This window comes from Fringilla coelebs, assembly GCF_963513975.1.
Source record: "Fringilla coelebs genome assembly, chromosome: 2".
NCBI classification, from domain to species: Eukaryota; Metazoa; Chordata; class Aves; order Passeriformes; family Fringillidae; genus Fringilla; species Fringilla coelebs.
In genome coordinates, this window is record NC_140029.1 from 82,974,760 (window position 1) to 83,035,597 (window position 60,838).

At 44.7% G+C, this 60,838-nt stretch overlaps 1 protein-coding gene across 2 annotated transcripts; it reads right to left on the minus strand.

Annotated features, from left to right (window-relative positions):
• Positions 1–10,518: 10,518 nt before the first annotated feature.
• On the minus strand, positions 10,519–51,757 carry RAB30 (RAB30, member RAS oncogene family). 2 transcript variants are annotated; one of them, XM_084227148.1, is made up of 5 exons: positions 51,378–51,757; positions 20,125–20,225; positions 18,684–18,767; positions 13,837–14,020; positions 10,519–11,963 (listed from the first exon to the last, which is right to left on the minus strand). In XM_084227148.1, exons 2-5 carry the CDS (start codon positions 20,215–20,217, stop codon positions 11,713–11,715), a joined length of 612 nt encoding a protein of 203 aa, XP_084083274.1. In that variant the 5' UTR covers positions 20,218–20,225; positions 51,378–51,757; the 3' UTR covers positions 10,519–11,712. The 2 variants fall into 2 exon arrangements, with proteins under 2 accessions (XP_084083274.1, XP_084083275.1); XM_084227149.1 differs by lacking the exon at positions 51,378–51,757 and adding an exon at positions 51,000–51,085.
• Between the last annotated feature and the right edge of the window lie 9,081 nt (positions 51,758–60,838).

Sequence of the window (60,838 nt, forward strand, 5' to 3'; positions counted from 1 at the left end):
GTTTTTCAGGAATAAGGGCATTTGCTCTCACTGCCTTGTTCCTTATCCATGATTTTTAGCATAGATCACCATCACAGAAATGCAGGCAAACATTTTCAGTTTCTCAGTCTCTAGCCTAACTTCTGCACCTTCTAATCAAATGCTTTTCCCTTTGAGAGATGGGAGGGAGAAGGGTGTTTGGAATCAAACAAGCTTCTCCTGTGGCTGAGCAGGGTACAGCCTCTCCTGCCAAGGGTGCAGATGTGCTGAGGCTACAGGCATTCCAGTAGGCTGACCCAAGAAAAAGTTACACATGGTTATGTAGCAGGTCTGCACAGGTAAATTCCTTCTACAAAGAAGCTTTTTCAAGTCACCATTGGTTGGTTTGGTTATTTTTTTCCTTATTAATAGCTGAAATCTAGGCACAGGTTCAAAGACTTGCCTGGCATTGAAAGGACACGGAGCACAGCTCTGGAGATCACTGAAAGACCTTAAGTCTTCTTGCTGTCCCCAGCAAGATACTCAAGCACACCACAAAAGTTCATCTGGTATTTAAGGATCCTGCAACAGCAGATGGCAGTGGAAAGAGGCACAAGATTTCTTCTGACAGGTCCAAGCCTAGAGCTCTGCAGTCCCTGAACCCTAGACATAAACTGAAGAAAAAGGAACATCTTGTTATAGCAAAGAGAGAGACAGAGAAAGAGCAGAATTAGACATCACAGTTTTTAACAATGTTTAATTGATAAGCTGATGATGTTTTTTAACAGAGAGGGGAAATTTAGGTTAAATACTCAGAAGAAATTCTTCACCGTGAGGGTGTTGAGGCACTGGCACAGGTAGTGGATGCCCCATCCCTGGAAGTGTTCAAGGCCAGGTTGGATGTGGTTCTGAGCAACCTGGTCAGTGGAAGGTGTCCCTGCCCATGGCAAGAGGATTGGAACAAGACCTTTGAAGTCCCTTCCAACTAAACCGTTCTGTGACCAAGGTAAGCTGTGAGTAGAGTTGCTTGCTGAGTGCGGTGCCAGTGACAGCAGAACGTGCTGCAGAACATGGCAGGGCTCCGCTGTAAAGGACACAGAGCTCCCCACACAAGGCTTCCTGGCACAGCCAGGGGGATGGGAGGTAAGAGCAGAAGCTGTCAGGGCTTTGCAAGCTGCTGCTGAGTTGTCCAGCTGAGCTTTAGCCCAGCTAATCAGTGCACCAAAACCACACCAGGGCTGCGTTAGTCAGGGTAGGGCAGGGCTCCAGGATGAGGCCAAGTGAAAAGGCCTGGACTCGTGCCTGCATTTACCAAGTGCTGTGCCTATTGAAAAGATTTTATGTATTGCAAATCCAACTTGATGAACCCTTGGGGCAAGTGGAAAAGGAGTAAGAAATGTTGCCTGTCTGGAAATTATAAATCCGCGTGTATAGCTTATGGAGAAGAATTGAAGTGAAAGACAGCATTATTCATACCCAAATCACTGAGCTTAGGGAAGGCAATACAGGAAAGGTTTTGAGTCATAACACTTGCAACCAGTTTTTTCTACTACAGCACATAATAGGGTACTGCAGTTATCACTGGCTCTTTAAGCACTCCCTTGTGATGAACTGGACAGATACCCACTCTATCACCAGGAGTTAGAGCTGATCCAAGTGAGACACCAGAGACTTGATGCAGCTGGCTATGAAATGCTGCTAGAGCTTCTACATCATATACCTGACAGCATCTTGACATGAAATGTTTGGTCCAGCATGAGTGATTTTTTTTTTTTCCAGCAGACAATTCATTCACGTACTAGGGTAAGTGATAGCCTTGGTGCAGGCTGATGTGATTATAATTATAAGCTTGTACAAAAAGACTAAAGCTCAGCATGTTTAATTCTGAGGGTAATAAAACTCCTGAAAATGCACACTGGGTTTGTGATTGATTCCCTATGCATAGGAATCCATAAATCAAGACTAGATTTTAAATTAGGCAGGACTGTCTGTGCCATACCATTGAAATTAAAGCAGGGCAGTTGGATCTCCTGTGCTTAGTGCAAGAGGTCTGCACACAGAGTGAGAGCAAAAAGCATTGTTGTGTGACAGGCCCCTGTCAGCAAGATGGCATCTTTGGGGCAGAGCTCCCCACTTGCTCAGGAGGGAGACTTTGACCATGAGAAGATGGAAGAGAGGCACAAAAAGCTCTCTTGCTTTCGCTCCTGTAGTCAGTCAGCCTTGCATGTCTTCCCCTGGGCAGTTTGTTCCCTTTTTGCAGGGAGCCTTTGTGTGTTCCCATTCCGTTCACCCTCAGCAAAGCCTGGCACAGGCTGTACCCTTGCTGCTACACCTGCTGAACAAGAAGATTGCACATCCGACTGGTTGCATGCTCCTTGAAAGGAAGAGCTGCCACTCTTCACATGCCCCTTACCTTTCCCCAGGAAGAGTTTTTTCCAGCCTTCACTCCCAAAAGCAACACACTCCAGCCCGCCTCTCAGTGAATATTCACTTCCCAAGAGGTCTGAGCATCTGAAGGATGTTTCCTTTCCCTCCCTTTGCCTCGTACCTACTTAGAAGCATAGAGGGACTTTTCCGTATCCAAATACCTCTCTGTTCTCTCACAGACTCAAATTGCCAGCTTCCTGGGGAAGGAAGAGCAGATGGTCCAGCCCTCATGTCAGACATTTACCAAGGAAGGAGCTTCAAGGTCAGCGGAAGAAGCAATAAAAGACACATGGTGTCTTCAAGCTTCACAGCTCGTTTCTCAGTGTGTTAGCAGGAGTCATCTTTGATGTGGGGCAGAGCACAAGGGAGGAAACCTGATCCCCAGAAGTCAGCATCAACTGAAATGTATTTACCAAAAGACAAAAGGCTTAAAATGGGAGATTTGTCCAAAAGGATTTTAGGCCTTGAGGAAGGCAGGTCACTGGGGAACTCCAGTGGAGTTCAATGAGAATGAAAACAGCAAGTTGAAGGCTGAACAGAAGGAATGGCATTAAAAAACAAACAAAAAAAAAAGACTAGGTCAAAGAATAAAAGACAACCAAAGCACCCAACCATTATCCAACATTTATCCTATACCAATCCAGCATCTTGCATGAAGAGTTTAACCTGCCACAGGTTTGCAAGGTCAGCGGGTGGATGGTGCCTCTGTCAAAGGCCACCCTCTAGTGCCTGATGCCGGCATTTCTTTGGCATTTCAAATCTCTGTAATTTCTCCTCCTTTGAGTATTTTTTCCTCTTCTACTGCAAAGGGACCTTGCTCCCATGGGCAGCAGCTTTACATCTGCTCTTCTTGTGAGGTCTCAGTGCTGCAAGAGCCTCGGTATGCTCAGCCCAAGCAGAAAATCCTCAGTAGCTATTCATTTGCTTGTCTAATGTCAAATCATGTCAATTGAATGCTTTGTATTTAAGGCAACTTTGCTCTGCAGTCCAAATCAAAAACCAAACAAATCCAACACTTTAGACACCAAGTGGAAAGGATTAAACATTTATTTACATACAGATAGACATGTAAGCAATTTCTAAGTATAAAAAGGACATTACAAATAATTGTGAAGCATCATACATTCATCATCCTGGTCATCCAAAACACATTCCTTTCTCGAGCCCACTGTACCACACTTGACCACAAGAACTTAAAGAAGAGACAAGCCAAATGCTTCTGACAGTGAATGATTCACAGTTTGGCGATTTGCTAACACCTATACCCTCCCCAAAGACAGCACTACCCCACCACCGAGATCAATTGTCCGACTGGCTGTAGTGCATTTTCTCCACTGAAATGGTTGTGCTTGATCAACAAAAACCACATCCTCTCCTCATCCTTCTGGCCAAATGTTTAGGAATGAGGGTTCTTGCTAAAATTCTGTACATTGTGCTAAATTCACAATTGTTGGGGAAAAGACAGCAGACCTTTGTGGGAAAAACTCCAACACAGAAAATTCCTTTAATGCTGTGACTTCCCTGGCATGGAAATCACAAACAAAATGCTGCTGTTAGTGCTTAAGCAGATTTTGAAACTACAATTCAAACTATAGTTGATGGTGTAAAATATATGTTGTTCATGCTGTAAAAGAAATTATGTGTTTCAATGTTGATTTGATAGTAATCAAAGCTGAGGGTAATTCAGGTTTTCTCCTGAGGAAATGAAGATGCCTTTGTAGCATCTCTGAAAATTATCATAGCTTTCAGGAAAGAGGAAATGTTTTAGATTCAAAAGTCTAAAGGTAATGCAGAGCATGACAAACTTGTCAGTTAGATAACATTACAAAGGGAAACAAGCCAGTAAACATAAAATTAAAATGCCTACTCAAAGTATTAATGAATTCAAATGAGAACGGGGTGAGTCTTTCTGTATAGATCAAAAGCAGTTTGAAAAAAATCTCATGATCTGCAAATTCACAGAACAGCCAAATATGAGCAGCAGAACAGAGTGAAGTGGAAATAAAAGAGCAGAAAGAGCCTTGTCCCATATTGACAGCTGAGTGACTACAGCTGCTCCAATCTCAGGGTTTTGGGGTTTTTTTTTTCCTTTTGTAAACAGCTGTGGAGAATAAAATGGATGTGACATATCTGCAGTGCATCTTATTATGCTAAAAACTATGGCATATTTTAAACTACTTCCCTAATATCCAGAGATATACTTGTCACTCCCAATCAGCATAGTAACAAGCACTGGGCTTGCTCCATACTCTCATTAGAGGGCCTTTTCTCCACTAAAATGTTGGCTTCAGAAGTTAGTTTTCCCCCTTCACTGCTAGCCGTGTGGGGGTGAGTGTTAACCCTTTCTTCCCAACAGTCTGTAAGAGCTGAGGCAATGGCAGTGCCCAAAATCATAGCAGCTCTCCCCACCCTAGACCAAGTATTTTATTGCCCCTCTATTAAAATGTAAAACTGGCATTCCCTCTCCTCTGCTTGCCCTCCTGTAAAGACTCAGCTGCTGGGACACTGCAGGACACTGCATCTACTAAAGCTCAGTGGCAATGATGCAACCCCAGCCCTCAGCGACATTCCCAGCACTCCCCTCCCCAGTGCGAGCTCCTCCTCCACACCACCCCAAGTCTCACTGGATGGAGAGCAGCACCCACCTACTCACTAGAGAATAACTCATTTGCACCAAACTCCCATAAATTCTGAATGTCTGAATCTATTTTATTGGTCCTGTAAGAAGGGAAGCATTCCTTACAGGGTGTCCTGGCTGGAAGGGGCTTATTGAATTATTAACTTTATGTCCATAGTAAGAAGCTCGAGATGGCCCAGAAAATGACTCTGTGCTGCTCTTCTTTCTAAGTAAAGCAGGAGTCAGATCTAGTGTTTCATGCAATCAGATCATCCCTGCACAGTGCTTGAGGCATGAGCAGTAATTAGAGAAGAGCAGATTCATTGATGAGAGGTGCTAGAGGAATCAAGCTTTGAGAAGTGCCGAGGTTTGCATTCGTGCGACACCAGACACTCCAGAGCCCTTGACTGCTGCCCATGAAAGCATAAGAATACTTTTAACATCCCCTCTGCCCCAGGGAACTGTGCACATCTAAAACCATGACTGACACAGGTTTTGGCCATGTCATTTTTTGCCTGAGGACCAGGCATTCACAAAATGCTCACCAGGGACACCACCACTGTGTACTCATGAGTGTGCATGTCCTTGAGAATGTTATCCTAAGATAATCATACGTGGAAAAGCAAAGGTGCAAATGTAAAGCTGGCATCTGTTTTTGAGTAATATTGCAGCACTAACCAGAGGTAAAATTATCTTCTGGAAAAGGATAACTTGTTTAAAAAAATGTAGTCACATCCACCAAGTCCTAATTGCAAGTTATTAACGTGAAAACAGAGACAATCTCTGAGTCTTGTAAACCCAGCCCCTGTTCATCCAGACAGAGAAGCTGAGCTGTCGATCCTGGCTGTGCTCTTAAAACCAATCTAATTTTTCACTGACAACATTTACAGCCTGAATTGCACTCATTGCCACCTCATTTTCTGCTCTGAGTTCTCTTTCCCCGGCTATCCCAACAACTGTATTTGAAGGAGCAAGCTTTAGAGATGAGGCTTTTTTCCCAGATATGCGGCGCCCACTGGGAAAGAAACACACACCTGTAACTCACATGGCATAGTTTCTGTTTCTGGTTTAAGTTACAGCTCGTTCACATGAGGGGAAAGGTTGTGATGGCATCTGTGAGTGACAACAGCTGGTGATCTATCCCAGCTGGAGATGGTTCAGTACAGCAAAGGCAACTTTGGGTCAGGTGAGTGAGGTGGCCATTAGAAGGGTAAGTCAGAGCAAAGCAGCTGCTGCTTTGGGAGCCCTGCATCACGGTCAGCATGATTACCCTGCTGTCTGCTTTCCCAGCCAAGACAAATCCTAAACTGAGGCAGATGTGAGGTCAGTAACATTTATGGTGCATTTAGCTACAGCTCAAGTGGATGATTGCATTTCACAGACATCACCAGTTCCAGTTGAGGCTGCTCTGCTTAGGATGCACTGCATGCTTATAAGAAATCAAGCTATTGTTTCCCCACCATTCACCATCATAAGACAAGACTGTCCTTCCAAATGATGATCCTTGAACAGCAGCTACAATTATTGCAGCAACCCACAGCAATAAGAGGACAGAACTGATGCAAGGAAAAAGGGTGATGTCAACCCAAAATTTGTTGAGATAACAAAGTTTGTAAAAAGAGGAAGAAAAGATGTTGATTTAATGGGGTTTTCACTACTACAATGGATTAGAGTATTTCCTTTGGCTCCAGAGGGTTTTCTGGTGAGCCCTTATGTAGAGAAACATTTAGAAAAGGATGGCAAATTTCCATACTCGCTCACTGGGAATTCACACAATATCCTCTAGAAACACCTTTTTCTAACTGAATTAACTCAAAAAAGGACTTTATTAGTAGAGTTGGTAGGAGCCAATCACATAAGGATATTTAGTGCTTTGACATTAAAAGTAAAATAATGCAGAATTTCAGACTAAATTTCAAAGGAAACCTTTATGAAAGCCCAGAGCAATCAAAATCAAATCTATAGATGCAATTTTAAAAGAGGATGGGATGGAGAAAATCCTGAGCACGTGGAGCCATCTCTTTACTTGCATTTTCTACTACAGTCATCTTTCCATTTCCATTGCAAATGGCTGTAGCATTCATTTCTGCCCCACAGCTGAGAGAGGGTTTCTGTGACAGTGTCTCCAGCCATATCTGACCCCGATGGCACCACAGGTTCCCAAAGGGCAGTGTATCCTACATGTTTGCTCAGCCTGTTTCAGTAGTTGGAGAATTTCACCTATTTTCCAACTGAATTCGTCTCTGACTGCAGGAATCATGCCAGCTTAACATTTCAGACTGATTTACAGACAGTCCTTCATACTGAAAAGAGAAGACAAGTAGAAAAGCAGCTGAACAAACAGCAGTCCTTAGGGATAACAAACAAGGCAAAACCCAGTGGATTTGCCTCTAACTAACTGCATCCCTTGTCAGCAAAAGCTCTGCAAAGCCTGTTGTCCCTCGTGTGTGCACCCGCCGTGCTCCTGCATCACTCACTTCGACTTTCCCTCTTTTCAAATCACTGTCTCCTGTGTCAGCCCCAGTCTGGGGGGCTGCTGGCATTACTGATGCTGAAGGAATTCGATAGCCATTAACTGCTCAACCTAGACTAGCAGGAGCCAACTGTTACCAACACAGCCATCTCCAAAAAAACACAAACAGCACCAGCAGGCTGACAGATTTTAAGGGCTGTTTCATGTGTCCTACAGCAAAGAACAAGGTATCTTGCCTGAAAATTTGTCATGTGTGGCTTTCATTAAATAATGATCATAGAGCCATTTAGCATTCAGCACAAACACGTCTCTGACTGCACGATCTTACCTGGAGGTCAAATCAAGACTTCAGGGTTCGAGGTAGGAAGATGCACCCAGCATCCCCTTTCTTTACAGAGCTCATAATTTCACTTTTTCCATCTTATTTCTTTGACCTGCAGGGCTTTTTTTAAATGTGGGGTTTTTGTCCTCTAGCATTTTCATGGGGGAACGCAAATATGGACAGAAGGGAGTCGTGGCTTGTCTCAGAAAACTCTGTGTCAACACCCAATGCAAAACTTCACAGCAAGTACTTCACACCCAGTGATCTGAAGCACTGAATGTTTGGTGGTTTACTCAAATCAGCCTGACTGAATCAGTGGCTCCCACTGGAAATCAGAGTTTAGACCATCCAGTTTTCAGAGATGCTTCTATTAATCTCTGCTAACAGGCTTGCTAGATTAAGCAAATAGCTGTTGATCACCCAGTATTGGCTTCTGCTTGGACATAATCATTGTGCTAAAAATGTCACAAAGGGTCTCATTACAGGACTACTACAAAAATTAACATTCAGCCAGAAATAAGATTACTCCATGGCTGTGAATATATCACCCTCAAAACACATTCAAACCCAGCAACCACACTAAAAGCTTGGCTCTTCTATAGTAGAGAACATTCCCAGTCAAATTTGGCCCCATTATATTAATTCTGCATGGGTTTTGGATACTTATCCAGCAAGCATCACAAGACTTTTACTGACAGTTCTCTAAAAAATCTAGCAAGGTGTTTAGTTGGAGAACTGAAAATCACATAATTGGGACTTTTTATTTTTCAAGACTCTGAGGTTGATAAAGTTCCTTTTCCAGTTGGGAAGCCTTCAGCAGTGGATCAGGCTGTAGAAGAGAAGATAAACCCTCAGCGCTACAAGGAAAGTTTGGCTGTATGCACTGCAGAGATATATTCAGAGGTGTACAAAAGTAACTCCAGGAAAGGAGTTACTACAATAAAACACCACTTCTTCAACAAGAGGTGTGTCTGCAAACAGCAGAGAGAGAGAGGCGAGTCTCAAACTACAGCTTTGGTTTATAACCACATAAAAAGCATTGCACCTACCACCATTGTTTCCTTTCAACTTTTTAAGTCTACACAGAATAAACACTGAAAGGAATCAGTTCAAATTTGACTGGAGAAGTCAGGTCATTTACTTGAACATCAGCCCAACCCCAGCACTCCACCCCACCACAAAAGCACATCACTGTCTGGAGGTGGAGTCCTTACACAAAGATTCACTAACAATAAAAAGAACCAGTGCTTTGAGGTTGCTAGTAGGCAGCTAGTCCCCAAAATAGTCACCTACAGATTAGGAAAGCACCGGGAGAAGATTTAGGCTTCTAGAAATCACAAAGTAAATATCCAAAAAAAAAAAGTTAGCAGTTTCTGCTATTTGACCAGCTCAGTTTGTTCAGACATGTTCCAGCTCCAGAAGTGATGCAAGGAGCACTTTAAAATGCATTTATAGTGCTACTCAGCAGGATTGAAGAGTACCTGCCCAGCTTTGATCTTTCTGGAAACCAGGCTGAGTGGGTGTTTTATTGGGCACTCTCCTTCCTCCTTGATTAAGCTGATCAAAGAGCCCTGCCCTATTTGTTATCAATTATATGCTGACAGGTCCAGCTTCAGGGACTAAGACCTAATACAAATTAAATGCACATGGTATTGATTTTTAACTTGAGTTTTACCTGCCATGGAACACCATGAGCCCAGCTCTAAAGAACTACCTGAGAGCTGTGCAGAATCAGCTGTCTTGGAGTTGGGTGCTCTTCACAAGCTCAAATGAAGCTGCATTTGGTGATTTGGGGAATGTTCAAGAAAAAAGATACTGCTCTTCAGCACAGATCACATGGTCCAGTACAGCAGAAGCCACCAAGTCCCACACATTTCCAAATCCTCCGGATTACAACATGAGCAGAGGCTGAGATGGACCAGAGCAGAGCAGCAGATGACGTGTCCCCCAGCATCTCACACTTACAGAAGCTCTTTGCTAAATGTTACCTAAATGACAAACAAGCTTCATGCCACAATTTCTACATCTTCCTTTTACCACTAGTCATAAAAATGACCTAAAAATAGCAAGAAAATATTAAAAATGGCCATATGACAAACCAATCCCACCTCTTTCTGACACAGAGTCAACTTCCTGTTACATATCAAAGGCACAACATGATACAGCCCAAAAAAAATCTTTCCAGGAAACAAAAAAAAGCATTTCAAAATGCCCTTTTTTTTAATTGCTATTTTTTTTTTCAATAAGTACTTACTGGCAGCTTTTTATGTCAATACAAAAGCTCTGTTATAATCTTCAGTAAAAGCCAAATAATATTAAATTGATTAACTCTAAATTGCAGCATATCACAGCCATGTAATCACCAGGAGAGATTTATCCAGATTAGCTAAATTGAACTCAAACTCCTAAATATAATTGTTTATGTGCACATTCACTATCTCCTGATTTTGCTTCCATGCCAAGGGGTAAAATTGCAACGCATTGTATGGCACTAGAGATGGAGTAACATCACAAACTCCAGGGTGCTTCCACTTCAGAGCTTCTGCAGGAAGAAGTTGCCTAAAACAGTTACACGTACCAGAGTTTGGGATTAAGGGTGCAAAGCATCAGGTAAATAAAATGACTCTACAGCCCTGAACCTAAAAGCTACCCTAGCAGAGAGACTGGACACCAAGAAGAGACCCTCAAGAGCACCTTTGAGAGCAGTTCCACAAGGGGAGAGCTGGATGGGGCAGCATGGAAGGACACCACTTGCAACCCATTGCTACTTCCAGTGACCATCAAACAAACCCCCTACAAATCTGCACTCCTGCCTTCCAACAAGATCTGTATCTACAGGCTTTGTTCTCCAGCTGCACCATTGCAGACTGCCTGCTCAGACTGTGCTTCCTCGGAACCCTCGTACACCATCCATGCACCCACAAAACTATGGTCACATCTGGTGCACTTCCACCAAGTCCACCAATCATCTTTCCCAAGGCTAACTTTTTACATCAGGACATGACTAATTAGAGGAGGAATGGTTAATTTATTTATTTATTTTTATTTCTGGAAAGTCTTCATCCTTTGCTGGATATCAAAGAAGCACACAGTCCTTTCCCATTATGTTCAGGCCTAGAAAAAGAGGTAATGAGATTTTTTTTTTTATTTTTATGAACAGTGCTTATTAGTGTTTTTTTTTTTTTTCCTAACCAGTCTAAGTTACACATTCAGAAGACAGTAATGTGGTAAGACTACATTTGGCCTATGGAATATTTGCTGAACTGCTAGCACCAAAGGGAGCAACTGAGCCGTATCCATGTCTTCTTCAATCTTGTAAATGCTGCTATATGTAACTTTTTTGTTTATTCCACGTTCATGAAAGTGCCTGTAGATGAGAGACATAACACTATTTCAAACACCAGAGTCCTCCATGAAGACGCAGGGGCAGACATTATGTACACATCCGACGAGCTCGCTCGCTGACAGCCCAGGAGATTGCCAGGGTAGTCCAAAGTCAGTGTTCATTGTTGCGTTTCTTCTTACTTTCTTTTACTTTAAAAAGGATCAAACACATTGTTCTGTAAGAGAGATTTTGATCTCTTCAGTATCTTCAAGAAAGGCTGGTCTACACTTGCACAGAAGGAAACAGAACAGCTCATGTTCTGCATTACATGAAGCACTTGTGCAACTCTTCCTTTTCTGACCTGCTCCACAGACTGCAAGAAAAATGAAATTTAAACCCTGTTGTATTCTGCTACATTGCCATGCAGCTGGAACCATCAGCCTGCCATGCTTCCAGGACTGTAACCTGACTCTGAGCAAGCCAGATGGGTCTGATTGGCAGGAACTCCTTCAAGTAGATAAATCCCAGCAGAGAAAAAAAAAAAAAATCCACTTGGCCCATGGCAGAAGGGGCAATCACATGCCAGCTCTTTAATTAAAATTACAGCAAGTCAAGTAGCTGATACTTTTCCCCTCTCCTGGTAAGGGGGACGAGACATTGTTCACAAGGGTGTTCTGTCGTGCCTCGCTGATCAACCGGCAGGCCAAGTCCAGGAAGAGTTTCTCCACATTATCCGACTCTTTTGCTGACGTTTCCAGATAATACATGTCCTGTGCTTCAGAAAACTCTGCAGCTCTTTGCTGGGAGACTTCCCTCTTATCAGCTAAATCAATCTTATTACCTGCATTGATAAAATATTTTAGAAAAGGAGTTAATTTCAAAACCAAGAGAAACTGAGCTCTATAAAGGATAAATAAGAGTTTGGTTTGATATAGGTATGGACAGTGGTTTGGATATGTAACTCCTAGTGCTTGCTCTCCCCTCCAAATAATGGGTTCCCTGAAACACCCAAGTCCATTTAATATCAGCTCATGTAATGAAATATGCCCTCTAAACATCCAAGCCAGTATGCTTTAATTTAGCACCAGTGCATCTGTTTGCTGCTATCAACCAACATTAAAGGATTTCCATGCTAACATCTATTGAAAATTCTCCTGTGCTTGCTCTGAGGAGCACTTAAAATGTCAATTATAGCATATGAGACACTAAATGTGACATTCATCATGTTGTCACAAGCTTTTTAAAAAGCCTGGCATGGAAAGAAGGCTCCCTACTTCAATATTCCAGTATAGGACTTGGCTGTGGAGGCTGGAAGAGGGATGGACATGCAGGGCACTTGCAGAGTGAGGTGGGGTGAGAAACCAACCTTTTGGTTCAGAGGGATCTGTCTGGCAGAGAGTTGATTAAAGCCTCAAGCCAGCATCTGATATGAGTGTACACTATTGCTGGCCACTTAACTTCAAACATGATGTTTCTGCCGTAAATCAGCCTTACAACGATGGTAACAGACCAGGACCTGCAATAACAGGCTGCTCTGTCCACAGACTCAGCAGGTTCAGGAGGAAACCTCTCCTGGCCCCACTCCTACCACCAATTTTGTGAGAGCTCATTGGAGGAAGAGGTGGTGTTTCACTAGCAAGTCTTCTCTCATTGCCTTTTCCTCCAAGATTTCCTTTCCCAATAAAGGAGAGTCTTGGATCCACTACCTGCACTGAAGTTAGCCTTCTAAACAGATTATTACTCGACACAAGTGATTTATGGGCATCACCATCTTCAAAGGGTGTGTTATGACTAAAATATGATTTATATGCTGTGGCGTAGATTCTATCAATTAACTTAATGTTCACTGAAAAAAAATAATGTACATTTGTTAGTCATTTATTAATTTTTTCTGCACCATTTGTACCCAAGCCATACTCATGGAGTATGAGTTTCTTGTATGGAAGCTCTATAAACCCCATAGGTCACTTGAAGTAGCACTGGGGCATGTTAAACTCAAAAGATTTTTTTTCCTTGAAAATAGACTTTTAGACACCTCTTACAATGACCTAGATTTTTTTCATTTAAATAGCAAACTATTAAAGGTGACACTGTAGAATGAAACTTCTTCACTTTCCCCAAGTTATTTTTCCACTGTTCTTTATATATTCTTGGACCTTTAAAAGCCAAGTCCCAACTATCAGATGCTGAAAGCAGAGCATGGAAAAGCACTGGTAGGCAAAATAACCTTCCCCTTGCTTGTAGCAGACAGATGGCCTGAGGTCTGTTTTGCCTTGAGTTGAAGCTCTACAGATTAATATAACATTCCGTTGTTTATTTTTAGTCTCCCTAAAACCCATGCAAGAACATCCAGTTTTCCAGCACTGCCCCACCATCCGCACGACCGCCATGTGATCCCGACCCCTTGAGACAGGACTGGCTGTCCCATACCCATGGAGCACGGCATCACCAGCTCAAGTAGGTCCTCACTCATTTGTGGAGATCTGGGCTTGGAGTCCACAAGGGGAACTGCTCCATCCTTAGCTCAGCGGTAGCTGCACCACCCACACTTGGTGGGTAGCATCCCTCTCCCAAGGCACGCCACAGCCTCAGACCCCGGACAGGACCACCCTGAGCCCCGCTCGGAGCATCCCGGGGCCGCGTGCAGAAGGGATGGTCCGAGCACAGCTGCAGGCAGGCAGGGCTCTCCCCCTCAGGGGGCCCCAGCGGCTTACCCACGAGCACGGTGATGACCTTGTTGCTGGCGTACTGCTCGATCTCGCGCAGCCACTCGGGCAGGCAGCGGAAGGACTCCTCGCAGGTGATGTCATAGGTCAGGATCAGCGCGTTGGCGCTGCGGTAGTAGCTCTGCGTGATGGACCGGAACCGCTCCTGGCCCGCCGTGTCCCAGATCTGCAGCTTTGGCCAGAGCAAGGAAGGGTGGAAAAAGGAAAGAGGGGAAAAAAAAAAGTTATTTAAATTTTTTTATCTGATAGCAGCACCATTTTGACCTAAAAAATCCCCGCCAGGATAAAACCAATGCTGGGAAAGCACTTTGCTCCTCTCCCTTCTGCTTCCCCTCCCCCTGCACTGTTTGTTTCTGCTCCTGCACTTGGGGATTGAAATGCAAGGCACAAAGTCAGCTGGCACTGCGGCCAAGAGCCCTGGAAGCTGCAGGTCTGTCGGCTTCCATGCAACTTCTAGCATCTCCCTCTGCAGTGGGCAGAGCTGCCAGCCTGGAGGGGCTAGAGGGAGAAAGTAACTTCTCCAACCCCTGAAGGCTAGCAAGAGCAACTTCCATTCCCAAGAAGGAATAAGAATGCCTCTCCTCTAGCTCATGGAGCTGGTTGCAGTATCCAGAGACAATGCAGTGATGGAAAAGCACAGGACTGAACAAGGAGCTCAGCTGAAAGCTTATCTAAAGTTTGGAACACGTTTCCTCTCTACAACTTCAGCCATCTCATCCAGCTGCTCACTGTGTGCCTTCCCAACATGTAGAATTGGCTACATCACAGAATCCCAAAATGATCTGAGTTGGAAGGGACCACCTAGCTCCAACCCCTCTGCCATGGGCAGGGACACCTTCCACCAGACCAGATTGTTCAAAGCCCTGTTGAGCCTGGCCTTGCACACTTCCAGGGATGGGGCATCCACAGCTTCCCTGGACAGCCTGTTCCTGGGTCTCACCACCATCAAAGAACTCATGAATGTTTGTCAAACCCTCTGGATCCACAAAGACAACCTACATTTTCCAATAGGAATTACACTTATACTGGTTTTATATTTTGACCATCTGATAGTTTTTAGTGGGTCATCAAAACCTCAATTCTTCAAAAAGGAAGTCTAAGAAAAACATCCATGATTAACATAATTTCAAGATAAAAGAGTATTTCTCTTCTTCAGCTTTTATTTTTTTAAAGCACCTCTCCCTGGAATTAAATATGTGGAAGATGATTTCCAGCCAAAATCCTGTGTACTTTGGGAAGAAAAAGGTAAAGTATTTGAGATTTTTTTCCATATATTCAGCAGCCTGTACAGAGGAAACTTTATTCTTGCCCAGTTCCAAAGCTGAGCTATGCCAGCCACTCATCATAAATATGTTAGTTTGAAATGAAAGCTCCTGGTAGCAGCTTTTAGATGTGGGGTATAATTTTGGAAAAAAAAACCCAAAAAAAACACTACTTTTTTTCTTTTCAGAGAAAGTAATTGTGGCTGGCTCACAGCTCCTGGGCACCTTGGTGCTTTAATCTCTTGGCATAGTCGTACTTAAATGGCTGAACCTGGTATCTGTAAAGTAACACACAAAACGATAAGTGAAATTACTTGCACATGAAAACCAGATAATGAATGAGTCCTTGCTAAAACAAACCAGCCTCCAAACTCTGGCAGATGGAAAGATACAGATAATTCTGTTGTTATTCAGCTGTTTCCCAGGAAAAACATTTAATCACTGTCTACTGGCTAACTCCAGCTTATATATATTCTGCCTTTATTGAGAAGATCTCTAAATTGATAAAAACTTGATGTGAATATGTTCTTCCACTGTTTTAATCCAATGAACACTGAAAGCAGAAGAGATTGTGGGACCTGGAGAGAGGAGACACAAGTCTACCTGTGAGCTGGGTGCAGGAGGCAGGGAAGAGCCCTCAATCTTACAGCCACTGATAAACTCTTCCTGCACCCAAAATGCACGTCTCACACTTTCCCTCACTGGTCATTCCTGTCAAAATATTTCACAGCAACCATTTTATTTGTACATTTTTTTTTCCCCCAAAGGACAATGTCTGAGTCAGCCTGCAGAAAATCTAGTTGTTTATTTTCTTGCTGTCAGCTGATGCTTCCTGCCCTCCCAGCACTTGCACACACATTTAGCTTTCCACCAAGCCCATACAGCACAGCCCTCTGCTCATAGCCCTGAGGATGCTTACCTTTAACCAGCAAGGTAAGTGCTATCTGCTTTGCTTCAATCTTGCTACAAGTGCTGCACGTATTTTTGGAGTTTATTGGAAGAAGCCAGGCAGATCAAAATCCCCCCACAACTGCACTCCCCATAAGTGCTCTCCCAGCTCATTGGGCAGGGAGCTTTGGTAGCTGCTCATATCTGGAAAAGCTTGCACACACCTTTCATGCTAGCTAGTGCCTCTCCACTGACTTTATAATGCTATTTTGAAAGCTGGAAAGTATTTTTCCCCAGAAGTCCATAATTTATTTTCAAGTCCCAAAACTCTTTTGGTAAACAGCTCTGCTCCCTCATTCTGGATCCCAGCAGACAAGCAGCCCAGCACAGAGGCAAGAGAGTCATGGCTTGGGCACTGCTAAATGGCTAACAGCCAGAGCAGCTCTGTCCTCTGACTCATTCCTGCTTTCCCCTCTCATTAAATGTTCATTCTCACAAGCACTGCTTACTCAAAAAGTTTCAGCTACAGGACCACTGAAAGAAATCTGTTTGCCTTCCAGATGCCAGAGGGCTCATTCCAGTGCACAAATATATCATACTAAGCTCCCACCGAGGCTTGGTCACTGAAACTGAGCTCCAGCAACTCCAACTTACTGCACTGGTGGGGGCAGGAGAGGGACCTTAGAACCCAGTACTGGCCATGTCAAATACACTGGATACACCAGCTAGCACTTGCTAAGGTCTGTGACACACAATCCTGCACCAAGGTGATTCAGAGAGGACACTAGTGCATTCATCAAACATTTGCAGGGTAGCAGAAACTTCTCATTTAGCTTGTGGAGCTCCCCTGAACCATCCTTGGCCCTGAGACAGCTCATACTGGCACAACTACTTCCAGTATTCTCTTAAGAACTTTGCAGCTTCAGTCCAAATTAGTCTTAAAACAAGATTATATGACAGGAGCAACACTTCAAACAAACTCAGACAAGTCCTGAGGGTAAGTTCACCAGTACAAACCCCAGAGCTCATACACAAGTGAGGTTCTAAAGCTCCAGCAGAATTTGACAGAGAACCAGATGCTTGAAAAGGAGAGCTATCTGAAGTGGATGGGATTCACGTCCCCCAGGACTGCTTTTCTCCCTCTAATGACCAGGACAGTCTTGAGGCCACTGATTTAAACTATGTATACAAGACAGAACAAATTCCACCTCCAGTACAGTGATCACACCATTTACCAGCTCAGAGCCTCTGAGTTGCTTCACTGGAGCTGCTTTTGGCTGAGAGAAACATCTCTGCTGTCTGAAGAGCTTGGGACAAGCAGCATTCATGTCCTGGCCAGCCCTGCTAATGAGCATCACAACCAACAAGCTGAGCACCAGCACCACCTGGGCTACACATGATCCTCTCTGCTCCCCTGCTGCTGCTCTGGCCCATTTGCACTGCCACATGCTAAGTATAAACTTGGTCTTGATCAGGGGAAGGATTTTCTATCCCTTGTCCTTCACTGCTCAGGTGGGAAGGTCTCCTGGTGAAGCACCACACTTCCCACAGCCTGCTGACATGACCACAGCTCTCAAAATGTGTAATAATCTTAGCAACACAACACCCTGTTTTCTTCTTAAACCCCTCTGTGGTGCTGTGGTACAGGCTAAAAAAAAACCCAGGGGTAAAAATCTGCCCAAGTCCACTGTTTCCATCCCACACAAGCTTGAAAACAGGTGTCAGTGTCACACTGGTGCCACTCTTGGGTTCGATAAAGACAGCAAGGGAAATACTGCTGGTTTTCACTTTGATGCCCTTGAATTTCCTGCAGGCAGAGTAAATCCAGGAGCAGCTCAGGGACCACGGACACCTTGATATTAGAGGCTGAAATAATTGTACTTTTTTCTCATCTCGGATACCACAGCAGCTCAAGTGAAACCTCTACTAATGAACAAAGGGGTAGCAGCCAGCATTTCTGGACTCTGGAACCCAACCATGGACCCCATTAAAGCATGAGATTGGAGACCAATCTCATGCTTTGTGTGTTTTGGCCCAGGCAAAATAGCTCCCTGCCAAGTGATGCTCAGGCTCAGTTTGGGAGTCAGCTCAGGACAAGGACAGTTTCCCAAAAGTGGCTTCCATGTTATTTTAGAGGGTGAAAGACTTAAAAATAGGGAGAACTTTGCCCTTTGTTTGCTGAAACACAAGTACTGTGATGAGCTCTGCTTCTCCCAAATCCTAACTTGGCAGAAGTGGAAGATGAGCCTCTGTTGTGCAGAACCACACAGATGTCTGTTCTCCCCAGTGGCCATCTAGGGAGCTCTCAGGAGAAGACTTTCCTCAAGCACATCCCAGTGGGAATGCAGCAAAATTCTGGTTACCAGAAACACAGAGAGCAGAGGCTGCACTGAAATGCTTCTTTGGCTTCCTCAAGCCAGACATGACCTCACTGTCTCCTAAGCAAGGACAGCAGTTTTGCAAGGTCTCCCTGTTCCATTTCCTCCCCTCCAGCAGGTTCACTTTCACAATCCTGATAGTAATGGTGGAGAGGGGCACACAGATTGTTAGACCCTGCATTGCCCAAGCCATGCCAGACTGCCCTGACCTTCCCTGAGTGTCTTCCAGCAGAGGAAGGGCTGCAGCAAGAAACCTCAGCTATGGTACTGCCACATGAATTTACATTTTAAATCATCAGGCTCCTACCTTTACTTTTTCACCGTTTATCTCCACAGTTTTAATCATAAAGTCAACCCCAATCGTGGCTCCTTGCCCTGGTGGGAAAAGCCCCTGGAAGAAAACAAGAGTTTGATTCAACTTATTTCTAGAACAAGACAAAAGTCTCACTGGGTGCTAATCCTCACCCTTTTCCATCTTCAAAACTGTTCATCCTATGTCCCCTTCCCATGACACTTACTTCCATCACATTTAGAGTGTGACATTTCCCCAGCACGAAGGTTACCATAAATTCAAATTGTGTTTTCCCTGTTTTATACATCCCTAATTATGCAGCAAGTCATCGACTTCAGAAGTAGGAGCACAGGAAAAGGAAAGGAGGAAAAAAGAGAGGAGGAAAGCCCCTCTGTACAGTTGGAAGAAGCAGGGGAAGTGTGAGGACCTTCCACCCTACTTCCCAAGGCATTGAAAGATGTGTGAACATCTGTGTGGGATGAGATGCATTTGCAACCTCATGCATTCCCTTCTCCCTCCACGGCACCCTGTGGCACCAATAGGCATTTCTGGCAGCTCTCAGCAACGGGGCCACATCTCTGCACAGCATTTCAGGAGGGAAGCACAGTAGTGCCAGCCATCACCAGTGCCACAGCAATGGCAAGGGACAGCACAGTGCTGGTGGTATTTGATTGCAGCACCACGAGAAAGGAGCAGCAGCAAACCAAATGAGAGCTTTTTGATTTCTGGTCTACCGAGTCATGTTGATTTTGGGGCACATCCATCCCCTACAGCAGCTGTGCTGCCAAAGAAAAAGCAGCAGAAGTTGCCAAAGATTTTTGCTGTAAACATTTCGGGTATGACTAGCTTTATTGCCGCTGGCTGCCACATGTTTTTGGAGAGCATCTAAAATCACTACAATTTCAAAACTAAAATTAACAGTGAAGGGTAAAATTGCTGACAATTCCTAGTGGAGAGTCCAAAACCCCACAGCTTGTGCTTTATGGCGCATCATGCAAAGTCTTCCCTTGTCCTGCATCAGAGAGGCCACAAAAAAGGACACTGGACTGACAGCTCAGGACCCAGATTATTTCTTTACTAATGACAAATAAGAGGGAGCACTTTGTGCATCAAATGTTTGGGAGGAGACCAGGAGACCTGTTGGTCTTATAACTGGTCCGTAACACCACCAAAACGGGAGGAGTTGTCCCAGTGGTTTTTAGAGGGGACTTTCCACCTTCAGAGAGGTTTTTCCAACACAAACTCCAGAACAGGGCCAGGTGCAGCATGAGATACAGATGCACTGCTTGTGCCAGTATGCCACTGTACGTGATGCATGCACCAAGGGCGTGAGCAACAAAATGTTTTGGAGCTGTGACCTGGCAGAGCCCTCACTGCCGAGCTGCAGGCTCCATGCTCCCATGCCAGTGCTGTCCCCATCCCAACACTCCACAACCCAAGAGGCAGCCAGCCTTACCTGAGTGAAGCGACGGACTAAGCAGGTCTTCCCCACCCCGGCGTTGCCGATTAAAACAATTTTGAAGAGGAAATCATAATCTTCCATACTCATTTACGCAGCTGCAAGAGAGAGAGAGCACAACGCTGTGTGAACCAGGCCAGTGGGGACATGCCCTTTTATCCCAGCTGAACTTTATTACTCCAAATATTCAGAACAAAGGTCTCTTGGCACACACGTGGATCCTCGATAAGGGAGGACACTTTTCACTCTGAGCCGGGGCATCCACGTAGTCAGAGCCAGCTGCTGTGAAACCCTGGCCCCATTCTGGTTCTCACACGGTCTCACCTGGCTGCCCACAAGTTAGGGATGCTGGTTTCAGCTTTCCAAGCAGAGCTCCACAAACCTGAGACACTGACTCCTAGATGTTCCCAAGTGTTTGTTTTGCTTTTAACTACATCAGCTCCAAAGGACAGCATGGACTTTATCACATTCTCTGAGGGGATCATGTGACTGACTCCTGTGAGGGAAACATCCCAAATCCCACCATGAGCAATTCCAGGAGCACGTTGGGCACACACAGAACAGGGCTTGGGCACACAGGAGGGCAGAACAGGCAGGGGACTTAATTTTAAAACAAAAGCAGCATTGCTTGCCTTAAAAACAAAAAGAGTTCATGTTCTAAAAGTGTAGTGAAGAGTGGGGTAGCAGTTTAGCTGAAGTACGAGAAGTTTTTAGAAGAAAATAAATAATAGTTTCTATTAGAAATATTAGCCCTCTGATAATTTTCTTTAGTTTTGCGAGGAATCTTCAGATTGGCTCAAATGGGAAGTGAACAGAGAGGAGCTGAGGAATTTTCCAGCACACTCCACGCCCCAAATACAAGCTCCTTGGCAGGATGCAGGGACTGATATTTCAGCAATGTCACAGGAGATGGGCAGGATTGCCTGCATGGGGGAAGATCCATGTGGCTTCCTATGCCAGTCACAGCATGGGAAGGACCAAAGAGACAAATGCAGAGCTGAGCTGCTGACAAATGCATTTGCTGCAGCTGAGCAAGTCGTGAGGGATGAGCATCCACACCTCCATCTCCAGTGCTCCTAAGGGTGCTGCCAACACTGCCCAGAAAAGGGCTCTGTAACCTCCCAGGAAAGCAAAAACAGCCAGAAGAGATTCAGGTGGAGAATTTAGGCAGAAAGGAAAACCCAGAGACAAGAAAGCAAAGAACAGTGTCCAAATCCAGCTATGTCCAGGAGGATCTAGATATTGCACACAGCATCAAAGACCTGCCCTCAAGATATCAGAAAAAGGACAGATTTACACGCCATCAGTTCAGATGCCATGTGAGGCAAAACCAAAACATCAGCACCTAACCTGCCAGCACCTATAGGTTAGGTATAGAATGAGGGGATGGAAGCAAGGATGGGAAGTGTAGCAGGAGTATGGGGCAGATGGGTGGGGAATGGGGGAAAAAATGTGTTACAGAAGTGCTATCCTCAGTAAATCCCCAGATTGCTTAGAGGATTTCTACAGAGCTGATAAAGGGAGGAAATGCAGGCTGGGAGAAACCAGCTTCTCATGGTCAGTCCAAAGTCAGGGTGCTGTCTCCCACTGCCTCCAAAGGGTTCACTGTGACACACTCCAGAAGGCTCCAGCCACAGACTCCAGTCCCACCAAACAGCTGTGATAGGCTTATAGCCAAACAACCCAAGAGTACAAGAGAAAGCTGAGACAGTCTGTTTCTGCCTGGCAGAGAACACTGAAACAGCCTCCAACCACCACCAAGAATCTGGTGGACCCAAGGGCAAAAGAGGGAGAAGACTGACTCAGCTGCTTCACATCTCTGTGGCCCTTGGCCTTTCCAACAGGCTAAAAAAAGGGTAACCACACCAATTAGTGACTAATGAGCTGCATCACATCAGCAGATGGTTAGTAGGAACACAGCTGAGTCACCGCACAGACATGTCACTTCACCCGGGTCAGGGGACACAGAGCAGCACAGTGCCACCAGAGAGCAGCAGCTGGAGGTGTCCTGAGGATGCTCTGACTTCACCTTGCTCCAACACACAAGTCCTTGCAGATCCTTCCTCTCTTAGGAGAATGAAGGAGTGGGACCTTACAAAACAGCCCAAAAAAATTGCACTTTTTTTTATTTTCTGGGGCTTTTACTTTGTTACAATCATTCCATATCTTCGTGACTGGCTTTCCCAGAGTGGGACTGGATAACAAAAGCAGTATTAAACACACATTAACAGTGCTCTTAAATTAAGACTAAATGTTAACATAAGGTTTCAAGGTTTCACACTAGCTTCTGCCATGTAGGAAAACGTGATCATTCACCAAAAGTCTATTTCAAGACTAATGACACTCACGCAGCACTGCATTATTATTCCTGGGATCCTTCATACCCCAGAGGGCATGCTCCACCCAGAGAGATTTCAGTTCCATTACTTTCACCCTAAACAATCCAAAATTCAAATTTATCTTCTTAGAAAGCTTAAAAATAAACTTTCTCTGCAGATCTTTGAGGTCAGAAATGCTAAATGGCTCAGACATACCCTAGAGTTATGTCTGATCCCCTTCATTAGGCTCTAGGACTAATCATATGTGATAATGACCCCAAAGGGGAACTGAAAGACGAGCCAAGACCATAAAACAAATCTTGCAATGATAAGATTAAATGCCAGAACTGAAGAGATACAAAAAATCAGAGCATGGGAAGTGAGAAGGCAAAGGAGCCAGCAAGGAAGAGCGAGCAGTGTTTTGTGGGGCAGAGGGGCAGGTGAAGCTGCCCATGTCACCCTGTCACCCAGCTGGCGTTCCTCCTGCGAGTGCACACGCTGCCAGGGCTGGACACACGGACACTGCACTGGCCACGTCATGAAACCCTCTCCTCCTGCACACCCAGCCTTGCAGCCAAGTGACCTTTGCTGCTGACTCAGGCTCACAACACCCTCCCCTCTCCCCAGAGAAGATGTGCCTCACCCTCTACCCCACTTACCCCAGCTGGGGAATGTGCATCTCAGCAATACAGCACATTGCACTATATGCTTTAAAAACCAAAAACAAATGCAGAGCACTGCTTCTCTATTCGTTTTTGTTTTCTTGAGTTTTTTGGTGTGGGTTTGGTTTTTTCTTCCCCTCTCTTTTCTTGTGTTTGTAGGTACAAGGCTCTGCCTCACAGCCCTGCAGTGGTTTCAAGTGCTCAGGATGCAGCTGCCTGTGCCACCCTCTGAAGGAGACAAGACCCCGCAGTGAGGGCAGGAGATAGGATGCCAGTCCATGCCTCAGCCACCCCTCACCACACTCATTTAAATCACAAACACAACAGCACAGAGACATGTCCTGTCATGAGATGAAGCAGGAGTAGAGTCCAAGACTGGCAGCAGGGCAGAAAATTTGGTTTCACAGCTGTTTTTCCTCGAGGCAGTTTATGCAGCTGGCATCCCAACCAGCCTCACACAGGATCAGTTTTGTGGGGTTTTATTTCATTTGCCACTGCTCTGCTTCGCTCTATCATGAGACCCCACACATGGTCACTCTGGACAGAACAAGCGGTCAGGAGGAATAAATGGAAGCAGGGCTTTGATTCTACCTGGAGAGGTGATCCATCAGTGGGAATGCAGCTGAAGGACAGCAGGACTTGATTCAGACTCAAGATTTCACAGATTCATAGAACCATCAAGGTTGGAAAAGACCTCTAAGATCATGGAGTTCAACACTCCCAAGTCCACCACTAAAGCATTTCCCTAACTGACACATCTACATCTACATGTTTTCCAAACACTTCCAGGGATGGTGACTCCACCACTTCCCCGGACAGCCTGTTCCAGTGCTTCATCACCCCTTAGGTGAAGGAATTTTTCCTCATCACAATCTAATTCTCACCTGATGCAACCTGATGCTTCCTCTCATCCTATTGCTTTTCACATGAGAGAGGAGACTGACCCCTGCTCCACTACAGCCTCCTTTCAGGCAGTTGTAGAATGAGAAGGTCCCCCTGAGTCTCCTTTTCTCCAGGCTAAACACCCCCAGCTCCCTCAGCCTCTCCTCATCAGACTTGTGCTCCAGACCCCCCATCAGTTCCATTGCCCTTCTCAGGACATGCTCCAGAATCTCAGTGTTTCTCTGTTTGGGCAAGACAGTGCAATAAAAGTTTTCAATATTCTTCACTTATTAATTCCAATTCAACCAGAAGACTGGTGAGATCCACCCAAACCAAAAGCCCAGGGACTTTTGCCTCTCCTCCTCTCACCCACCCTTGTACAAACAAGTTCCTGCTCCCAGGGAGACACCTGAAAAGGGAAGTGGGCTGCTTTTCCCATGCTGATGTTCAGCTGCTGTTGACTTTTCCACCAGGGAGCTTTCTAGCCCCTCTGCCCCCAGCCTGCAACGCTGCCTGGGCTGCTGTGATCCAAGTGCAGGACACAACTTTACCTCGTTGAACCTCATACAGAGGATCAGATCCAGACTGTCCAGATCCCTCTGCAGAGCCTTCCTGGCATCCAGCAGATCAACAGTCCCACTCCACTTCATGTGATCCACCTGACTGAGGGTGCCCTTGATGCCCTCTCCAGATCATTGATAAAGACATTAAACAGGAGTGTCCCCAAAACTGAGCACTTGGGAACACCACTTGGCACCGCTGCCAGCTGGATGTAACTGCATTCACCACCTCTCTCTGGGCTCAGCCATCCAGCCAGTTTTCTAGCCAGTAAGGAGTTGGATGAGAAACAAAACAGAACAAAAAACAAACTATCCACAGCTGCAAAGGTTTTGTCCCATTTAAGGATTAAGACCAAAGTTATATCAAGACAGGAATGCTGATAATTTGCACCTCAAGTCTATCCTCCCTCAAAACCCCATCACAGCCTAGTGCTGCAATTTGGCACAGAGAAGGATCTGCAGCCTTTTTCACCTGCTGGATCTAAGCAGTAGCCCAGGGCAGGTTTTGATGTATTTATACAGTTCTTAATAAACAAGTATTTTCTGTTCTTCATCACCCAACAGCTATAAACAAAAATAAATTTACCCAAACATCTCAAGTTCAAACAGCAGCAGTTATGTATACAGATATTACACTGATTGCATATGCCATATGAGCAACAAAATTCAAAGCTAAGGCTAATATTTCAAGCAGAAAATTATTCCTTGCAGGCCAGAAAATTGCAGGGAATTCGGGTCTGGACATGCTGCTGCATTACGTAACTCAGGATAAAATATTTTCGTTCCCAAAGCACCTGCCAGCCCAAGCAGGCTCCTGCACTCAGCAAGCAGGAGCCCAGCTCGTGCCCCTCTGCAAACAAGCAGGCTGCATTTCCCTCTGCTTCCCTGCCCACCTTCCTCATTCCTCATCTCCACAGGGTTTGATTTCACTTCCATTCACATTAGAAAAATTAAGAGGGACTTAATTCCCAAGAAAGCCTGGATCATGCATGCCTCTGGGCTGATGGTGGCAAAACCATAAGTACATGGGATGCATGCTCTTGGCATGGTGCAACATTAAAACTCCAGGAATATCTTTTCCAAAATCAAGGGAGAAAGATGTATTGTAGGCACTTGGGGTTGCAGAGCTTGACATCTCTCAACTCCTCCCACCACACTTACCATTGCAGCTGAGCTCAATCCAGTTGCCTGTGCCCTGGCAATCCTAAAAATACCTCTTTCAAGGAAGGGAGAAGGTCCCAACAGCACTCAATAAATCCATCCAACACTTCCAGGAGGTATCAAGCAACTATGCACATAGTCAGGAAGCCATGGAGCTTCTCCATGCACAGCAGAACCAGCAACACTGGCTGATGAGCTGCTGCTCATTCAAAAGTCTAGACACATTTTAAAAAGTGCATCTGGAAAAAACCTCCAGATTATGAAAACCTCATCCCTACGCTCTATGGAGAGATTCATGCTCCTCAGTGCTTCACTCAGGGTGTTTCTCCTACACCAACCAAGCAAGCTGAGTAGGTGCAAGTGGTCATGTATCAGATGTATGCTTTATGCCACAGATATATTTCCATAAATAAAAGGAAAGTTGAAGCTGAGGGGTGTTGAATCAAAGACCATACAGAGCACACATGACTTCCCCTTACCCCTTTTGCCACCATGGAAAATTTGCAGCTCACTGAACTACTTTGCTCAGGTCATGGCTCACACATGTGCTTGCCTCCAGGAGCTTGTGTAGGTACTACAGAGGAGTCCACTGACCAGCAATTACAGCTGCTTCCCCACAGAACAAGGAGACAAATCCAGCACCAATATCATCCCAAAGAAGAGCCTGGAGCCAGAGCTCCAGAGAACAGGATGCTCTGCTGTGGTGCTCCCACTTAACACAAGAGACCCCAGCCTTAGCCCAGCCCATGGCTGCACATCAGAGCCTGCAGACTGCCCTCTCCATCTGCCTGCCTGGCTTAACACTGGAGGGTACAGATCTCACACTCAGGAACAAGCTCTGGATTTTCACACATTCCGGGCATCCCCTGACACTTTCCACTACTGAGTGAAGTCTTCTGGGGGAGTTTGCATTAACACACATCATTAATCCTTTTTGGCTGGATGGTAGAAAGATGTGTTTGGGTTGGACACCTCCTGGGGGATCTCAGTGCCACCAAAGACCCTTGGTGAGAGATCAGGCAACTCAGAGCTTGCCTGGTGCAGTGTCCTCATCCAACTTCCCCACCTCCTGGAGAGAAAGTTGTCTGACCCAGAGACATTGGTGCACGTCAGCATTAGCAATGGCCATGGAAGTGCTAAATATCACAGGCAGACAGCAAGTTATATTCCATCACATACATCTGAGGACTGAACTCTTAACAATAATAATTATCCTCACACAGATAAGCCAATCAGACTTCTGTGTTCTGTAGGAATAATGAGGTACAAGCAGGAGTTATGAAATGATAAATAGAAAATTAATTTCTTTAGGATTATACAAAATCCTGCTGACATGCACAGCCACAATGCCTCAGTGGTGTCTGACCAGACCACATACCAGCACCCCCAGGACATACACCATCTTCAGAAGCATGAGAACAGCCTGACACTCCATTTACTGCCAGAATCTGGGTTTCCACTGCAAAAAGTTGGTGCAATATTAACACTTGCTTTTATAAACATCTTTGAAGACATGCCTGGGGATGGGGACAATACTGCATGCTCAAAGCAACACTCCTTTGGTCTTGGCTGTATTTTAGCACATCCTGCCACCACCAAGCTGTACGCTCTGCAGCAGCATGTTTTTGTGTGCTGAAGCATTTACAGCCAGCACAGCAGACAGGCTGACTTCCAAGTGTGGAAAAAACTCCACTGCCAGAAATCCAGTCAAAAAATGCTGTTTCCTCCACTCAAAAACAACAGCCTCTTTCCAAAGGGGAGGAAAAAAAAAATTCTTTTTTAAACTACAGCCACGAGGTAAGTGAAACATATCTTGCATGGAAAAGCAGGAAAGCTTCCTGAGTCCAGCTCTCTGGGTGCACTGAAGCTCCCACACCAAGACCTGACCCACTAAAATGGGGAAACCCATCAGCAACTCATGTAAGATTTTGTGTCTAGAAAGCAGGTGCAGGATCAGGCTGAACCCCAGGTGTCTCCATGAGGTTTCTGGGGACAGTGCAACTCCAAGCAGTGAAGTGCAGGCTGCCCACCTCACAAGGAGGCAAAGCCAGTGGAGAAACAAATCCCTGGTTTAGAATAAAGGCTTGTGCATGCCAAACACATAAAAAGTCAAGAAGTCTCCTGATGCATTAGTGTGCTGGGCTGGCAGGGGTTTGAGTGGCATCATGATCATACATGGAAAAGTTTTGAAACTGGGTGACAAGGTTCTGCTAAAAACTTGGGAGATTAGACAGCTTGACACCATCAATTTTGAGAATATATGAGAAAAGCTATCATAACCAAAGAATTTCAAGAAAGCATTTACAGGAACATCATGACTCAAATGGGGTTGCAAGTGCAGAATTAGCACAAGTGTAACTATGCCATTTAGCAGTGACATAATCATAAATGTATTGTGAAATACGAATGTGCCTTAGACACACTTTCATAACCCAGACTATCCAAGAAAATTTTCTTGAGTTTTAACTGCAGTGACATGTCTTACTGCTGTTGACCATCTTGTTTTCATTGTGTCAGAGTCTGTGGTATGAACAACAACAGAAAAAAATCCAATAAGGTTTTGTTTAGCAAGAATGCTTTCTAATTGAAAAAATAAGCCATTATTTCCATCTCTTCACTTCTGCTTAAGTAAGCTTGTGATTTACTGGGATTTATATCACTTCTCCATCAAACCTATTAGAAGTAATAAGTAATTAAACCTCAGCTAATTGCACTTCAGGTGTCTGAAGTCTGGGCAGTGCTTGGTACCTCACAGCTTGGGCTCTGGGCTCCATGCAGCCCTGTGCATGATGCTCCTCTGCCATGCCACTGGTGAAAGCCAGGCTGTGCCCAATCAACAGTGTACTGGAGTAGCAAGCAAAAAAATTATTTTGGCTCAGGACAAATATATCTGAACTCTAAATACAGAATATATAAATATATTCCAAAATACATTTTAATATATAAAGTAATATGCATTTGAATATATAATATATATTTTTATATATTATAAATATGTAATTTAAATATTGTAATAGTAATAAATTAGCAATACCAGCAACAGAGGAAGAGAAAGAGAAGAAAGATAAAAATCATAGATCCATACAATAGTTTGAGTTTGAAGGGATCTGTGAAAATCATCCCTGGAAGTGTTTGAGGCCAGGTTGCATGAGACTCTGATCTAGAGGAAGGTTCCCTGCCCATAACAGGGGAGATGGAACCAGGTGCTCTTTAATGTCCCTTCCAACCCAAGCCACTCTGGGATTCTACAATTACACTTCACTGAGAGGAGCTCAATCCCTCACCAGCTCCTCTCCTACATTTTGTTACAGCGTGACGTGCTGTGAAGCAGCCTCCCCAAGACAATTGCTTAGAGCAACTTTATCCAGGAACAAACACAAATTCACCAGGGCATTAATTTGCAAAGTTCAAGCAACCCATCCTCAGTCAGTCATCTGCATTTGGGTTACAGGGGCAGCTTCTTCCTGCTGCCTCAAGAAGGTGGCTGTCACTCCCAGGCAAAACTTTCAAGGGCAACCTACTACTCCAGAGGTGGATTGTTAAGGTAAAAGAGTTCTTTGTCATGGTTATTTTTCAACTAACATGAGGAAATAAAGAAGTGACCCTGTGTTTCAGCTGGAGGCTCCCTCTTCATGAGCACACATGCAACATCGTATGTGAGCCACAGGTGAGCTGTGCATCACACCTGGGCCACCACAACAGGACAGGCAGCACTTTGCCACAGCAGGTTTGCATTTCAGAAGGATTTCTGCCTCTGTTACACCTTTGAAGGGAAGGTTTCTTATCTAGCAGTGACAGCATTTTTGAACATTAACATGATAGGAGAGGAGCAATAAAATACACTTGAGTGTTACAGGCTTTTGCCTCCAAAGATGAGCTTGGAATCCCAAACCAGGGGCCCTGTCTGCCACTAAGGTCAAGTCTGGGGTGATCAGTTCTGACCTATTCCTAGGCTGGTTATTGCCCCAGTGGTCACAGTCCCCAGTTTACCACCTCTTATTTCCAGAAGGGAAGCACATTTTGCCTGTGCCAGGCATGCCCATGCACACAATGCTTTGGCTTCCTAATGGAATGACACTACCAGCTCAAGCATTGTACGTGCCCTGAGAAGTTCTCCCCTCTAAAAATGGTCTCATCTGATGGAAACCCCTCAGCTGGGATCAACCATTCCATTTGGCAAGTGACTGATCTGGCAGGGAATATTCTCTGCATTTCTGCGAAGAAACACTGCGGTACAGCTTTAACTGTGAGTATCTGCCAGAGTAGCAGATGTTTCACAAAAACAAATTGTTCAGAGAGGGAAGAAAGTAGAAACAATAGAGACTTGGGTGTAGCTTCAGGGATGGCTTAAGATGTTTCCAAAGGGAAGGCTTCCAACCCCAACCCTACCTGCTCCAGACAGCTGCAGGAGGGACCCAATCCAGATGGGAAAAAAAGCCCTGAGGGTGGGACGGCAGAATTAGACTTTATAGCCTGGGTTACAGAATTTAATTTTGTAAAGAAGAATGTTTACTATCCTGAGTATCTCAATAACAGTAACATCATATGATGGCTCCCAAGTAAGATTTTTATAAGGCTATGACAGGTCTCTTCAGAAGGTAAGAAACAGTATTCATGTTTTGGTTACATTTTAGCTCACACACTAACACACAGCCTATTTTCAGCTCCCCTTATAGTTTCAGGTCGTTACAGTACTTTTTATTTACCCTCAACCACTGCAAATGTACAGGTAGTCTTCGAGGGCAGCTATCTGCTGTTAAAACCTCATCTCAGCTTTGGACCAGCTGCAATTCAAGAAACTGCACAGGGTAAATTTGGCCCTAAAACAAATCCTTAAACACAAAAAGGCAGTTCTTTAGCAGAAGCTTTCTGCTCCAGGCCTGCTGTTACTGCAGGGACGTTAGTCAAACATCTCACCTAGAAGTACAAAACCTGAAAACATGATTTTTAAAATTGTGTTCCAGGGGCATTGAGATTGACTGTTTAGAGCTGATGCAGCAAGCAGCACCTTGAGGACTAAGCAGGCAGGGCCCCACAAAACCAAGCATTGCATGTGCATGCACACGCACATTAAAAGATGGCCCTGGCCACAGCCGCTCTCCAGCCCAGATAAATCATGTCTCCACTCTGCACACCTCTACACCCAGCTCAGCTACTGCCCATCTCCAGCCACACGGGTTAATAAATTATTGCAGAGATCTGCAGAGAAAGATTTGCATTTGGAGAGAAGGTGAAGGCAGAGCTGCAGCTCCTGCGGCACCTGTATTCACCCTTCTGATGTCACCAATGACCAGCAACTCTGGGACAGCCCAGGCTCTCCCAAGGAATGGTGCTTTTGTTCAAAGATATCTTCCCGTCTCTCAGGACTCCTCCAGCACAGATATTGCAGCATTGTAGATATTAGCACACAAAAATATACATATTTTTTCCTGTACTACTACTACTATCACCTGGCAGCAGCCCTCTGAAGTTTTCACCTCTTTGGGACTAAGATTAGGAAACAGAAAGTTACTTCCTCTTGCTTACTCAAAGCAAGCAGCAGCCAGTCCTTCATAGACACTGATGCCAACGTGAGGTGTGCAGCCTGGGCAGTGCTGCCACTGGGACAGGGATCCTGGCACACGCAGCTGCACAGTCATGGGGACACAATTTGGCACATCAGCACCCTGTTTGTGACCATCTACTTTCATTCCTTAGCAACAGAGCAGCTTTTGGGGTTGAGCTTTGAGCTTGTGGGGCTTTTATCTTGTGTTGAATCTATATCTGGCACCCGGAGGAAATTCCTAAATAGAAGACAGCAATTTTTAAAAGAGAGGATAAATGCTGGCACTCAGCTTTGGTGACAGCAACAGCACCACTAGGCTCTTGGTTAGCGTGAGGTGCTCACACCTAGAGCCAAGGGAAGCTCTCACATGGACCAAGCATCAAGAGTCACATCCCTCACATTTTCTGTTTTTGCAAAACCTTGCCCTGGCACAAGAAAAGGAAAAGATTTATTGGTTTATAAAGTCTCTAAGCCGTTTGTATCCTGTGTAAACCAACATCTCCAAGGCTGTGAACCTCATCACTGCTCAGCAGCACTGATGGGCCCCATGATAATTTTTGTCCTGTGGGAGACAGTGGTGAGTGGTCCTGTCTCAAAGGGGAGAGGAACAGAGGGGGGAAAACTTCAGTACAACACAGCAATTCTGAACTAAGATACCATCCTTACCACAAATCATGGAAATATCAATACCTCCCAGCTCTCCACAGCTCTTAAATAAAAACATGCAAATTAAATCCTGACTAATCTACATGAGAAAGGCAAACAACACCTGATGTTTCCCAACTGTTAGCAACATGGCCTTAAATTTTTTTTTAAATAAAAAGATTTAATCATAGGAAGGATAAAGATATCACATGGCTTGGCAGTTTCATCGGTTGTCATGGCAAATGAAAATCCCTGACTCTCCAACTTGCCTGTTTTAGAGGAAAGGAAACAACAAAATGCCCTTTTTTATGACTGGAAAGCAATGTTTTCCTAATAATCACTCATGAACCCACTGCACACTATATATAAACAGCTGCTCCTTCCCAGGGACAGTGTTTGCTGTTTCTTACTGAGCAGCTCTTGGGGATCCAGGCAATTCAGCCCCAGCAGACATTCAGGCACAGGCAATGAACATCACATGCTCCTGGACGTGGAGACTTCTCACCTGCCAAAGGGAGCCTGAACCAGCTGCAAAGGAGGTCTCAACTCCACCAGGGCTCAGCCAGCAGCCCCCAGGGGAGGTTGCCAGCACAGCACGGCCAGGAGAAGCTGGCAGCAGTTTGAGCCCCCTCCTCCCTCCCACTCTCAGCATCACCATGCCATTTCTTGCCACATGTCCAACAACGGGTGTGTTTTCCCATGTCCTCAAAGCAAGCCAGAACCATGGATTGTTGTGTGAGTTTTGATCTGCCAGACAGGTAACAGCAGCAAAGACACCCCAGTGTTTGCTCCCACCCAGGCAATCCAAAGCACCTTGCACCCTGCCTGCATGACCAGCACCACACATCTTTCATTCCAGTAGATTTTCTAAATATAGGGAAATAATTTGTCTGTAACTTCCAAAGCAGGTCCCCAGAGAGCCTGTTCCTTCCAGTCACACTGCCTTTTGTCTTCGGCTGCACGCTCAAAATCTGGAAAGTTGAGGATATGCCCACAGCAGATTTACATCACTCATTTCATTACAGTTTTTAGTTTAGCAGGTTTTAGTTCATCAGTTTATCTCCAGCCCTTCCTCTCCTGCAAATTGCTCCCCACTCCTAGACTTCAGTGCAATACTCTTGCCTAGAAGGAACAAGAGGACCCTAAGGAATAATGTTTATTGTACAGTGTGGCAAGCAGTGCTCCTCTGCGGGTTAGGTTTTTTCCAACATCCCCATTCCCTGTGATTGCTTGGGGGGAGCAGAAGTTGCACCACCACAGATGGGCAGCTGGCTGGAAAGCAGCCCCTTCTCACTGCAGAACCTTCATCGCAACAGCAAAACCATGCTCCTGCTCAAACCCCGTCCAGCACCGGGGATGCCCAAACAAATTAGCTAAAGATAATGAGATAACACATGGATAACTAATTTGGATCCTTTATCTTTTGGATATGAGGCAGAAGGAAGGCAAGTCATCGTTGTTCTTCCTCCGTGGCTAGGCTGTGCCCGCAGGACTGTGGGTGAGACAGCCACCTTCACTTCCAGGCAGCAAGTACCAAACGAGGTCACTTGGTATCAAGCACGAGATAAACAGATTCCCACAGTAACTTCAGCTGCAACACTGGATTGTGTCAAGTGATATTAAGGCTCAGGCATTAACCCTCACCCACACCAAGGAGATGGAACATTCAGGTTACTGAAGGTACCAGGAATGCCATCACAAGCTGAGGGACAGAAGAACTCTGCTCTTTCACCCATCCAATAAGCCAACTACACAGAAAACATGATTGTTCCATAGAGGATTCCAGCCAGACTGCCCCCCATCACACTGGTCCTGGGACATGCCCTCTCTGCGAGGGTTGCTGGCTGGCACACTCAGCACCTTCAGGGTGCAGTGTTTCTGGATTGCTGTGCATGTGCGTGGTTGTGGGAAGGAATGGCCAAGGGAGAGAGCATGGGCCAAAGGGGAATTTGAAGGCATGATGAAAAAAAAAAAAAAAGGAAACTAAGAAAACCAAATCCAAGGAAGAGTAGTTCTCATTGGGAATTACACAGAAGAACAGGCTGCCACTTTTGGACGCCATACAGTTCTACAGCCTTAGGCTGAAAGGATGTGACAGGGCAAATATTTTCCATCCTGACTAGGAGACCTAGTAGTAGTCTCAAGGCTACAGCTAGTTACACTCAGGTGTTCAAGATCTTGACACACAATACAGGAAAAGTGTTTCAGTCACAAACAAGACTGCATTTTCAGCTTCTCAAATACATATTTACTTAAACATTTTCCTTTAGGATGGAGCTTGACAATTGAGATGGTATGAGGCAGACAGACTGTGCCTATGGGGGTAAGGCACATTTCACATTTGTTCATCCCTTGCATTTTCCCCAATTTTGCACAAAACTATTTAGACTAGCACCATTTGTTCTTTAACAAAATGGGCAGTCTACCCAAAAATACTGCTTGTAATTCAAAACTCAACATAAGGCATTTTCATGTAGGGAAATAAAGAATTCCCTCACATTGTGTTTCAGTTTGCCATTTATCCCCTCAAACACAAGCACAGCCTTGCTGCCCTCCAGCACAGCAGGCTCCCACCAAGTATAAATCAATGTACCAACAACAGCTCCTCTTGCACAGCAAATTGTCATGAGTTCTAAAGAGATTTCATGTCTAACAGAGCCTGTGTAAAGCACAGACAACACTTCTGCAGAAGCTCCATATTTATTTCCTTCTCTATGTATTTCTATACAACACATGACTGAAACTGGATATCCAGAGAACAGAAGAGGGGTTTTTTCCCCTATTTTGGTGCATATTTATACTCTTAGCAGGTAAAGGGGTGAAGACCAAAACCACAAGTCAGAATAAAAGAAGATATTTGGCTGACTGCTTGCAGGACAGGTGCTATATAGCACTTTATTCTTTCCAAGGCAGCAGTCATCAGCACTGCCCTGAAATGGCACTGCAAGCCCAAATCCACCCATCCTGCAAAGCTCTGTGCAAGGAACTCTAACGAGAGCATTATCTTAAGCCTCAATTTTAAAAGCAGATTTATAAAAAGTTACTGGTTTTCTCACTGAAAACAGAGGGATTACAACGATTTGCACAATTTTATTGCAGTCAGCTAACTCCAGCAAGAGCATAAGAATTTCAGCTTTGAACCACCTTTTCAAACTACCCTCTCCACCAATCTATTTAGCTTCACTCCAAAGGGGAAAAAAACCTCCCTCTTAACATGTGCTGCTGCTCTCTTGTAGCCTAAGTTCCTCAGTGTCTCTGCAATTGTCATGTGCAGAACAACTGAAATTGAGGAAATTGAACTACTGGATACATGTAAGACAAAAAGCAGAAGAGAAGCTGCTGTGGAGGTAAAGAATCCTGGCAGGGCAACAAGGCTTGTAAAACTGGCCTCATCTGGACTGGGATATTTGCTTAGCTGGCAGTACTCTGAATTGCTACAGATGATGGTGAACGGAAATGCGTTACAGCTGTAAAAATCGAGGTTTAAAAAGGAAAAAAAAAAAAGGTGTTTTTAAAGAAACCATGAGGCAATTTTAGCTGATGAGTATAAAAGGAAGAAATAAGATATATAGGTTGAAAAGACAGGGGAAACAGGAAGAACAGGGGATGAATCTGGGCTAAGGATGTCTAGGCAGATGCTGCTGGAGCACCAAGGCATGAGCCCAGCCAGCCGCACTGCGGAGAGGAGCATCCCTGCCCAGCACAGCAAAAAAGGGCAGGAAAAACAAATGGCAAAAAACTATCCCTAACTCTGGAATGACACCTGCCAGCTACCTTTTATCTCAGCTACCTGAGATAAAAACCATGAGGTTATCGCTGCCAAAAGTTAGAACACCCTCTGTTTTTAAAATTGCAAAGGAGGTGCATGTGTTGGCAAGGCTGTGTGCTGGATCTGGGAATCTGAATCCAAACCCTGAGCATAAATCAGGTTCCAGTGCCAGCCCGAACAGTCACTACAGCCCCAACTAACACATCCACCTGTAACAGAACATGCCTTTGTAAGTCACAAACAGGCTTTTGGTTCACTGTCAAAAGCACCAAATGGCCCACAACAATCAGGGAATATTAGGCATTAAAGGTCAAGTGTCCCACTTGTGGGGCAATGCAAGGGGACAGGTTTGAGTATGGTTTTGGCATAGCAATGTAGGTGGGCTTGGGGCACAGCCAAGCGTTCCACACCCAAAAAAAAGTCTGTGTAGCATTTGGAGTGAGGAACTTCACTTCCAGTGGAGAGATATAAGTTTTCATTGTGGGCTTGCTAACCCCATGCTTTGGTTCACAGCCCTAGATGCTACTCAGCAGGAGCCTCACACACTGCTCAAAGCTACAGCTAGCAGTTCCTAGCACACCCTGAAACTCATTTGGGTTTCTTTTCTTGGCACCTCTTCTCTCCCTTCCCACAAAATTGGACAAGCACCAAGCGAGAGTTCCCAGGTACAATACAAGAGTTGCAAATAATGGGGGTCACACAGAAGGCACTGTGCTTGGGGTTTTTTGTTTTTTCTTTTGTATATTTATTACACTTAAGCAGTCAGTGAATGTTTTTAAGAATTCAGTGCATGTTTTTTGGAGCAGGTCTGCGTCCACTCATGTCTGGCCCAAAGCCAGCAAAATAAAGTCTCAGCATGGTTACAAACATCATTCCCTTCACCCTCAGCACAAATACACTCATGGACAGATCCAGAGCCTGGTAGTGATAAGCACATAGGAATTAGGAAGCCATGATTAAATATGTAATATAGAATAGAAGTCAATTATTACTTCATTCATTACAACAGTCAACACTGAAAACGAAACAAGAGTCAAACATCAGCTGGGTTATGTAAGAGCACCCGAGAAGTGTTGCAGACCTTATATGGGTGGTGTCTCTGCTTTACACACTTGTTGGACCCTTCTTCTCTGTTTTGTTCTTTCCTCCTTGTTGGTACCTCCATGTGCATGACAAGAGCTTCCTTTACACCAGATTGTACAGAAGGTTGTATGGGCTCCAACAACATGTGAGTTGTGCTTTGAGAGAATAAATCTCATTTTTTTGGTCTATCACATTGAAAGTAGCCTGTGGCATTTTTAAAATGTTGGAGTAAGAAGTCAAAAACTTCACTCACTCAACATTGAACTATTGCGAGCACACTTTCAACCTCGCACCTACCCCCTTGTACATCCTTTAAGTTTTAAAGGAGAGCAAGCTGGTTGCAAACAGTATGTACAGTATATTCCCCTTTCCTCATCATTAACAGTAACTTCAAGCCTTTATCATGATAAAACTTAAATTTGAGGCTGATAGCCTGACTATATTCTGTACTGTAGAAAAATTACTTACTAAGAATTATTGTCCATCTGTAAACACTCTGCAAACAGAGGGAAAATGGGGAAAAAGTAACAGATCAGGTAACTTGTTCAAAAAGAGAAACTCAGAAATAACCCCATGTAGACCAGACCTATGCCTCATACTATCTTTGTTGAACTGTTTTACCTCTCCAGCCTCTTTCCCTGCTGATGTCCCCATCTCTGCTTTGCTTTTCTTTACTATCATTGATGAGTATCTTCTCATTCTGCAGTCTCAATACCCACCTTCCTCTGCCCTGGTATCCTCTCTCTGGGCATTTTTGTCTTTGTCTGTCAAGAAAGTTGCAATAGGGCTGGTGTTTTCCTATGTGAACTATTTTTAGATCATATTCAGGAAATTTTCCCTTTTAACTAAGTTTTGTGTAAAAGCTATAGCTACCACAATAGAAAAGATAATACTTTCTTCTACCTTCTCTTCCCACTCACTCCTAGGTGCTGGAAGACAGGCCATCCACGACAGCCCAGCCTTTCTTGGGGCCTTCACCATTTCTCCAGGCAGACAGGCCACATCCCATTGCTCTGCAGCTGTCCAAATTCTCTCCCAGACACTAGTGCCCCTGTCCCCAGACTCAAACAGAAATGCCGTCTCTCCTGATTTAACATTCTATGTGCAGCAACTGAACTGGCTGATGCAGCTCTCAAGCAGCTGATACTTACCTAAGAAGATTTCAGATTCCCAGCTTAAAACAGACACCACCCAGCTTCCCTTAAACCCTCTCCTCCCTTTTCTCACAGAACAGCCTTACTCTTCCCAACCAAAGCCCCACCAACCTGCACCTTTGCTGTTCACACAGATCATTCACATGAAGAACAGGTTTACTTTCAGCTGGCAAGAGTTATTTCCTGCAGAAGTACAGAAGTGAAGCCTTCTAAAAAAAAAAAGTTCCTTCAGGATTGGGGGTCAGTCCCAACCCAGCATCCCCTCACATCTCAGTTATTGCAATTGTACCTCTCTAGCCTTGATAGATCTCATCTTGGATCACCAGCATCTCCACACACACACACAAAAAAAGATCCTGTTAAAGCACAATTTGCCCAGTTTGTATCGTCAGGGTTTCCAGTTTTTCTTCTTTCTATGGCTCCAACACCTTTATTACTTTTAGCAATAAAAGTTGTTACTTTTCACATTCATTTTACAGCCTAGCCTACGTCCCACCAATTATCCTTAAAGCAAAAGCAGCCCTGTCAACCGTGCTCTCCCTCTCAGCTAGTCAGGTCTCCCTGAAAACACTCACTGAGCTTTCCCCTGCACAAAAATACTGCTGTTATCTGGCCTTTCCCTACCTCTTAGTGATCACAACCTCTAGTCGCCCACCAGAAAGCACTGAGCTCTGACAGGTGGAAACTGCATTTTTCCATAGACAGCTACTGGGGATGCAATGATGGACCCTGGGATACACAGTGGCAGGAGGCAGAAGGAATCTCACTTGAGTGGTCACTCTTAATTTAAAGCAGCAGGTCTCCCCTCTTGAGGCTCATCCAACTGTTCCTAAATGGAAATGTTAAGCTGTTATGCCCGTGTTACTCATTTTCCTACAGGTCTGACCTACAGCAAATGGCAGTTCCTCTCGGATCCATCAGGCTGAGAGGTGATGGTGAGAGGAAAGCATGTGGCTTTGGTTTCTTGCAAAAAGCAGGAGAGTAGGGAATCATGAAGGATTTGAAATGTGACACAAGATGCATTTTTGATATTTACAGGGATTTCTGTGCCTTCAGAGGGAGCCCTTCCCACGCAAAAGCAGAAGTGTGATGGAGACTACTTTCCCAGGAACAACCAAAATAGCCTTTATGAGCCTGTTCTTTGCAAGAGGACAAACAACCTCAATCCCACACTGAAACAGGCACTGAGACCCACTTCAGGCTTAGGATAAAATCACAGATGTTCCTTTTTAAAACTACAAGTTGGAGAGTAAAATGTCAGAGCCTTGGACAAAGTCCTCAAATGCCAAACAAACTCCACATCTTGCACATGAGAAAGCCAGTGAGTTTCAGCACACAGATTTTCCCAAGGTATCTCTGTGTATCACAACACATATAAAGACTCAATTAATGCATTCTCCCTTTCAAAATGGCACACAAGTTATAAGCACTTCTTTCCTAAGAAGAGACAGATGCTGATTACAGGAAGGAGTTCTCTGTAACAATTCTCTTTCTAAACCATACCAATTGCCTTGCCCATTTGAAAGATGCATTTGCTGTATCAGAAGAAAAAAGACCCTTATTATTACCAATGTCTGAACCACTAACCATCAACATTGTTTGCTTACTGGGCACATTACTTTTTCTGCACAGCACTGCTTGAATCCCTGTAGCACCTTCCCAGACAAAGTGCCATTAACATGCAAATGAAAAGTTCACACTCCTCCTTGAGATGGTACACAATTACAGTCATAAGCTAAGGTAATGAAAGGCTCAAAACAAGACAGGTTGGTTACACATGTCACAGCACTGCTTGCAAATCATTCTCTCCTCTAATTACCACAGCATTTCCAGGAGGAATCGATTACAGCAATATGGATGAATGGGATCCTAAAACTGAAAAATGTACTGAATTTAACATTAATGCACTCATTGCCTGTTATCAATATATATATATATTTAATGCTATGGCTTAGAAAAATACAGAACTAAATATCTAGAAAGACCAGAATGCTGGACACTGAGGCATTAAAATAGTCCCAGCAACAGAATATACCAAAAATATAAATTCATCCACCAGGCTATAATTACACTTTGTGTTTTGTTTTTGCTGTAAAGATGGCTGTAAGCCTATAGCCAGGCACAAAGCCAAGCCACAAACTTTGCTCTATTGACTGCTGAGGTCTCCATTAGGTGCTCCAAAAGAAATACTCGTTTGCCCACACCAAGCCTAAACATGATACAGTGCAACCTCTACTCCATGCCAGGCAATCTTCGGATGAGCACTGCCAAACAAGCATCTGAATTCAACAAGCTCCCTTCTCCTCAAAGCATTATACACACTTTAGCCCTATTTTCTAAGAAAAACAAGCTTTTACAATCATCTAGGCTGGCCAACAGGCTCAGAATTTACTGAAGGAAAGACTGTTTTTGCAAAATTATAAAGAACAATTACTGCATTTCTTCATTACTGCAATTCTTTTGATCCCCAGGTGGCTGGGATGAGCCCAAAATCAGCATCCACACTGTCACTATTGGGCTGACCTCTGCTCTTGCCATTTTTTGTTTGGCTATAGCTGGCTGGCTGTTCAGGGCACTGAACAAGAGTACACTTAGCAGCCATGAATTTCTTCTCCAACTGTTCCAAACACAGCTTCCAGTTCTAGCTATTCATTTGTGCTATCTGGTTTCTGGACCTCCATCTACTGCTTCTGAGCTCTGGAAGCTGCAGCAGTCAGCTACCAGAGTTGAAAGTGCCCAAAACCTTTCTAAAAAGAGGTGCTCCTGCATGGGACAGAAGAGTGGACCCCTCCTTTATTAATAAGTGATCTGACACCTTGAACCCTGTGCCTAGTTCCATTAAAACACTAACTGCTCTGGCAGATTGTATCATACATGGTGGCACTGTTTTACCTCACCCACCTTCAAGGAATTAACCAACATGGCCCACTTCTGACTCTATCTCTCTCCAATGATGGTGTCTGGCACCTAAAATAACAATGTTATTTAGACAGTGCAAGTTGGGCACCTATGATTCAGGGGGAAAAGCCAAGGCTATACCACTCAGAGAACAAACCCAACTGAACGTAATAAAGTCTAAGCCAACATCTTTGCAAAGTTATTTACGCTTTCTAAAAGGGTTTAGAGTTAATGGGACATCAGCTTAATAGTAAAGAGGGTATGTGTTCAAGTCTTTTGGATCATATGCAGGGCAAACTCTGTGCCTTTTGCCTCTGAAAGAGGAGGACATCACAGAGCCAACCATACCAGCCTGAGGAACCACTGAAAACGCACTGCTGCACCCCAGTTTTTGAATTAAGACATCCAGAAATACACATGCTCTGCATGAAAAGAAAACCCTGGTTGCTAGGAGGGCTTGCTCTGCTCGACTTCAACTGAACCAGGACTACAGCATCATGAGGCTGTGACAAAAATGCCACTTTTCATGTGAGAGTCACTTGATATAAGAACCAATCATGTCAAATATAAAAAAAATCAGAATTCAGGTAGTGGCTGTTTTGTTTTCTTACTTCTCTCCTTATGTCACCTCCAACACTCGCAGAACTCCTTTTTTTCCTTGCTATCCCCTCACATCCAGCTGCACTGCAATATCCATCACACAGCACCTCCCTGATAGCTGGTGGCTGCTAAGGCAATATTTACACTATGGCTTGCATTGCAGTTTATAAAATTCTTTGGAGCTCTTCCAAAGGGAAAGCCCCACATAAATCAAAGTTATTAGTGTCATCTACAGGCAAAGTCCAGTCAAGAATTTGCTAGAGCTCACTGTGGAGACTGCAGATCTTTGAAATACCAATAAATGTGCAGCAGAGGGGCTGTGTAATAAACTTCATTAGCATTGCTGGTAACACTTTTCTTCAGTGGCATACAATAAATCACTGATGAATATTCAGGGCAGCCCTCTGAGGTTATCTCAATTTTATGCATGGAGGCAACCAAGAAACAAAGTTTAGAAGGATCTTGCCTATAAACACAAGAGAGATGCAGAATTCAATTGTCTTGCCTTCAAAGTACAAAAGATGTAATTTCTAGAGGAAACTGTGAATTATATAAATTGATTTGCAATGAAAGTAAGGAGACTGTTTCCCCAAAACTACTAATGGCTATTCCCACCCAAGTCACAGCACTGGTCACTCACATTACAGTAACACCTACAGACTGAAGAAAACTGCAGATTTTTCACTGTAGAAAGTGGGGACTAACAGACAGAAGTCTTATCTCAAAGACCTTATAATGGATAATAAAACTCAATCTAAACACAAAATACAGGAGCAGCCATGAAGAGATAAAGACTCAAAAACTGCATCAGAGAAAGAACGAGAAATGGATCAACCCTCCGGAGTATCAGGCAGACATCAATAAATTCATTAGCTAAGCATCACCCAGCATTGCCCAGGAGATATTTTTTAAACCTTCCTCTGTATCTCCAAGAACTGATGTCATCAAGCAAAACCAGAAATATTGCGAGAGATGTGCTAAGAAGACTGAAAGAATTTTTATGTAGTTTCACACATTTTCCAGCAAGAAGCCTGACATTTAAGCAGGATGACCTGGTTACTAGTGGCTACTCCACAAACTGATGCACCACACTCTCCCCCACAATGACTGACAGCTGCAGCAAACAAACAAACATCATTCACGCCAGGTTCTTCTTCCCTGTGGCGACAGCTTTTGCAAAACTGTGGAACTTAATGAGATACTTTATTTAATATTTATTTCACAGTCGGCCTCGTTTATTCTAACAGAATTAGCTTCAGCCCACAATGAATGTTTTCCTTGGTTATTTCATTGTGCAAATCAATACTCAATTTATTTTGAATTTCTTCAGTTGCAAATTCTTAACTAGGGGGGGGATTTGTTTTAAACGTGCCTTTATTTATTATTATTAAATACTAGCTAACCACCCACATGGCTGCAGAATAAGCCTGAGGATGCTATCCCAAAAAGTTAACCAAGTAATTTTAAGACAGACTTATCCAAGCAGTCTCCCAATCCAGAGGCACAGTAAATCAGAGACAACACTGATATAAATGTGATGGCCCTTGAGAGAAGACTGAATATTCACAATGAGCAAGGAAGCACACATGAAGGCCAGGCAGCAGCTTGAGAAAGAGCTTTACAAGTTCCCCAGACTACATTCACATCTGCAGTAGAAAATTCAGGAATGGTCCACAATAACCACATATAATAGCACAGGACAAGGCAGCCTCCAGCACCTCCAGCACAGGGATGTGACCCAGCAGACACTTCTCACAAGACATGCTTTTGAAGACATTTTTGTCAGGGCTTCCTAGTGACACATAGGGACCAGTGACCTGCATAGCTAAGTGCAAGTGCACCAAGACACAGCTTTCCTGCAGAACTATGACAACAGGACTGCTACTTAAAGGAAAAGGAAAAAAAAATATTTCCTAGTAGAGGGAAACACAGTCATTTCCAAACATAATGGAAATACCGAGAAGTACCTCAGAATGGCAATATGGATACATTTAAATTTATTTTCCAGTTTAGGGTGATAGACAAAGGGACAGAATTTGGAACTAACAACTGCTAAAAGATACTGATTGTTTCTGCACTGACCATACACTACATCCCTGCACAAGGTGTTCAGGGCATGCCAACCACAGGTCACAACACAAGACAAGACTTCACTCCTACAGATCCCACAAAGCAGTTTCCATCCAAGCCCTGTGCTCATGCTTCTTTCTCCTAAATAGGTTGAGCAGAAATCCTTCAGCCTGGAGTCAAGAGCTCAACTTTAGACTCCTGTTTGCCTGCTGAAATTAAAGAGTTAACAGAAACCTGCGTTTGTCTGGGGGTTTCCTAGGTGTGCACACACACATCAATACAAGCAAAATGCTATTACTGCATTTCAGAAATGTGAATGCTGCTGACTTCAAGGAAATGGGCACATTTCCCTTTTTAGAAGGAACAAATTGTTCAGAACAAGGACAAATGCAATAGAGAAATCAGGCACTGACTCTGTTTCTAGAGTTTCAAGCTGCTGGTACATGTAACTCTGACACAGTCTTCACATGTTTGGTTTTTTCAATAGACCCAACATTGTTCAAAAATCCCCTCATAAGTACTTAACACTCTCAAGAGCAAATATTTAGAGTGAGGATTCCTATATGTGAGAAATTAGAGGGCACAATCTTCCATTGGCTACAGACAGAAGACAGCTACTGCCAACAAGGCTGGAGTAATTGTAATGATGCAGATAGTCACTGCACTTGAGTGTATTTTAGACAGAATATATGGAATTAGCTGCAAACTGTGTCAAAACATCCCCTTTAGAGTAAAAGCACTTTCTGTAATTATGCCACAGAAAAGGGGATTACAGAGAAGAAGAGCAGAGCCCAAAGCCATCATCACACAGGTTGAACTTGCTGCTACATCTCCAGTGAACCAGACGCTGACTATTCTGATGTCCTCAGCAGTCCACAGAAACACAGAAATCCCAAACCTGCCCTTATGTTTTCATAACAGCATAACTCATTGCCACAAATTTATCTGAATTTAGACCTTTTCTCCACAGGACATGTTGCACCGTGAACTTCAGGGGGGATGCAAGAATAAAAAGGCTATAGTGTTATTTCTCTTAACCTTCTTCTCAATATACAAAAATGAACTGACACCCCCACAGCAATTTCAGGCTACCTGATTCTCACCTCTAAAGATGACTTGTCTCAGGATGGAATAATCTGATGTCTCCAGAGGAATAGCAGGGATATCAAATGAGCCAGGAAAGCTTTTTCAAGCCTACATTTACTTTTCAGGTATTTGTGTTAATAGCTGAAAAGCAAGAACAACAAAAATTTTTTTTTTTCAAGTGGCAGTTGTCCTCTCTCTCAGTTAATCAAGTTCAATAGGCATTATAATAAAGTCTCAACCTCCAGTGTTGGAGAAGAAGGAATTTGCAACTCCCTTCCACCATCAGAAAGCAACAGGAAAATAAGACCACACAGTATGGGGATGGCGTAGTGGATTTCCTGATGTCAATTCAGGTTATACAAGGTTGTCTTACCATGTTTTTAAGTAAGGATGTTATTTTCAGTAAATATCCCCATGCAGCCCCAACTGTCATGAAAACAGCACTCTTTAGGCCCTAGAAACACCACGAAGAAATTCTCACTAATTAGACACAAATCTGGCTTTCTTTAAAAACTTGTTAGATGAAAAGCCTTGACTGATCTGTTTTCCATTTCTCCAAGTACAGGCAATGAAATTTAAATCACAGAGAAGTGCTAATGATTATTTTTCAAGTCCGCTTTTCATTACTGAACGCGTTCTTTGCAACACAGCAAGCCCAAAATCTCTTTTCTAATCCTGGCAGTCCTTTAAGTTTTCTTTGATTGGTTGCAAATCTGAATGCTGGCATTCACATCTCAACCAACAGCCTATGTCCCAAGCATGGATCTGGGACTTTTCTGGAGCACAGACTTTTCTGGATCTCTCATCATGCTCATATTTATGGATAAATGACTATTTGGAGCAAAAGAATGACCACTGAAAAGAGAGGAGGGTTTGACAAGTTCCTGTGCCTTAAGTTTCATGTCTCATGTAGGGTGATCTACTAACCAGACACAAATCCTTCTACTCAGTACCTCTAATAATCTGTTTCCTATAGGCATTGCATCTTCTTCAGTGAAAGTCTCCATTTATACCTACTCCTCAGATTATTTGTAGTCTGTGAGTAGCCAAGCTCCTGAAGGTGCAGCTGGGGTGGCTGCATGGGAGCAAGAGGCTCAGGCAGGTGGAAAACAAGGGAGAAAGCAGGTGGGAACAAGGACATTAGCAACTCCTCTGGAGCTGGTGCTGTCTCTTCAGCAACATCCCACTAAGCACTGAAACATCCTGTACAGCCCCACACAGCTTTGTCAGGGCTGGAAGAGCACTATGGAGAGCACTGAAGGCTTTGGGCTTCTCTGGTTTGGAGAAAAGAGGTGACCTCATTGCTCCCTGAAGCTTCCTGAAGAACAGAGATGGAGAGAGAGAGGCTGATCTCTTCTCCCTCATATCCAGCGATAAGATGCATAGGAATGGCTCAAGACTGCACCAGAGAAAGTTCAGACTGGACACAAGGAAGTATTTCTTTACCAAGAGTATGGTGAAACACTACAACAGGCTTCCTAGTGAGACAGTTGATACCACAGCCTGCCAGCATTCAAGAGACATTTGGACAAGGCCCTTAACATGTTTATGGTCAGCCCTGAATTGTTCAGGCAGCTGGACTAGATGATGCTTGTAGGCTCCTTCCAACTGACAGTATTCCATTCTAACTGCTCGATTGCTCTGGAGAGGGGTCCCATCCTTCCAGAGCCAGGTAATGGGCTAATCCCTCCTGCCAAAGCAATAAAAGCTTTTTTTTTTTTTTTTCTTTTTTTTTTTTGTTTTTTGGCTGCAAGGATTTTGGTTCAAGACACCCAGGAAAGCACATGCAAATGATTGTTCCTGTGGGGGATGCGAGACTCTCATACGCAGTCAGATTCATTTTCTGCACTGTTCCAAAAAAATTGGCACCGGGGCTCAGCATCAGCCTACAGGATGGTAGTTCCATGACAATTCTCTTTTACAAACAACAGCCTGGATTTATATCAAGAAATACTCCCACTTTAAATGCACACATGCTGCCCTTTGAGAAACTGAGTTTTTGCTTAATCAAAGAAAGCAGAGTTGAGTTTTTGGAGCCTTCATTGCAGAGGAGAAGCAGCAGCACAGTGCAGCAGAGGGCTGGGCTGCTGGGGCCCTGCATGAAGTCCCTCTCTCTGTGGAGGACATCTTTAGCAGGACACAGTAACCCAAGCACTGCTTGACTTCTGTACTTTGGCATCTCTAACACCTTTTTTTTTTTATCTCCCCTTTAAAATTCAGCCTGCAGGATACAGTCTTTTAAGAAACCATGCACAAACTCATCTTTTTTCATGCCAGCAGAGCCTTTCCTCTTCTCTTTCCTTTTCTCATTACTCTTTTCAAGGTCTAAAAGAAAACACTATTCAGATACTTAAAGGTTACAGTTAACTTTTTAGTTCAGCAGTACTCAAAAGACAGTATTTCTGCTAAAAGGAACGAAAATAAACATGGTATCCTGTGATGCTTAAAAGGACAGCAGCAGATTTCTGTGAGACCTTGCTGAAGGTTTTCTCCTGTGTTTGTACAAGTATTCCTTAATTATCTCAGGAAACTAATAGCTAGGTTAAATAGGTTTTAAATAGGTTTAAAATTTGCCTTAAGTATATTAGGGAACAGTGCACCTCTGCAGTGTAGTGAAAGCAGTAACTCCAGGAGAGGTGAGATGACAAATAGCAAGTGAATCTCAAGCTGTTCACAACCTAAATATCTCTGCTCAGCTCAAAGCAACAAAGCTCTTTAATTATTTTTATCTATGCAAGGTGAAATCAAATGACATTACAACACAAATCTCACTAATACTTTATGCAGGGCCAATGTTTAATAGCACAGATTAGTTATGAAACTACTGCAACAGCAACAGACTTCAGTGTGGTCTTGACTGTTTAAAAGCTGACAATGATTTTAAGGGACAAGTTTTATCCTTGTTCTGCCCAAATTATTTCAACGTATTAGCACCTGAGGAATACTTGACTAAACCTCTTCCCTCCCCCTATTTTCAACTCATGATTTATGCACAGGCTAACCAGGATTATATGACAAACATGACAGACCACTTCTTTCCCACTGTAAGAGAGCCATTAAAGATAAAATGAGAATTTAGTTAGTTATTGACAGAAGCACTGGAAGGGAGCGGGAAGCTAAATGACTTGCCGCAAAATGAAATTGTGGACACTAGGAAGTCAATCAAAACACTGCCTCAGGTCATCTCATCTGCCCTCCAGCCAAAGCAGAGCTGTTGCTGAGCATCTCTGCCTCAAGACCTCTCCAACTGCCTCAAGACCTCTCCAACTGGGCTGATGCTTTTGGTGTCAGAAATCCATCTGTAATATAGGAAATTATTTTACTGTCTCCTAACTCTCCTGTTCCAAAGTTTTGCAAACATCCACGTGAGCATCAGTATCTAAAGAGCTTCATCACTGCAAGGTAAGCCCATCTTGTGCTACTTTCTGCACTCCTGCCATGCCAGCCACACAGTTGCAAAGAATCTCTCTAATTTTCTCACTGCCTGGGTGGTTATTTGACAAATATGTTCATATTTGTATATGCACAAACTAGCACCTAGCACATTCCCCACTCCTCCTTCTGTACTCACAGAGAGGAAGGCTTGCACTCAAACTGCTGGTCCTGTCCTTAAAAAAAAGGCAACAAGCCTTAAAATGAGAAATGGAATCTATCTAGATCCCAGCTATTATAATTCCTTGTTTGGCTACATGTAAAAATAAGAAAATGCCAACAAACCTATGCCTCCCACAAAAAGCACAGCTGCAAATACACCTCTCTGGAACATACCACAAAACTCACAGCAAGTGTCTCAATTTGCCATTTGATGGATGCCAGCTGGGCTGTCCCAGCAAAGACCCAAACCAGGGCAGCTCCAGAGCTGAAACCACAAGCTCTCTACAGCCTGCATTAGAGAGCCACCACACTCAGCTCAGGCTGTGAGCAACACCTACCACCTGCAGCTGGGAGGATGGGGAGCACACAGCACAGAGCAGCCAACAGAGAGAAGCTCTTCCACAGCAGGGTGACAAATGGGGCTTGTTTGCTCTCAGACACCTTTCTCCACTTGCTTGTTTGGGAAGCGACTCCGCAGCTCCTCCCTGAGGAGCCACCTCCAGCCATCCACCTCCGGTTCAGGAACTTCAGCTGTCTCACCAGGCTCCAGCTCCAGGCTACACAAATCCCTGTCCTCTCATAGTTCATCTCTGGAGCAAAGAGGAAAGTTAAGCTGAAGAGTCAGCAAGGCTCACCCAGCTCTGGCTCCTCCCAGCTCCCCTCATCTCACCAGTCTCTGGGTTCCCCTGTCCACGAGGCTGGGTGACATCCAAGCATCCCAGGGCAGCAACACTTCTGGGACAGGCAATTTAACACAGTCCAGGGCACACAGATGATGCTCATAAAACCCATTTGCAAGGATGTGATTTCTGGCTTCACTAGGAAGCCAATAATTGGCATCATACTCAATTTCATGAGGAACAGGACTAAAATATAAGAAAACTCTGGAGAGTATGACCATGAGACCACCTAATCCTAAATTTCCCTTCAAAAACTTGACCTGAGTAAGAAATGGGGGGAAAAAGTAAAAGACCTGAGGAATTGTTTAGTGCTGCCTTCCTGGGATATTTTCTTTGCTCCCAGCAACTAGCATTTTGGAGAATTCTTGATTCAGAGTAAACACATACACTGCATTTAGGTCTTTGTGGAACAAGAGGAAGGGTTCCCTGGCTCATCTGGGTTTTTTCACAGCAAGCATTGAGTGATTTTCAGCTTTTTGTCCCTTTCTATGTGTCTGCATTTCAGTTTCTGAAAGGCAAAATTTAAGCTGATTAATAGTGTATATTTCTGAGGTACATTTTTAATCCACCTCCTGATATAGTATAATATAGCTTGAAAATGCTAACATATACCTTGTCACAAATCTTTCTGAATCCAACAAATATAATAAATTTTGAAAAACATACAAATATGTATTGCTATTTATGCTTGTTTTGTTCAAGATATATACATATAGAAAGATGAAAATAGAATTTAAAAATATGTGCATCACAAAAATTGTGTTATTTAAATGCTAAATCCCTGGCCATGGATCCTTTGCTTGTTCTCACCAACTTCTATATCAGCATGTCCCAGAACAATTCCCAGGCTACACTTTCAAATTATCACTTCATAGCTAGTGCCTTCTATCCCAAGCTAACAAAATCACTGCTATAAAACTTCTCCTTTTACAGCCAAGATGGGAAACACTCTATTATATTATCTGTTCCCTCCCTTGTAAAATAAAGGGGGAAACACCATTCCAGGAAACAAAAATGTTAAAAAAAGACCAAGCAAAGGCGACGCCTGCATGCACTGTTGTTCTTCCCCTTTGAGTCAGTAGCAAAGAGGAAGGAAGGAAAAAAACACAGTTAAAATAAATGCAAGGAGATGTGGATGCAGCATGTTTGTCCCTCTGGAAGAGGGGAAGCTGTAAAGCACCATGCCTTGCATAGGGACACCCCAACACCGCCTGGGTGTTTACAAACACTTTGAGCAAACCAAACAGGGAGTTTCATTGTCCCCACTGCACTCATGTCACCCTCTCCCCAGCACTGCAATTCCAGGGAGAGCCCTGCCAGAGGACACACAGTGCCAGTTACACAAGAGAAGCGCAGAAGCAAATATGCAGCAGAGGGGAGGAAAAAAATTAAAAATATCAGCTCAGCTGCACACTCTCCTGCTGCTCCCAGAACAGCCTCCAAGTGGGGCTTTGGTGAAGATTAACTTTAAAAGGCACTGAAAGACACTGAGACTTGAAGCAAGCAGGACCCCTCTTTGTGCACATATTTCATTGCACCAGCACAAAATGAGGTGTCTGGGGGTCCACTAGCAATTGCAGAAGTAATTTAGTTATAGAAGGGGATAAAACCTTCTGATGTCACATAACAACAAATGAACAAAAAAAATAATCTTACATTGTACTAATATCTTAGCACTATTCAAGTAAAGATCCAAATTGCGCCTCACAAACAACAAGAAACAGGGAAACAAACGAAAAGCCACACAAAAATGAGGCTCTGCTGGACCACGAAGTTTCTACAAAGTTTAAAATAGAGGCACTTCTTGTATTTACGATAAAACTGAAAAAGATCAGAACAGTAGTTTGGAAGTTGAAATAAACCATCAAACGGTCCAGCCACGAATTTTTAAGAACTAACTCATGATGTGACTTGGAAAAGAAACCTGGACCAACTGCACACAGCCAGCACTGAGAGCCAGTTGGATTCAAATCTCCCCCGTTTCCCTGAAAGAGGGGAGCAATAGCGGTGTCAAAGCAACGAAGCCGCACGACAGCACACCAACGCCCCCCAAAACCACCCTAAAGCACACCTCGTATTTACTTTGTCCTCAGGAGCCCGACTCTCTTAGGCTCCGCGGCGCTTACCGACACCAATTCAAAATCCATCTTATTTTCCACTCTTACCCAGCGAGGGAGACAAACGAGACAGGGCTCCCCGCCAGCTCGGGACCGCGCAGCGCCGGGGCGCCCGGAGCATCCCGGAGTTGCGGGAGTTTCCCGGGGGCTGCGGACGCGCAGCCCCGGGCCCGAAGAGCAGCGAGAGGGACTCCTCTCCGCGGGATGACACCATGTAGCGGGTTTCTTCCCCCCCCCTTCCCCGTCCCTCCGCCCCTCCTTTTTCAGCAGGACCAGGGAACGACAGCGCAGTCCCGCCCGGCAGCGCTGCTCCCCGCTGAGGGGCACACAGTGCGGGGAAGGGCATCGGGAGATGGGGGCCTGGGAGGGAGGACGTAACAGGACAAGGAAAAGCACGCAGAAAGAGAAGAGGAGCGCAGAACTCACCTGGTTTGGGATTTGTCCTCCCTCTCCACAACCATAAAACGAGGCGGGAGCCAGGAGCCGGTCAGCGGCGATGGGAAGAAGCGGCAGCCCCGGGCCGCCGCCGCACGCTGGGCACAGCGGGGCTGGGCGCTGCAGCCCCCGCACGCCGGGCGAGGTGCGGACCCCGGAGATGAGCGCGAGGCAGCCCACTTCCACTGGGATGGGTGCTGGCCACCCTCCCGGCGCAGGGCAGCTCCCCGGGATGGGTGCAGCGGGCTCGGGCGCAAGAGGCAGTCCCGGTCGGGAATGCGTGTTCAGTCCCCACCGCCCGTGCCGGGCAGCGCAGCGCAGCCCTCCAGAACGCTGTCGAGCCACCCTGGGGCCAAGACGCCCGGGACAGGAGCTGCAGGGCTCGGCGCAAGGCAGCCGTGTGCGGGGATGCGTGCAGGGCCGCCCGCCGCAGGCAGCGCAGCAGCGGGAGCGCGGCCCCCCCGCCGGCCCCGGCAGCGGACGCGGCACCGGCCGAGCACAATGAGCGGCGACGCGCGGCGCGCCCCCGCGGCCCCCGCTGGGCAATGACATCACCCCTCTCGCCCGCCGGGGCGGGGCCACGGCCCGCTCCGCCGCCTCGCCATTGGCTGGTGCCCCTTGGCAGCGTGGGCTTCTGGGATTTGTAGTTTTTTTACGGCGGCCACGGCGCGGCAGCGCGCAGGGCGTGGACTCCATTTCCCGGCAGATCCCGCGCCGCGCGGCCGGGTTGGGAAGCGGGGTAGGGAAGGAGGCGGTGGCTTCCGCCATGTTGATGGCGTGGGACGCTTAGCTCTGGAGGAGCGGTCGGGGAGCTGGGTTAAGATGTCGGAAAAGGGGGAAGGGTGGGAGTCCTCTTGGTTTAAGGGGCAAGGAAGAGCTCGTGCAAGCGGTTGACAAAGAAGGGGGAGGCTGAGGGATGGGAGGGGCGCGGCGGGGAGGGGTGCCCTGAAGGACACTGCCGATTGTCACTCGGTGACTGCGGGCTCTGGCTGAGGCACCGCCTCTCTGTGGTGGGAGCGGGGCCGAGGGGTGGGAGTCTGTCCCGGGGCCTGGAGGGGCCCGCACGGCTGCGGTGGGTGCGTGGCAGGAGCGGCGGCGTGGCGGTGAAGCGGCGGCCGGTCCCGGCTGTCGGGGCGTGCGGGCGGTGCTGTCGCGAACGGGGAGGCCGCTCTGTGTGGCGCAGGAGGCGCGGCGGGCACGGTGGCTCTTGGGGCTGTGCCCCCCGGGCCTTCCGGGGAGAGGGGCCCGTGCGGAGCTGTACCGGCCACGGTGCTTGGCCCGTGGACCAAGTACGGACTGTGGGTTAAAGAGCCGGGCTGGCCTTGGTCGGGCGGCTGCCCGCAGGGAGCAGATTGGAATGTGCCCTTGTCATACGGCAGGTGACAGCCTGCGCTTCCCTGGTTTAGGGGGGGAGGGTTTAAGGGTTCTGGCTCTGTCTGGCATGCCTGATAATTGCACTAATGGTGTCTGGTTGTCAGAGGCATACGGCTTGGTGTGACCAGCAGGAGGAGCTTTGCTTCCTTTTAAGGTCCTTAGCGTGTCTGGAAGAGGGTAGGTTTAGATTAAAGGCAAAATTTCTTTACTGTGAGGGTGGTGAGGCACCATCACAGGTTGCCTGGAGAAGTTGTGGATGCCCCATCCCTGGAAGTGTTCAAGGCCAGGCTGGACGGGATATTGGGCAGCCTGATCTACTGGAAGGTGTCCCCCTGCCCATGGAAGGAGAGGGTTGCAACCAGATGGTCTTTGAGGTCACTTCCAACCCAAAAGTATAATTCAATGTCCATAGACACGTAAATCAAGTTTGAAAAAGCTGAGAGGACTGATGAGATGGTGTAAGACATCTCAGCATGGTATGGGAGCAGCCAAGCTGACTTGTTTCCCCACTGTTTTGTCTGTGCTTGCTGTCTCACGTTGGCATGGCTTAGCCAGCTGACTAGGTGCTTAGTTGCAGCCTTCTGGCTGGCATGCAGGAGGTAGGCTGGAATTTTGAGCAGTGCTTTGAGACTTTCTTGTAGTGAGCATTGTCTCTGCTTGTGCTGCTCTTTTGTGCTGGGGAATGTGAAATATGTGTTCACCGAATGAGAGAGTAATCAAAGCTCTGTGAGCCTTAAGGGGACTGAAGTTCCTTGAAGCTGGGTGTGGAAGGCCTGTGCTTGAAACTGGAAGGGAAGATAGTCAAAGTGTTGCATGGCTTGTGAAATAATACTATTTCTAGTTACAGCTGATTCCTGTGAAATAAAGCACTTCATTATGCCAAGAGGATACTTAATTGGAAAGGGTCCTGAAGAGTTTTGCAGGCTTGCTTGAAGTCTTGGCTAAAGTCCAGTGGTGGTACAGCTCAGGTAAAATGGAGTCACAAGGGTTTATTTCATCCTTTGGCTCCTCCTGGAGGTAAGTACAAGGCATTTGCTCAGGGTATTGCTGCCCAATAACTACACAGGTGGTGTATTTGCCACAGAGTACACGAGTGCTGGAGGAAGGGTGTTGTGAGATGTTCTGTGGCGCAGATACTTCACCTGAACATTACAGCCTTTCAAGATTGGCTGGTACTACAGCAATGTATGTTATGCTTTTATCACTTTAGGTGCAGCTCCCTCTAGTTAAAGGAGCTGAACCAGTTGCATGCCATCCTGCAAAAGGTCCAGTGTTCTAAGAGTGCTTCTCCTCACTGGCAGATTCTCCTGTTTTATCATACTCCTCACTGAAGAAACGGAGTGGTGGGGGTGTAATGCTCATTTAATAAAATTTGTAGCATCAATAGTTTTAAATATCTGGAGAATTCTGAATTACAAGTACAGCCCTTTTTGTTTCTTTCCTTATTCTGTTTCTCCTCTATGCAGATACCTTTTGATTAGGTGAGCTGTGGGTGAAATAAAGGGCACTGGCACTTTGATGACTTCTGTCACAGCTGTTGTCCACTGTAGACTTTAGGCCTGTGCTTTTATCTCTGCAGCTGATACCTGGTAAGGATGGTAAATACTGCAGCGGAATGGTTGGGTCAAGTTTGGTTATCTTTTCTACAACTGTCAGAAAAAATGCATGTGAAATTCTCATCCAGGATGGCCTGCTGGCTGAATGACAGGATGTTTTGTTAAACTGGTTTAGAAACAATTGGTTTTACCTGCAGTGGTTCCCTTCACTCCTTCCACATCCCCCTGCAGTCAGTGCTGCTGCTCTGAGGAGGATGCTGTGCACCCCTCTTGACAGAAAATTGTATTTTGTTATTTAAATCTTATTTCTTTATATGTAGATGTAGGTGCCACTAATGTGTCAGCTAAGGTAGGAAAAAGGAAATGACTTCAGAAACTACCCAAATGAAGTGCTGATGCAAGAGAGAAGTAAAACAAGTTTTCTCCGTGTGTGTTGTTCACTTTGGTCTCTTTTGGAGGATTTGATACTTGCTAGTGTACGGAGCTTACTTGTTGGTCACAGTTTGTCAGAGATGTTAATGATGAAACCTGTGTTACGTGTCTCAGACTTGGATAATCTGTTCACCTGAAGTGCCAATGTCCAAATCTATCCTGACCCAACAGGCCTTAATTGCAATGTCTCTAAGAAGCTTACAGTCCTATTGCAGAAATAGGTGGTGTGGCTGCGTCTCATATGAAAAGATAGAAGGTGACAGTCGAACTGAAAACCCGCCTGTGGCATTTCCTAAACATCAGTATGCTCTGCTTTAATGCTGTTAATGAAAACCTGCTCCAGTGTCTGTGTGGTCCTCAGCCTATGCAGCTGAGAGGTTTGTGTGTACTTTACTATGCTGACATCCTGCACTGCAATACCTATGTGTTGTCTTTGTCACTGAAGTGATTTTGGGCACTGTGAACTCTGGTAAGCAACCACCCTCTTTCCTGACCTCGAGAATCAGTTGGAAGATCCCGAAGGAGCAATGAGGAAGTTAAGTAGGAATGTGTGATGACTTTGCTCAAAGAAGAAAATGCTCAGTCTAAGTTTTATCCAAGTTCATATGTAGAAACCTGTCTTTGTGTCTCAATGTTCATTCTGACAAGTGTGCTCTTAAAGAAATCAAGCATTTGGATGCTTAAATTGAGTACTCACTGGGTAGTATACAAAGCCAGGCTGCATAAGAAACACAGATTTCAAGGTGAAGTGTACTAATACATAGTGTCATAATTTTTGAGATGTGTGGTGTTCTGGGTCTACTGTCACATCCACGTCAGTGCAGCACAGAGAACTGTTGGGATTCTTGGAAATGATGGTCAGGCATAATGTCATTCCTGGTATGCAAATTAACTGGACGAAAAGATTTACATGTGCACTGAAACAAAGTGGAATACGGTTTCTAAGAGTGATACCATCTATGCTCATCTTGGCACATAAATTTTGTTTTAAGATCCTCTTTTCTTAATTATCCTGGCTGTAAGTCCCTTTGGGGGAAGGAGTGGAAGTGTCACTGACCAACTGCTTATTTCAAAGCCTCTGAGGGAAGAGTGTAAACTCTTTCAAATTAAAGTTACTGCTCAGATGATAGCGGATGAAGAAGCTGTGATGAAGGTTGGTTTATTTTAATTGTTTCCTATGGAGCTGTTTGCCAAAAAGTTTCTGGAGCTGCAAGGGGAAAGGTGAGAGGATGAGTTCAGCTGGGAAGAACAGGTAAGTACTTGTATATCCTGTTACTGTTTCCACGTATCTTAATGATAATGCCAAGAATACATTGTGAGCTTGGAAAAACAGGAAAGAGAGGAAGGCTTCTGTGCCTTTTTAAAGTGTTCTAAAGGAAATAGTGGGGAGGCAACTGTTAAACCAATATCTGGAAGAGCCTAGTATTTGTGCATAGCCAAACGAGTGTAAAGCAACTCAGGAAATTATTCTAATAACTAATTATATTATAAAGTGTTTTCCTTTTTTTTTTTTTTTTTTTGTCTTTCAGCAAAAAGAAGAGTGTTCTAAGAGCAGTCAAGAGCCAAAATAGGATGGACATGTTCTTCAGCTGAAACATGGCAGCAGTTCAATAGCAGTTACACAGTAGGAAAGGGTGTGCAGGCTGCTGCAAGTCCCTGTGTTCTTAAGAGCTGGTATCTGAAACAACTCAGTAGAGACAAAAAGGTGGTTGCTTCCACAGCTTCGAACTCAGTTCACTCAAGTGAACTCATTTGAAAAGAGCTCACCTAATACTGAAACAGGAAATTGATTTTATTTTAGATACTGGGGAAGATAATCACAATATGCAGAATTTGAAAGTGCTAGTCAGGACACTGAAAAACTGCAAGTAGCTGAAGGACAGGAGGCTCCAAGACTCCAGTTGTGGGAATCTCCCTTTTGGAAGGCACGCTAGGCAGTGGGGAGAACTTGCTAAACACAAGGAGAATCAAAAGTTCTGCAGTTGTTAGCTACACGTGGATATGTCTCTTAAGATGGGATGGCCTGACACGACCACTAAAGACCATAAGGCTGTAGGTAGACTGCATTCATTTTTCTTAAAAGGATATATGCCACTACCCAGTTCAGAACCACCCAAGCAGCTTCAGTTTTTGTCAAACACACTTAGTTCCTCTAACAATAGCTTTTCTTGGTCCCCCTAACTCCTGCAGAGCCAGCTGGCTGGTTGTAGCTGTGCATTGAAGATAAGCCTTCCTCACCCCTGGATTGCTGGATAATGGCACACAAACATGGCTCAGAGGGATTTGGGGCTGAGCATAAATCCTTTGGCTGCCACTGTTCTGGCTGTAACATGTAGAATGGGTGCCCTGAGCACTTCCATGTGGAACAAGAAACACTTGGAGTGCATGTTTAGATGTACTTTCTGTATGCACTGCCCTCTTCAGCACAAAGCTTGATAAAGTCCCATATTGCATAAAGCAGGTAGAGGTATCCCAGAGGTTATGGTTGGTGTGGACCTGACTCAGTTGCCACTAATTCAGGGAAGGTCTATTTTTGTTGTGGTGTGGTAAACCAGAGTTGGTAACTGATACTGTTTAGCTGATGGGCTTGTCTGTGCCAGGAGAGCAGTCCATGAGCTGACGAATATTCAAGCATGGTACTAGCTTTTATGCCTTTCAACATTAAAAAAAAAAAAAAGAAAAAAAGGTGGGAGGGGAGAGAGCAGAGGATTTTTAAGGGCCAGATAAATTCTACTGAAATTGAAAGCTCACTAAGAATATCTTCATTGAAAGAATGCATTTTGGGAAATTACCTCCTTTGTCAAGGGCAATATGAGCCTTTGGTTATGGCAAGTGTCCTGCACTGTTCCTTGGCCCTTTCTTTTGTGAGGTTGTAGGGGAAGAGTGGTGGATGAAGGGAGAGTGAAAGCCCTAACCAGAGGTTAACATTTAATTTTAGCAACTATGTTTATGTGAAGTGATGCACCATTATTAATTTTCAAAGCAAGTCCTGCACCTAAATTGATGGAATCCCTGATCATATGTGCAAGTGTCTTTGGGTTTTTCAGCTATTTGAGTGCAATGGTGCAAAATTACGTGTTGCTTCCTATATGATTCAGCTTAAAGTACAAGCTTGGGCAGCACGTACACAAACAACAGTATTGTAGTCAGAGCATTCCTCAGTGCACAGAAACCATTTCCTTTTGGGTAAGTAATGCTGCACTGTGAAAAAGCATGCAGCTCCTAGGACAGCATCATTTGATTGTATTGCCTGTGGTACAGTTCCCTGGGTTTGCTCTCTTCCTTGCCCTGGACTCTTTACCCAAACTTCTAGTATTTCTGTATGTTACCACTGCTTTACTCTTCCATTTTTGGGTGGGGTTCTTTTGCTGTTCATTTGCAAAGGCCTCTTCCTGGAAAACTGGCAGTGACAGTAAGTATCTCAGGTTCCTAGCCAAGTTTCCACTCACATGGTTTCACTTGCTCCATTCTGTCAAGTTATTTACATGTGGTGTCCTAAGGATGTAATTTTGTGGATTGCTAGTGAGGAGCTAACCTACATGTGTTGGCTGCAGTCCACGTAAGTTACACAAACTGCTTCCTCATGAATTTACTAGCTACTCTTGCAGCCCTTGGTTTTATGATGCACAACTTTATAAAAAAGATAATGTTACCCTGCTCTTGCAGAGATTTAAAGTTGGTCACACTAACGTTGCTCACTTTACCTGCTGCAGGACCCAGAATGATTTCTGAACTTTGTTCTGCATGCACAACACCTCACAGGGTGAGAAGGATAGGTTCTTCATGTCTTAATAGGTATGACGTGCCACAATACAGGAAAGATAGCTTAGAGATGTGTAGTTGATCACTTGAGCAACCTTCCTCAAGGTAGTCTTAACCCTCATGTCTGGTTTCATGGTATCAGCATTGTTTTGTTTCTAGTAGAGCCTCTTTGAGCATGCATTCCCAGGGGGTGTAATTACTTGAATTCCCTGCTTTTGAGCTCTTGAAAAATTCAGTTGCATGAAGCAGAGGCAGTGGTGGCATTAGTAGTTGGAGGAGTTTGGTGTTACCTTCTGCCCCTGCCTTCCCATGCTGCAGTACACCATTCCCTTTCACGCTAATGCAACTATCTGGAGCAGCTTACGGAGCTATCAGTGTCTTGATCAGGGTGTTAACACACACTCCCTGCCCTGGGTATGCTTTTCTGTGGTCATTGCAGATGTCTGGAGGAGGAGGTTTGTATTTCTGTGGCTTTCTAGAACTTGACTTAGGTTTGTGAACTATTTAGAGCGTTTTCAACATGGGACAAAAAACAGGTGGCCGGGTGCATGCCAGAAGTCCAAAGTTGTTGCCTTGTTGCTGAAGTCTCTTGACTCATTAAATTATGCATCTAAGGATGCTATTAATTTTGTGGGGGAGGGGCAGCAGTGTCCCTTGTGCACGTGGATGCTTTTGTTAACCATGTTTTTCTGTGTTAGGTGTCATGGCAGCCTTTTTGTGGTTTTGCTGTGTGCAGCCTTCTGACCAGGCAGCTCAAGCCACCCTTGCTGTCTGTAAGCAGCACTGGAGATTGTTCAATGTACTCCACACAAATCCTTGTGCTAACAGAGCTGCAGTAAGATGTGGAACACTTTTCTCCTAAGTTAGGGGTTTTTTTTTATTACTGAGACTACCAATATATTTTCCTTTAATGGAACTAATTCTCACATATAGGGAGTTGTATATTAATTACCCCTGTGCACATAGCCAAATACAATTATATATTCAATGGCAGAGTAGATCAGCAAAAGAGAGAATTGGGTCCTAAAATGTTGCACATTTTGATAGGTAAAAAGCTAATCCTTATTGTCATTTTTGCAATGCTCCTGCTTCCAGCGAAGGCTGCTCTGCTGTGAGCTCTTACTGTGCAATTATGATTTCCTTTCCCTGTCCTGATAACGGTGAATGTTGCCCTCTGACGGGGGCAATGAGGTGACAGCTGTTTGAGAGAGACCTGCAGTGGCTTCTCTGTACATGTTCTGCCTCAGTGGATGTCAGCTAAGAGAGTAATTGTATCCCCAAGAGTTAGACTTTCTGCTGTTGACCTTTCTGGAGAAACAAACATGAAGTAGAGGCACGTGCAATACCACATGAGTTGGCAGCCAGGTGGGTGCTGTGTGTCACCAGGGATGACAGGCAGTCACACTTCACTAACTCACAGCAGTGAGGTGCACTTGGCCTCCTGAAAATTCTTGCCCACTGAAAGCTCTCATCTCCAGGGCAGATTGTGACTGGAGGATCTGCAGTCCCATGCTACCTCCTGGAAACAAGGGGGTGATGAAATGGAGTTTATTTTGGTAGGTCCAAAGGGAATAAATTAATGTTATTCATTATAAATATTTATACAATAATTCATAAGTATTTTATAGAGTAAATTGTTTCTAAGTATGTATCTGGAAATCTAGGCATATATGTATATAAAATGTATGTATTTAAATACATTTGTATACATTGTTTTATATATCATTAATAATCCAACACTTATTCAAATACAAATTAGTAAGTTGGGAGAGTCATGGAAAAGGAGAGGAGCTTTGTGTTTACAAACTCATGGGATGGAGAAGCTATTCCCTCTTGAGAACAAATAGAACACAAATGTCTGGTCCACAGCAAATACAGTTGGCATGAATTGTTTTGTTAAAATATCTGTTCACGACTGTCTTTTAAACTCTTAACCTTGAGAGGGTTGATCATGAGTACTGAGGCATGTGACATGCTTGGCCATGAAAGCAAGGATGTGAGGGGTCTCACAAGTTTCTGTCAGCACTTCAGTGATGTGGCTCTCTGGGATGGGTGCCACTGCTGCCATTCATTCTGAGTGACACTGCAGCCTCATTCACACGGGTTTGATGGTACCTCAGATATCCCAGCCTTTTGCTGTATTTGGTTCTCTGTTACCTAAAGTTCAATTTAAGTACAGATCACATCAGTCAAGATCTTGCTTTTGGAATATGTCTGCATCACTCATTCTCTCTGGTATGAGTGACTCTGCTTCTTTGGTACTGTTGATTTACCATCACTTCTCCCAAAGGAAACATGCGTTCTGAACTTTCCTGTGCTCTGGCAGTG

Bases quoted from the DNA above. Each gene is read 5' to 3' on its own strand.
- RAB30 (XM_084227148.1), bottom strand. From the start codon at position 20,217: ATGAGTATGGAAGATTATGATTTCCTCTTCAAAATTGTTTTAATCGGC. The intron at 14,021-18,683 runs GTAGGAGCCTGA...CTCTGGCCAAAG, and splicing joins TAAACGGTGAAAAAGTAAAG to CTGCAGATCTGGGACACGGC. The intron at 11,964-13,836 runs GTAAGCCGCTGG...TTATCAATGCAG, and splicing joins GGTCATCACCGTGCTCGTGG to GTAATAAGATTGATTTAGCT.